Source organism: Anser cygnoides, chromosome 1, assembly GCF_040182565.1.
Source record: "Anser cygnoides isolate HZ-2024a breed goose chromosome 1, Taihu_goose_T2T_genome, whole genome shotgun sequence".
Lineage (NCBI taxonomy): Eukaryota > Metazoa > Chordata > Aves > Anseriformes > Anatidae > Anser > Anser cygnoides.
This window is the reverse complement of record NC_089873.1, coordinates 85,196,125-85,268,213: the sequence shown is the minus strand read 5'-3', so window position 1 is coordinate 85,268,213 and position 72,089 is coordinate 85,196,125. Positions and strand designations below refer to the sequence as shown.

Genomic DNA, 72,089 nt, shown 5'->3' with positions numbered 1-72,089 from the left:
AGTATATTGGACTCCCCTCCAAGTGAAAGCAAACTGTGGCCTGCACTGTGCTGCTAGAGGGATGGAGAAAAATGCATTAGCGATATCAATTGTGGCATACCACTTGGCTGCCTTTGATTCCAGTTCATACTGGAGTTCTAGCATGTCCGGCACTGCAGCACTCAGTGGTGGCGTGACTTCGTTCAGGCCACGATAGTCCACTGTTAGTCTCCACTCACCGTTAGACTTTCGCACTGGCCATATGGGACTATTAAAAGGTGAATGAGTCTTGCTGATCACTCCTTGGCTCTCCAGTTGACGAATTAGCTTATGGATGGGACTCAGGGAGTCTCGGTTGGTGCGATATTGCCGCCGGTGCACAGTTGTGGTAGCGATCGGCACTTGCTGTTCTTCAACCCTCAGCAACCCCACAACAGAAGGGTCCTCTGAGAGACCAGGCAAGGTAGACAACTGTTTAATGTCCTCTGTCTCCAAAGCAGCTATGCCAAAAGCCCAGCGGAACCCTTTTGGGTCCTTGAAATATCCTCTTCTAAGATAGTCTATGCCAAGGATGCACGGAGCATCTGGGCCAGTCACAATACGGTGCTTTTGCCACTCATTACCGGTTAGACTCACTTCAGCCTCCAATACAGTTAACTGCTGGGATCCCCCCGTCACACCATAAATACAGATGGGCTCTGGCCCTTTATAGCTTGATGGCATTAGAGTACATTGTGCACCGGTGTCTACCAAAGCCTTATACTTCTGTGCGTCTGACGTGCCAGGCCATCGAATCCACACAGTCCAATAAACTCGATTGTCCCTTTCCTCCCCCTGGCTGGAGGCAGGGCCCCTCTAGTCCTGGTCAGAATCTTCATTTCTGTGTTTAAAGGACTGCCTGCTGGAAGTTGGAGCAGCAAACCTTTCAGAGAACTCCTTTTTCCCAATTGTTTTCCTTTGCAATTCACGTACCCGTGCCTCTAGGGTCGCAGTAGATTTTCCATCCCATTTTCTCATGTCCTCTCCATGGTCACGTAGGTAAAACCACAGGGTGGCGCGGTGTGTGTGCCCACCATATTGTCTTCCTTGCATAGATGAACGTTTACCCCTAATAGCTGAGACACTGGTTTGTACAGGTGGGGAGGAAAATAATCTCTCTTCAAGTTGGTGGATCTTTTCAGAAAGTTTCTCCAAGGTATTCTCTTTTAGCTGGTGGACACTGGTTCGTTCAGGTGAAGGGGAAGATAATCTTTCTTCAAGTTGGTGGATCTTTTCAGAAAGTTTCTCTAAAGCATTCTCTTTTAGCTGGTGGACACTGGTTCGTTCAGGTGGAGGGGAAGATAAATTCTCTTTAAGTTGGTGGACCTCTTCAGAGAGTTTCTCCACAGCTGAGACACAGGCCTTTAGGGAAGAGGAGAGATTTCCTTCGTACTGCCGGAGTATTTTAGTCACTTCATTCACTGTGGGATTCTCCTCCGCTTTCCAGGCTAGTATTGCCAATGAGCTGGCATATGATGATGGGGCACTCTGTACAAACTTCCGCCACATGGGTAGTGTACACCGGACTGCATCTGGATCTGCGGATGTTTGTGCGTCGTCTAGGTCCTTATAAATTACTTCCCGTACGGCCAATTCCCTCAGGTACTGAATTCCCTTCTCCATGGTGGTCCATTTGCTTGGTAAACATACAAGTTCTTCCTTGAAGGGATACCTTTCCTTCACAGCTGACAGGAGACGCCTCCAGAGGCTGCGAGATCGTGCTCCATCTCCAATTGCTTTGTCAATGCATGCGTCCCTAGCAAGGGATCCCAGCCGCCTGGCTTCCTTGCCCTCCAATTCCACATAATTGGCTCCCGTGTCCCAGCACCGGAGCAGCCAGGTGACAAGCTGCTCGCCTATACAGCGACCAAAATCTTTTCGCACATCTCGTAGCTCACGCTGGTATAGAGTCCGGGTAATTACTGTTGATTTTTCGACATCCTCATCCTCATCTTCAGTCTTCTGCACCTTTGATGGCCGGTGTAGAGTCCGGGTAGTTACTGTTGATTTTCCGACATCCTCATCCTCATCTTCAGTCTCCTGCACCTTTGATGGCTGGTATGGAGTCCGGGTAGTTACTGTTGATTTTTCGCCATTCTCATCCTCATCTTCAGTCTCCTGCACCTTTGATGGCCCAGCCTCGTCTTCACTACGCCCAGACTTAGCAGAAGACTGTCTGCGTTTTAAACGACCTGAGCCTCTATACCATTTTTTCACCTTGTCTACAGGGGCAACTTGCACTGCTACAGCTCGTTTCTCTGACCCAGACACAGGGTCTGCCACAGGGGTTGGAATACCCTCTGCGGGGTCAACTTGCACTGCTACAGCTCGTTTCTCTGACCCAGACACAGGGTCTGCCACAGGGGTTGGAATACCCTCTGCGGGGTCAACTTGCACTGCTACAGCTCGTTTCTCTGACCCAGCCACAGGAGTGGGAGCAGCTGCACGAGCTGGGGCAGCTGCAGGAGCTGGAGCGGCTGCAGGGGCTGGAGCTGGAGCGGCTGCAGGGGCTGGAGCTGGAGCAGCTGCAGGAGCCGGAACGGCTGCAGGAGCTGGAGCTGGAGCGGCTGCAGGAGCTGGAGCCGGAACGGCTGCAGGAGCCGGAACGGCTGCAGGAGCTGGAGCTGGAGCGGCTGCAGGAGCTGGAGCTGGAGTAGCTGCAGGAGCTGGAACTGGAGCGGCTGCAGGAGCTGGAGCGGCTGCAGGAGCTGGAACTGGAACGGCTGCAGGAGCTGGAGCGGCTGCAGGAGCTGGAACTGGAACGGCTGCAGGAGCTGGAGCTGGAGCGGCTGCAGGAGCTGGAACTGGAGCGGCTGCAGGAGCTGGAGCTGGAGCGGCTGCAGGAGCTGGAGCCGGAACGGCTGCAGGAGCTGGAGCGGCTGCAGGAGCTGGAGCTGGAGTAGCTGCAGGAGCTGGAGCGGCTGCAGGAGCTGGAGCTGGAGTGGCTGCAGGGGCTGGAGCTGGAGCGGCTGCAGGAGCCGGAACGGCTGCAGGAGCTGGAGCGGCTGCAGGAGCTGGAGCTGGAGTAGCTGCAGGAGCTGGAACTGGAGCGGCTGCAGGAGCTGGAGCGGCTGCAGGAGCTGGAGCGGCTGCAGGAGCTGGAACTGGAACGGCTGCAGGAGCTGGAGCTGGATCGGCTGCAGGAGCTGGAACTGGAGCGGCTGCAGGAGCTGCAGCTGGAGTGGCTGCAGGAGCTGGAGCTGGAGCGGCTGCAGGAGCTGGAACTGGAACGGCTGCAGGAGCTGGAGCTAGGTTGCTAGTAGCATCAATTGCAGCTCGATAGGCACAAGCCAGACCCCAGCACGCTACAGTGATTTGTGTCACTTTGGAACTGCCAGAGTCATGACACCTTTTTTTCAAGCATTCTGCCAGCTTTTTAGGATTTTGCAGTTGTTCAGGGGTGAATGTCCAAAACACTGGAGGTGACCACTGCTCTAGATACCTGCCCATATCCTCCCACACTCCCTGCCACTCGCAACTATCCCGCCTCAAGACAGATCTCCGGATGAGATTCCTAAGTAGTTGTTTAACCCTCCACAAAACCTGAAGCGCATTCAGGAGACATAACAACAAGAGCAGGCTGGTCTGAGTATCCCAAGGATATTCAACATCTCGGAGAACCACCGTAACTAGCTCGGGGGATAAGAGGGTGGTGGTGAAGGAGAAAGGGAGAGTGAACAGGTAGGGAAACATGTCTTCCCCTGTCCCCTTCACAGATTGGCTCCCTAACGAAAACAGGCAATAGGTGTAATTGCTAATAGTTTCCGAGATATGGGTTCCAAAGTATAGAGTCGACGTCAGTGCTGAGTACAAATACCAGGTTAAAGTCGTGACCAGATATTTCATCATTTCATAAGCCATTGCTACACCGCACAGTACCATAACAATCTTAAACCAGGGCCCGGAAAGGATAAACAGTGCAACAGGGAGCACATACAGAAAGTAACGCACCATAAAACTCAATTTGGAATACAGGTACAGCAGACTGGAGATTAAGGCAATCAACATCGTGACTAGCAACTATTAAGCAGGTCCAATACTTATACCAATTTTAGTTTAACACACTCTGGTCAGATTTGTCGATATCTCAACCCTTCGGGCCCCACGTTGGGCGCCAAAAGGACTGTTGTGGTTTAACCCGGCTGGCAGCTAAACACCACACAGCCGTTCGCTCACCCTCCCCCCTCCCTCTCTGGGCTGGGGGAGAGAAACGGGAAAGTGAAGCCTGTGAGTTGAGATAAAGACAGTTTATTAAGACAGGAAAATAATAATAACAATAATAATAATAATAGTGATAATGGTAATAGTATTAACAATAATAATGTGTAAGAAAACAAGTGATGCACAATGCAATTGCTCACCACCCGCTGACCGATGCCCAGCCTATCCCCGAGCAGCCGGCCCCCCACCCCGGCCAGCCACCCCTATATATTGTTTAGCATGACGTCAGATGGTATGGAATACCCCTTTGGCCAGTTTGGGTCAGCTGTCCTGGGTCTGTCCCCTCCCAGCTCCTGCTGCACCCCCAGCCTGCTCGCTGGCAGGACAGAGCAAGAAGCCGAAAAGTCCTTGGCCTGGTGTAAACACTGCTCTGCAACAATTAAAACATCAGCATGTTATCAGCGCTCTTCTCATCCTAATCCAAAACATAGCACCCTACCAGCTACTATGAGCTACTTAACTCTGTCCTAACTGGAACCAGGACAGTTTGTTTTTAATCTGGCTTCTATTACCTTCTTTTGACTCATATTTCCTCTTTTGACTCTTAGCTTCTCATTGAAGGCACAGTGAACGTGAACAGTCAGTCCATAACCACTGTATACTGTAGACCAGTTCTTACAAATGTTTTGCAGTATCCTAATTTGGTACCTCTATCAGTGACGTCTGGATGGTAAAATAACGTAGTGTGCAAAAAACAACTTGCATTTGAAGCTATCAAGTATTTTTGCTTAAGCAATTGGTAGATTATATACAGAAATGGAATGGAAACTTCAGGGTGAAATTTTGGAGCTACTGAAATCAGTGGGGAAAAGTTTACCTCGTTAGAGCCAGGATTCCTTAGAGGATTAGGTCTGATACATAGATGTGTATGGATCAGATTGAAAGTGAAAGGAATCTTCCTTTGACAGTTTGTGAAAACAAGTACAAGAATAATCTGAACACAAATTTTTCTGTTTTTGCAGTTAGAAGGTAGCAAATACTACTTCTGCCTTACACTTCCATGGCCACATTAATGTAATATAGGGGAATTAGCTAAACTGATTGATCTAATGAAGTGCTATACAATGCATAGAGGAACTCTTGTCTGTTTGCCTAATGAAGTGTCAATATATCTCAAAATGGTCCCTCAAATGTTTTGAAGAAACTGTCAGATTTAGTCAAAGAAGCCTCTGATGATCTACACTAATCATAAAACTCTTAATCATTTAACCGTAGGAGTGCTTCAAATTTCTCATCGTTTTTTTCAGCTTCTTATCCTGATGCATATACTAATGACTAATTTGCTAGTTCAAGGAAGATTGCAGTGCTTCGACAGGAAAGGCCAAAAATGGATTTAATAAAATAAAGAAGTCCATAAAAGAAGATAAAGTCCATAAAAGAAGATACAGAGGTAACAAAGACTATTGCAAGGAGGGAACATGACATAAACAAGACAATTAGCTGCAAGACTGGGAATTTACTATTAGTCATAATTTACTATAAAAGATTAAAATGAATTCAGAACCATGGTAAATGTATGTAAATCTGGAGGAAACTTTCCACAGCAGTTTTAATATGTTCCCATGTTAAATAATCCTCTTCAAAAAGGATCCTAATTATATAACATAATGTCTTAAGAAAAAATAATAGGAATTAATTCCTTACTCATCACTTATGAGTGAAGTGAAGGCCAGGACACCAGAGGAACTGTTAGCAAAGCAGAAGTTAAAGAGAGACAAGTAGTGAAATATCTTAAGAGTTTCACAGATTCTTGTAAGGAATCTGAAGAATCAGAGAAATAACTCATTAAATGGAGAACATGTGACTATATGAATTTTACAAAACTCCACAAGCTATGAAAAACTTTCATAATTGTAGAAACAACCACAGTTTTTCTTTTGTCACATGTTGTATGACCAAAAATAAAACTCATGGTGTTAACAGCACAGACAGAGACATAGATAAATTGCAGATGCATTTTGGGAAAATAAGAAAGTATTAGTAACCATAGTATTTGTTCTGTGAGATTAATTTCAAAATAAGTTCAAACATCCCAGTGTAATAAAACTTAATTTACAATGAATTACAATATAGACAGTATACCACATTAATTTTAATACGTTAAAATTGTAATCAGAAATAATTGGACTTTCAATACTGAACTAAATGAAGTTGCTGAACCAAAAGGAAATTAACATTGATTGCAAGTTGAATAAACTGTGCAGATTTGGAAAGCCCTGATTTATTGAGGTGAGAACTGCTTCTAAGCCCATTAACATAAAGATTTAATTAATGTGTCATGATTTCTACCAGCCAGTGCAAAGAAATAAGAAACCATAAAAAATATCATTTTATTTAGATAATGAAAATCAATATGAAAATTGCAAGAGAAGCAATCTCAAATTACAAGACTGGACACTAATAAACCTAGCTCATGAAATCAAGAAACTAAACAAAAGCTACTAATGGGCATCACAATTGTTACTATTTTATAGATGAAAAACTTTCAGATGATCAAATCTTTGCCTCTTGGAGAAAGTAGCATATCAAAGAAATAAATAATTTTTTTATTTTTTTGTCTGAAAGCCGTATTTATGTTTCTCTGCTTCCCAGTGAACAAACTCTAATACCTGCCCTTTGAGAAGAAACCGAAAACCTTTAAGACTATTATTTCCATGTTTGATCCTGTATCTCCACTCTATCCAGTTTATGCCATGATTCAGAGAGAGCTTAATAAACTTATTATGTTTGTGCATAATATGATACTATCTTAAAAGGACCCCCAATGTTTTTGTGAAACTGACTATAGATGGATGATATATTGGGATGACTTTGTGTTATATTACTACACCAATAGGGAATAATGTTTGGTGAAGTAAGTGAGGATGGGAAAAGAGGTGCACTGGATAACATTTGTGAAATATAAGTTAATTCCTAGTTTGGCAAATCCTTATATTTATAACTTAGTAAAATGTGAATATTTCCTTCTTTGGTTCAAGATTGCAAAGATAAAACCTATTCATGATTCTGTAGCTTTCAAACTGTTTGTGAGCATCAAGATAAAATAGGAAAAGATGGATTGATTTTTATCTACTTTCATTCGATAGACACAAACTGAAAACATTCTTACCCTCCCTGCTTTCCCGTTGCCTTAGAAATAACAGACATTTTGTAAGCTATACTGTAGCTTGCTTTGAGTGGGCAAATTTGAGTTGCAAACCTACCACGTCCTAGTAAATTTTGCATGTTTTATTTACCATTTTTGAATGCTATAAAGGATAAATAAGTCCTGTAATCTACCCCCTTCTGTGGTAAGTAGCAATCTTTTAATTCTAGCAATATAGAAAGAAAATGCACAAGAAACAATGATGAAAACTTACTCGGGCCTGCTTTCTAAAAGATCTGTGGCAGGACTCCCTCTTACTCATCATGCCTGTGTCCCAGGCATATTGGCAGTGTAGCAGTGCAGTCTCTTTTCCTTCACCACTAGCAAGGGAGAGTAGCTTTTCTGTGTGAGTTCACGTGTAGGATTTAGAAGTTGGAGCACTCCATCATGTTGTACACTGGATTGCCCATATATCTGAAAGGTGCACACATATTTGCAAACAAATTTCTTTGTCAAGTAATAAGACATTTTGTCTTAAGTATGCCTGCTCTGCTTGGGTACTCTACACTTCTAGGAGCTGTCACTTCTAGGAGCTAAACAGAAAACCACGGCTCCTTAAGGGTACACAAATCACTATATTGTTAGATCCTCTTTTTGTGAATAATGTTATCAGGAAAAAGTTGCTGATTATATTCAGGTCATTGCGAATGGTGCATTCTTGTGGACATATTTTATCAGATGCTCTCAGTCTCGGGGTGCAAAGAACATATGTTAGGTTTACTGAAGATACTTCCTCTGACCCTTTAACAAACTAAGGAAATGAGTATATAGACCAAGTGAATAAAAGATGCCCCTGATTTGCCAACCAGGCAAAAAACTTCAAGTATTCTTTCTCCACCAGTCTGTTTTTTGCACATAGATGGCTTCTACAAATCTTCAGACAACACATAAGCTAGTTAGGCCTAGATATCTCCTGTCTTCCTTTTTTTTTTCTTTTTTTTCTTTGTAGCTAAAAGAAGCAATTCTTCTAAAAACAAATCTAAATCACAGAACTTAAAACTCACCTAATTAAAAAAAAAATCTTCTGAGTTGTGGTTTACATTTATTTCCAAGTTTCATCTTTACTTTCTGCACTGTAAGACCATGATTGCACTCCTTTAGTATAATGAAATCCATGGCGAAATAGAGGAATAGTGGATTATGATATAATAAATCTGAAATATGAACAATTTGAAACCGGTAGAATATCATTTCTTAATTAAATTAATAAATTTATCCTTAATTATAGGATTCTTAAAGTATCTTATTGAGTCTCAAGGAGAAAGTACAGTCTATTGTTAGTTTCCAATATGAAGGTTCAAAATGTTAACAATTCACTATTGAATTCTGTAGGCTTTTCTCTAAGAGTGATATTAACTTATATAACTTACAAAAGTTATAATTAACTTTTGCCTCACAATCAGCCAGAGTTGAGAGGAAGATGTATGAGAGATTTGGAGACAGCAATAAAAATGATAGAATAGTTTGACCTGACTTTTGTAAAAAGTGGAGCTTTGCATCCTAGAATGTGTCCTGTGGTTATAGAACTGGAAATGCACTAGGACTGCTTTTACCAAGTTCTTTTACAGTGGGCCTGAATAGGTTACACGGCATATTTCAGGCAAAATTCATGCCTTTCTTCCCAGTGTATAGCTGAGGTGGAGACACCAATGTCTGAAGGTAATTGCTCAGCTACATCAGCCAAATGCCACAGACATACAAAAATGTTGATTTATGTCACACAAAGGAAGCATGGAAGGCAAGCACCTGGGTCAAGTGTTCTTTTTCATTTTTTTTCCTTTACTTTCTTTCTGGGTTCAGTCACAAGGAATGATACAGAGCCAGCCTGAAGAGTGGAACTGAATGTTTGCGGGAAGACTGTCAATTTTAAAGCAGACTCAGGTGTGGATCTAACAGTCTTGTCAGAAAAGGCTTTTACTCCCTTCACAGCTGAACCAGCTGTTGCTACTCCAAATATTCCTAGAGGCTGCATAAACACAAATGGCAAAAGCTTTAACTTTAATACCTGTGCACGGGAGGCTCTAGACTGGCATTTTCTTTCAATAAGCACTTCCCCGATGAAAAAAATGAGAGAGAAAAAACAGAAGAGGACTCTTGTTGGACTCTTGTTCTGTATACATTATCATTGTTTATAACATTGGAATATAAACTTCATAATATTTCCTTTCTCAGACTTCTTAAATAGTTTCCAATGTGACATGGGTTTGGACCGGCTACATTCAGCATCTTATATGACAAGATCCTGATGTGTCAGAAAACTTGAAAACTGTAATAGAGACATTTAATATTAAAAATATGGTATGCTCTGCTATCAAGCCGAGAAGAAGAATGAGGAAAACCAAATCTGTAAGAATCTCAAAAAAAAAATCACTGAGAGGGAAAAATATTACACCTTTCTAACTGGAAAGCTTTTCTTAGTCTTGTTTTATAATGAAGTTACATGTATATATATTCTGCATGCTCCTCCTTAATGAATTTTAAACCAAAGGCCAAATTTAACACATTTGGGAAAGAAGCAGAGGTCCTCAAAATAATTAACTATTTATAAGTTTCATGAAAATCAGCAATTAGTTGAGACAAATCTCTGTATCTACTAGAGTAAAAAGGAAAAATATGGTGAATATCAGACAATCACTGTAGGACAAAGTGTGCAATCAAGAATCTTGGGCTACTGAAGGACATAGTCATAGAAACTATATTTGATTTATTTTGGAGCAAACAGAACAATTTTTACTTATAATTGTCTAGTTATTCCTCTTTTTTTTTTCTTTTTTTTTTTCCCCCTTTGGTAATTTCATGTGACTTCCAAAATTTATGTTACAACTGATGAGGGAGCATAGAAATAACTCTGTCTCCACTTAATAAAAACATTAAAACATAACTGTTCTCCAAAGTTCAGCTGTATTGGCTGATCCTGGCAGAATGACCACATAAATCTGTAAGAAATTGATTATAGATGTAAAATTGATTCCCACAGCCAGAATTTTTAAAGTTTGGAATGGGATTCCTAACCAGTCAGAGGCTTCAAAATGTTGTAAATAGAGAAGAAGAATAGAGGAAGGTGAAACATGGTGAAATACTATAAATATCCATATTGAAAGAGTGTACATCAGTGGTTCTCAACCTTTTTGTCCAGAAATTCTACATGTTTCACCAAGTAACAGGAAGTTTTATTGACACCAAAGCCTTAGAAACTGAATCTGCAAGTAGTTCAGCATGCAGTTTTGTTCAGGTAAGTACTCTTATGTTTGCCAAATGTAACAGACACCAAAAAAACAAACACAAAAACTGAAAAAGGCAAATGAAGAAAAAACATAATAAAAATTATTTTAATTTTATAGAATTCCCAATAAATTCTGTTCCCTGGTTTTCATATCGCTTACAAAATACACAGTCTCCAGAATGTTACAGAAGACTGAATTCCTATAGAGGACATTTTCCCATTGAATTGAGTATTTTCCAAATAGAACATGGTCTAGAGTTATTTTACCAAATAAATTATAAATAGGACACTGAAGGTTTGTGTAATATTGCATCATCTAAAACAGCTGTGTTGTATATAAAATATCACTTTGTAAATATTTTGTGGTCAGAATTAATGTACAGAATGCAAACTAGATGTTCCTGTTTCTTCTAGTTATTTCTAGGTATCTCTACATTGCTTGAAGGTCATAAAAGAATTACATCTCATTAGAAGTTCAGAATAGGCCTAAGAACTAAAATGATCTTTTGATTCTGGAGGGCTGAAAAACTACACATATTGGCAGCTGTCCTGAGTGTCAGTATCCTCAAGCTGCAAGATGTTCTGTTGATAGTAGGGCACAGTCTCAAGAGGGGATGATTCTTCATTCCCTTCATCTAGTAGGAATGGCTTTTTCTAAAGTTTGCTTGTTTTCTTTCTCTGATCTCCCCTGGTCAATTCTGTACCTTTATTACAGTTCATATTTTCTATCTGTTTCCCCAGTTTTCTAGTTGTAGCCTCAAGAAAGCGGAAACGCTCCTGAAGTGTGTCAAAGCAGCATTTTAATCTCTGTAGCATTGCTATTGGATGCTGAAGAACTGAGAGCCACAAAAGAAATGACCAAACCATATAAAATGAATGTACCACCAAATGGTGTATAGAAAATAAGTAGGTTAGTGCATATTTGAGTATCTATGACCTCAGCAGGATGTTATTTTAGTTGCATATAGCCTCATCATAAAGCTTTTCTCATAAAGATAGGAAAACAACATACAAGCAAGAGAAGGAATTACAAGTGACCATCTGGATATATGGGAAGTCCTGTGTAGTGTAGATTTGAATTGTGAATTATTAAGAGACATTGAGCTTGGGATGCTCATCACCAAGGTATTTTCCATCAGATCCCTTTGAAATGCCAATAAATTGTTAGACTAGCTTGGTTGAAACCATTAGCAGAATATATCTTCCAGTCTGTTATAGATGTATAATTACACTACCAAAAATTTAGAGAAACTGTAGGAAAAAGATACATTAATTTCTTCACAGGTAGTTGTTTTCTAGTTGTTGTCACTAATATATATATATATATATATATATATATATATATATAAAAAATAGGCACAAAACCACCAAAGTGATGCCTAAAAGGGTAATTTGCGTTGTGGTCAAGTATGAGAACTAAACAGACTTTTTGGATAAATGGGATTCCCATCACCAATGTCCATCACCTCCACAGGAAATTTGTTTTATCCTTAGAAAAAGATCTAAGACATATGGGATAAATCATTGCTTTGACATACCTATCTCTCTTCATTGATTAACACAGAAGCCCACATAACTCTTTTAGAGTGTTTTTTCATCAGCAGAAGTTAACTGAGACAATTCTTGCAATGAATAATATTTTAATAGCCAAAAGCTGAGAGAAGGTGTGCTTGACAAATATCTCATGAACAATAGCAAGACCTAACACAGTGTTCAGACTGGTTAATGTCACTGCCTGGAATCTACTGTGAGTAGAAAAAAAAATTGTAGAGTATGGATAGTCACAAAATTGTGTGCTAACAATCTTTGCTGTCTCCCCTTACTCCAGATGAAGCCTCTGATCTGGATGATTATATCGACTGTGCATTTCAGAATTTGTTGTTATTTTCCTGTAGCATATGCATTTAAAGACATACTGCATGCACCAACTGTATTGACAAATAGTATATATGCATCACCCATGCCATGGCTTATATGCCTGGAAAAATGTTCTTTAAGGATTATTTGAACTGCAGTTTGCTGCATCCTAATTTCCATTTTTCAATGGAAAATTATATCCCAGGTATATACAAATTTAATAATTTTATAATATTGACAGTATTTATACTGAGTTGTCAAGTAGGAAGTGAAGAAACCAAATGTAAAGGATGGTGGGTTAGATGATGGTAATCTTTATTAAAATAAGCTTTCCACCTGTTTGTATGGTTGGGAATAATTGTATGTCATATTGGTTGAATGATAAGACTGACATTAGAAATGAAACACATACTATTATCTGTTTAGTGCTTCTTAATGACACTGGTCGATCAAGAGTTTTAAGACTTCAGATATAAAATGAAGAGAGCCCTTTTTAAGTGAAATTGTTTTGGTTTCAATAACAGAACCATATAGTTCCTGTGATTTGTGAAAGACATTTCTTAAATTTGAAGAAATATTCATGTTGCAGGATATACTCTAGGCCTTTTTAAGTCTTGAACAGTCTTTTTAAGACCTATTATATATAGTCCAGGACAGATACTGTGATGGTTTTGGTGGAAATCTAAGAAATTAGAAGCAAAAGGCAAAAGTACTTAACGTATCTTTCTCCAGAAAGATGGAAAAAAAAATCATTACCACTTGAAGCAGAAGGAAAACATGGCTATGTTACAAGCAAATCAGTGCCCTTGTCATTCTCTTGGAAGGCCGAGACATGGCCATTTAAACATTGACTTCCTCAGCCTGTCCCAGGGAATGAGTTGATTACTAAATAGATCTAACAATGATTTGGTATTGGGCTGTTCTGCTCATCAAAGCTGTTAGGGAAAGTTATCAAAGTGAAGTGTAGATAAAATTCTCTCTTGTTATGCTGAAGCATTCATTTATCAAAATCAGTATTTTAAAGTTGACCAAATTTCAATTTTTCCTTTTGTAAAATGTAATTTTCTATGCGTTAAAGAAATAAAAGGTAGATATCTGTAGTAGGCACTTTGTATTTAGCTTATGTGTAAATGTTTTTGTTTGTTTGTTTGTTTTCTACATGGTGAACATGGGGGTATATGTTTTAACTTTACTGTCAATTATTTTCTTACCATTCCCTAAGAACAGAGTACTCATCTGATTAATGGCTATAGCACTGCAGAACATAAATACATGTTTCCAGCTTTCAGACAGTGTTGACGTCTTCCCATTCATATATGGAATATTAACCACTCTACTTCCTAGTATTTCTTCAACTATGAATAATGGGGTGCATGGTCTGAATGAGGTATGCTACTTTTAATTAGAACAACATATCTTGGATAAAACTGAGGGTATAGAGATCAGATCTGCCTTCCTTTCTCTAGTTATCTTCCAGGTATTATTAAGACTTTGGGAGGGAAGAAAAAAGTAGAAAGGAGGGCTTAGCTTTATTATAGATGTGAATCACATCACTAGGAAATAATGTTATATTATTTTTCTGGAATGACAATGAACACGATCACCTTACGAAGCTCCCTTTGATGCAGTATTTAAAATGATAAATGAAGGATGTGTTAGGAATAAAATAGAACCACGGGTGGTGTTTTGGTTTCTCTGTCCCGTACTTCAAATACTGAGAAAAAATAGATAAATGGGAAATCCACCTGAACTTTGGAAAAGACAGTATGAAATGTTAAAATATTTAATTTCCTGGTTCGACTCTGAATTAAAAACTTTAAATCATAAATCAAAAGTCACAAATCAGCAAGGTTTAAGTTAAATATTAACAAATGTGTAATATGCATGATGTTTCTAAATAGTTGTAATACTAAGATAGGTTGAGAAGTGTTTAAAATTCTAGTATAATTTAATAGATTTAATGAACTTTTTCCGGTGGTTTATTGCTCATTCTCAGCTTCAGCATTCTCTTTATTATTAATATTTACATTATCATACACTTTAGAGAATGTCCATGGGTGGGCTCCATTGTGCTAGCTATGGCGGGTACAACTTGTGCAGCTATGGGGAAGGTCTCAACACCAGTGGGTTTATGCTTGCTTGACAAAGCTGCTCTCTGTGGTTCTCCAGGAAAGAATGAAACTAATCTGACAAGTCAGACAAATGACAAGGAGCAGAGCGCACTGTCCTCTCCACTGTGCCACTGTGCCACTGATGCTCAAGGAGAATAAATGACTTAGCCAAGACTGAAAAGAAAATAGGTGGCAAAGTTGATTACTGGCATGATTCTGGTGCAGTACATCAACTGCAAAAACAGCATTGCTGTAAGGTCTGTGGCCTTCACCTTTAACTGGAAACTATTTGCCTCTCTTTTGTTAAGGCTGAAAGATAGGATTCTTGCCTTCCAAAGAAATTAGTGTAAGCTGAATGCAGAGCAATGACTGGTAATGCATTCTGTCTGGGCTGTCAGAGCATTTGCTGGAGAACTGACTTACCACCACCATGAAAAACCTTGCTGATCAAAACATTGTACAACTGAAGTCCTGTTTCAGAGTTTCTTGTTTGGTAGCTAAAGAGCTGACACTGTGCCACTAGCTTGACTGGGTGAGGACTCATTAAAGTGATTATTGTCATGTAATGATTAGGGTCAATTATGTATGCAGGCACTGTGAGATGTCTAGCTGAAGCTTGGATATAGAAAAAAATATATGCAAGGAAGACTTATTTAATGAAAAAGAAGAGTTCAAAATACATAGAGTAGTAAAAAGGGCATTTATGCAAAAGCAAATAAATTAAAAGTGTGTAGAGTTGAAAAAGATTCGAAGATGGATGAAAATAAGTATTTAAATTGCTTCTGAGAAAATGTTGAGGTACAGTAGCATCTATATCAACTGTAACAACACAACTTATCTTTTAAGAGTTCAATTTGTATTTAGTTGCATCTAGTTTTATGTCATTTTATAGTATAAAATATTGCATCTTGTTTTCTCAGCTGCTACCTGTAACAAAGCCTTATCTTCCCTGGAAAAAAAAAACAAAATGGAGAAATACATCTGCATTTTCAATGGTATTACGAGATAATAATAACATTATTTGCCAATGTGTGTATAATAACATTATTTGCCAATGTGTGATTCTCACTCCTCTCTCTGTTTTCTGAATGTTTTTTTCCTCCTTTAATATTTTTGACAGGTGGGTTGAGCTCAGAATACCAAATTTGCATAATTCAAATGAGAAGGTCATATAGAGAGGGATTCTCTTGTTTGAAATACAGATTTGAGAGATGTTTTTGTATTTTGTAAGTCTTGATACCATTTCACTCTCTTAAAGGTGAATCCTGATTGAGCTCTTTGAACTGAAAAATAGTCTCATCAGGTTGGTATGTGGACTAAAGGATTTGAACAAGAAAAGGATTTGAACAAGAAACAGCCCCCCCCCCCCCCTTTTTTTTTTCACCTGTCCTGTAAGGAAAAGTTTTGAACATAAAACAACACAACAGCATGTTATGCTGCATATTATTCATGGGCGTAGAGATGGTAAATTAGCAGAGGGAAGAGAAAGCCAAAGCTTGGATCCTAAAGAAATAGGAACAATGTTGTTACCACATCTTCCTGACTATTTAAATGTGTTATTACAAGGGGAAAAAGTCATAACCATTTCCTTCGTTTTATTTAGTTCTTCCAACAGTTGTAAATAGTTAATATGGTAGAGTTGATGACAGGCTGAGGAGTCATCACAAACAGGCCAACTACAACAACAGCATCAGATACAGCCAGGGCATATACACTACATGTTGAGCTCAGGTTCATTCTCTAGCTTGCTTATAGTTCACATTATTCACCTCCTACATCTGTGTTGTATTAGCTGTTTCTTAGGGTCTTGACATCCCCCATAGCTCCTGCTGGATGGGAAAAGAAAACATAAAATGTGGATGGCTTTAAAGAGGAATTGCTACTGTTTCTTAAATCCACTAGGTGTTTATATTGGATGTATGAATGCTTTCTTTTGTGTTCGAAGTCAGACAGGGCCTTCTACAATTCAAATAATTTGAGATCATTACAAGTTACTTTAAATAAGTGTTTGAAACCACTGACTTTCAATTAGGGGTCCAATTGAATGTTCAGCTGTTTTAATAGGGCAGATTTACTTGCTACTCTGTTACTCTGAGCAGAGGAAGTAAGACTGAGTTGTATTTTGTAGTATAATTTGCATTGTATACAATGCAGTATTATGCTTTGTATAGTAAAATATCGGTAAGTTCAGGCAAAAAAAAGTTTTTAAGATACTGTCTCTCTTTGAAAGTCTATTCTTTGCTTTTTCTACAGCAGTGCATACTTTTTCACTTTAGAGCTTTTGGAATATAAGCATAACTAATTTATAAATTAGCAGGAGTTAACTAAAAAGTAAGTGTAAATGATGGATTTTGATGTAACCCAGAGGGTAAAAAGTGAATCTATTCAAATCAATGGCAGAAGTCTAATAATCTCCAATAGAAACAGTTTCATATAGAGTATTTCATTATCTGAACTAAGCATTAAACTAACATTGAATTAAGCTTTCTCTCACTGAATTGAGTTGGTATTAATAAGAGTGGCAACAGGAAAAAAATACTATTGAGAAAAAAGATTGCTTCAATGGGAAATTAATAATCTCACACATTTTATGGGTTATGCTTACATAACAAGTTATTGCCTATAGAAATAAGGATGGCCACCAAAGTTACTAGGCTGTTACTAGCCTGCTTTATTACTATAAGTTTTTTGACTCCAAAACATCCAAAGTTAATGGGGCTGCTAGTGTAAGTAGAGAGAGCACGATTTAGTCCTTTAGGCATACATATTTATGTATTGTTATTTTGTAGAGCACTAGTTCAAGACGTGATTTTTCTATTAAGCCCTTGCATTCATACAAATTTTTCACATGCTGCTTCTATTTACAAAATGTTATTCAGGCCTTGAAAGACCTAATGAATTTTTAATTGTGAGCCAATGGTGTGGGTTTTCGTGAACACTCAGAAGTCATCCATCATTAAATAAGTTTTACAAAACAATTCCTTTCTGCTTACCTGAATCTTACCTTCCCTTTTGTCATCTTGTCACTTGGCTTCCTAAAAATATAAGAAATAAGTTACTCAGCTTTTGAATGCCCTCTTTATTTTGAAAGTTTTGAGAGTGAACGATAATATACATACAGTGAGAGCTTAACTGCATTGTTGTTTTGTTGTTACTCTGGGGAAAACCTTAATACTTATGAATCTTACTATTTGGAGATCATATGTTTTGATATTATTTACTTGGAAAATACACATACATGTTCTGTGAATAAGAAGTGGACTTGTTTCTTTGCATGGCCTGATTTATGGTGATAATTCAGTCACCAGTGCTGTCTTCGCCAAAAACATTATGTTTTGTTACGTTTCTTTTTGTTCATTTGATTTTGTTTTTGGGGGGTTGGAATTGTTTGGTTGGTTTGTTTTTTGTCTTTTTGAAATGAGGAAATGAGGAAATATTTTTTTTTTTTGCATGAGGAAATATTTTTGTGAATTGTGAGTTGTTATAGAAATTACACTGTTTGATACTACAGCTTTATTTATGCCCTTCTCAATTAGGGTAAAATTGCATTGCATTATATACCTTAGATACTAGGCAGTCAGTGTAAACACCAGAAGATCCTTCTTCTATTTTGAAACTATAATTGAACTAGGCAAATTTAATGGTTGGAATTAGAAAGCCATTTATCATAACAGAAAAATTACTTCTGAAATTTTGGCAAAATATAATGACAATCTCTTGGGTAGATTTTTGTTCTGAATAGTTCAGTAAATCTAGCATTTTCAAGGGATTTAAGTATTTTTCAGACAGAGAAATAAAATCAATAAGGTATCTCCATATATGTGAGGATCCCTAGAGTAATCAAGAAATTATTGTTCTATAAATCTGAAGAACTGTATATTAAAAGCAGATAAGAACAGCAGAAATTATTAAAAAAAAATACTGATGCATTTTATGATGCATTTATGCGTCACAACACAGAATTTGGTAGACTACTAGATATGAAATAGAATTTTAAATGTTGTCTATTCTACACAAATTCATATTCATGTCATTCTAAACATGTGTTAGCAATTTGCATTAACAAGTATAATTTTTCCAGTGCAGCTCCTTATCCCCAGAATCTTTGGTTGTAGTTTATATTTGAGCTTCATATGTAGCTACTCATAAGCAGCAATTTAACATTACAGGAAAAAAAAATACTGGGGAAGTTAAATAAAAAGAATTTAAATGTTTTTGATCATGATCCATGGGGTAGTGAAAAGTGATACTATTACTGTGTAAGACAGAAGGGAGCTCTAACAGTGGAAAATTATAGCCTGTCTGTAGATGTAGTGTATGTATAGTTTTTTAAACACATCTTTAGAATCTGTGCTCAAATGTCTGTTGCATTCCTTAAGCCCTTTTTGAACAGGCAAGTTTGAGAACATGAGTTAACTATGTTCATCAGCTTTTTCAAATGTAAATGTAAGTCTGTGACTTCTTGGTGTTGACAGAAATCAAAACTTAGTAATTTTGTTCATTCAAGATTACCAGAAACTTCCATAACTAAAGAAGTGTTAGAATTAGAATCACTGTGGGTTTTTTTTTTTAAAAACTACTTAATATTTTAGAGGTAAATTGGTATACATGAAGCATTATCTGATGAAGCCTATAATTCACATACTTTCAGAACAGTAAAGTAAGGATAAAGGAACAAAGTCTGCTATTTCAGCTACATTTTCTGTGTCATGGTATTGTTTCTAATCCATTGGTATGACAGTACAGTAGACTCTTTACAAGCTAAAGTTGACGACCTAATGCTCATAATATTGACTAACATTTTATAGTTCAAGGTACCTATAAAGCATATCAGCAGTTTTGATTTCTTTGATTTTTATAAATGTGTGAAATAATTCATTGATATTTTGGGTAGTGAAAGTTAATTTCTATGAGAATATGTTGTGGTACATAAACATTTGGGCAAGTACTTTTTATAGCCCATAGGCCCCTTTCTGGTATGTCTGATGCTTGACTACAACAAGCAGGTACAATCCCACTGCAAAATAGTGGGGATATGCTGGAGAAAACAGTAAGGTAGTTCAGCAAATAAATTGGACTGGACTGTACCCTAGCAAATGTACAGTGGGAATAATACAATACTACATTGAGAAGACCCTCTATTAAGCTCTCTAACATTTAATGCCAGTTTTAGTAGGTATAAAGGTATAGCTGGCATTCAGTTAAGGTTGAAATCTCCTGTCCTTTGAACTGTCTTTTCAGTATTTTTGACCAACTGAAGCTTTTTAGATACGTTTGCTTATGTTTTACTAAAGACGATAAATGGATAATATTTTTCAAATGTCTAAAGTGTAGGCAAATAAAAAGGTTGTCTTTTCTGACAACTTTTTTCCACTTTTTCTTTCAGATAGCCTTTAAGAAAAGGCAGGGTTATGCAAATTCAAGACGGAAATACCAACGAACAATAGGAATATTATTCTAGAAAAAAAAATATATATATATATATACTTTATTCCACACTTTTTTACTTAATGAGGAGATCATTTGTGGTTTACTAAATGGAAAAATCTTTTATTAAGAAAAACTAGTTTTTAATATGGTAGGTAGAAATTTATTAAATTGGCTGACACTGTTAAATGAGGGGAACAATAGATAAAAATATAAATGACATCTCTTTGCTCTGGGAAGGTTTTACTACTACATTACTAAAAAACTCAATGTTTAAATTGTAACTGTTAAAATATTTATATAAATGATTTGGGTGATGGTTGGGAAATGAAAAAAAAATAACAAAATTGCATAATGACTTCCTCTAGTAAGTATCTCAAGTAATGTTATGCAAATATGGTTTGCTGTAGATGACTACAGAATAATGAATCTAGTGCTAAAATTGGTTAGGACAACTGTATTTTCTCAGGAATCTGACTTTAAGCCTTGGCCCTTCAGAGTGGCAAAAAAGGCCTATTGAGCCAAACTCACCAGCAGGTAAATGTTCTGGTATAAGAGAATCTGTCAGGGTTTGAATCCTGCCGACACTTTTCCATGTAAGTGATTCTGTTAGATAAAAGGACTAGTTCTGTAATTTAACAACATGGATAAACGTCCATCTGTGGAAAGGTCATGAAAATAATTGCAATATAAGTAAAATGTGATAAACAAGAAGTATAGCACAAGTAACCTCCGATAGGATCCAGTCTTAAATGTAAAAAAGGCAAAACCATTTTGTTGCAGAAAAGCATGTCTTACAAGTTCTGATACCAAGAGAAATTAAGCTATAGTGGACCCGTGGAAATTCAGCAGTGCAAACTAGAAAATACCAAGTGGTATTTTTCTTGTTTTCAGAACTCCTGGTAGTTGATGTTAATGTTACATTCCTGCATGCACAGTAATAGTTACCTTCAAAAGGAGTCTCTAAAAATTCAGCTCTTAGCATTTCTGTCTTTTCCAATAACACTTACCTGTTATGTTTCTACAATAAATAGTCTTTGTGACAGAATTTGAATATTTCAATGCACTAATATACAATAATGTCACAAAGAAGGTAATGGTTTGATGTCTCCATGTTATTAAACTTCAATTTAATTTTTGAAAGCTATAAAATACTAAAAGTCTCAACATATTTGTAAGCTACAACAGTTAAAAAATAACTTATTGCTGAAGAGCATTTGTGTATTAAGTTCTTCAAATCAATGGAATTTGAAGAACTTGGAATAATTAATTTTCTTACATTTTAAATTACCCATATAATTTGTTATTTTTAGTATATTGTGGATTCAGCAATTATTTTTTATAACAGCAGTCTTGATAAATTTCTTAAACTAGATTGTGATTTTTTTTTGCTTGATAATCTGTACCATCTAGCAAAACTCTGTAAAATGTCAGTACCTTTCTCTTTTGTTAGTGTTAAATATTTGTGTAATTTACTCTGGCTTGGATTACAGTATGTTAATAAACACCCACTTCTCTCAACAGTTCTGCAGCTTTTAAGAGTGCTCTCCTGACATGTAGGTCCTCTTGAGTTTCAGTTTGTGATATGTAGAGAGAACTGTAGGGGCACTCTTTGGGGATAGAGTTCCAGCTGTACCTTTTTCTTTGCTGTTGCAAATTCAGTAGGAATTTTCATTTCATTGCAAAGAGCAGACAAACTCAAAGGTAACTCATAAAATTATGGACAAGGGAAGAAAAAACAAAGTAGACCAGAGGTCATGTGACTTGTGCATATTGGTCAAGTAAGTCAAAAGTACAAAAGAAAAATACAGATACCACTAGACTTTCTCCAGTTGAGTAAGATGTCAAAGCTCCTTGTAGCCGATTCTACTGTTTCTGCTTATCTCTATATATCAGTAGAGATAAACTGTGCTTTTCCTTCCTTATAGAAGTGATTACACTTCTATAAACTATTCCCTTAAAATTAAAGTTTAAAGTGTGCTATACTTTTCCAATAAAAAAGACAATTCATTATGGATGCTTAATATTATATTTATTTTTATCTGTATTGAATTAAAACAGAATAAACATCTGAAATTTTTCAGTGATAACTTAAAACATAAAAAGATTTATTTATCACAGCAACCACTGGAGAGCTACAAGGACCTTCACGAATCTGCTTAGTTTTCTGAGGCAAATATAACTTGTTTCCCTAAACGTGTTTTGTCTACTAGGTGCATGCTGTGTGCCAGGAGTGGAGAAGAGCTATTTTTCTTATGGTTAATTTTAGAGCCCTGGGAAGGAGGAATTTTTGTTGTTTATTCATTTTCCAAATGCCTGAAAAACTATCTGTAGTTAGTCTGGGTACAAGACTGGTAATCATGGGACTGAAAATGAGTTTTTGTTATATAGTCATAGTATTGTCATGATACAGGACTGGCCATTGTTTTCATTATTATAGTGTAAGAAAGGATCAACCTCAGCAGTGAACCGATGAGCAGAATAATTCAAGGAAGAATTGACATTGCTTGAGGCCAACTTGCTGAAATATTCTTCAATAGAATTGCAAGAACATGAGAGAATTTTGGAGAATGGATAAAGGTCATTTGGTCCATCAAGACATATTCTTTTTAATAGTCTGTTTCCCTAAGGATGATATCTAATTGTTTCTTGAATGACACTGGCACTTTTTGCCTCAACAGCTTTGCCCGCAGGCTATTCTAGGCATTTATTATTTTCTACATGAAAAGGTGATTTCTGATATATGTGCTGAATTTATTTTTTTAATTTCCATTTTTTTCTCTTGTTCTATAATCTGTGTTGGAATGGAAATAATAATTTGAGTTTATACTATCTGTGGCAGTAAGACTTCATAAGCTTCAAAAAAAAAAAGACAGTTCTAGCCTGTCCTTAAAATTAGATGCCCAGATTTATAACGTAAGTAACCATGACTGCATATCAAATGGTGGCAGGGGTCTCCCTGAGAAGATTTCACATCAAAATCATTTTTAATACCTTAAATGTGTTTTGCTGATGTTACTAATGTTCTGTCCCCCATTGACCAAAAACCTGTTCAATATAGAACATCTGATGACATTTGATGTCTTTTTTATCATCAGCAGAATGGAAAACAAAAGCAAAAGATGTACTTTAAACTTTTTGCAACAGACAGGAAACTGAGAGGCAACAGCTAGGGACATATCAGTAAAAGGAAAAAAGTTCACTAACTCTTCCTTTGTACTTTTTTTTCTCAGTGCATTGGTCCAACTTCAGCTCTGTGTGATTAAAAAAAAAAAGTTAACTAAATCTGTTTAGCTGATTGCCTACACTGCCTAACCTTTACCAGCATCAGGTCAGGGTTATTGCCCAGGAATGCCTAACCTTCGTGACTCTTTGCAGCTTTTACCCAGGACTGGCCAGACAGCATAAATAGCTTTTTAGGCAAGTCTGTCACAAGCCTGTTTATTCCTCTTCTGTCTTTATCAGGCTCTAGGAAACTAGTGAAGTCAGGGTTTGGGTCTGTGTACCAGCATCTAATGTTGAAGTAGCAGCATAGTCACCATAGCCACATTTCCTTTTCACCTTGGGTCAGAGGCATCAAAGGTTCTTCCTCTCTCACTGTTCCCCTTCCAGACAGCCTGTCCTAGTTCCATCCATATCTGTTCTGTAGCCACAAAGCCTTACATGGACTGAGGTAGCCCAAGCCTCCCATCCCAGGGCAAAATAGAAAACCAAACCAAAAAACAAACAGACAAACAAAAAATACCACAACTTTCTTCACAATGCTGAGAAGCCTCTTGAAACTTCACTTTACACCAAAGTCTTCATATGGAAAATATGAAGGACACATCATCTTGGGTGGATGACCTTCAGCAGACCTTGCTAGCGCTCTTCCTCCACTAGCCAGGATTTCAGATTACTTAACAGTATTGACAGTTCCACAAACACGAGTTTAATAGCTTATGAGCTGTATGTGGTTTAAGAACAAAAAATTGACCATTTCAGTTAAGCACTTAGGTATTACTGTGTACAGGTTCATGCACAGGTTTATGGAAATGCTAAAGGGCTTCATGAATTTGCTTCCATAGATTCATACCTTCCATGGAACATTTATAAATCAATTTATATGATTTATATGGCATGGGCACAGTTGTGTAAATGAGCAAACAAGTGTCAAAAGTGTCAAACAAGTGTCAAAATAGCAATAAATTGCATAATTATGTATAGACTAATAAAATACCAGGCTTTAGGGAAGACTGACATTTCGAGAAGTTATTCTTTAGAACAGAAGGAGTATTATAACTCCTCACCTCGTGCTAGAAGAACAGCACTTGAATCCAGGTCTCCAATTAAATCAGTAAATAAATAAATAAAAATTACGACCAACTTCCAATCATGAAGGAGCTTTCCTTCCTAAGAATGTTTGTATTAACCAGCTTTCCAATATACTTTTGAGATAGAATTTCAAACTACCTCTGAATAAAAAAGTGGTTTCAGACATAAGTAGTCCCTACTGTGGACTCTCTTGAACAACAAGAATTGCATCACGATAATTGTTCCAAATCATTGTTACGTGAGGAAAGAACATGAAGCCAGGCAGATTTTATTCTGCCTGAAGTACCTAAATCATCCATTTAACCTGGAACCCTCCCCAGTATCACAAAGCATCCTTGTAGTACACCTGGCACAAAATACTTAACAGTTCAAGGTTTGCATACCAATACCTATTTCTGATTGTGCAAATGTGGTCTTGCTTCATTTCCCAGAACTGGATATGAACCCAGGCCATAGTTACTGAGTAGATATATTGTCTCGCATGCTATATGATAACTATTTACCACTATCAACTCCTCTGTAAAGAGAATGAATTGTGGACATCAGATCGCCTTATGCATGTTGCAGTCTTAGGTAAAAACAATTACTGGCCATACCATTTGATCTGAAAGAGAGGAAAACATTATACCAGTTGAGCTGAATACATTCAGTTAAGTCTCTTGTTTATTGATGAAGATTCTTTAGATTCTTCATTGCAATTCCAATGGTCTGGATTTCCCTGATACAGTTTATAGCATGGAGCTTTTTGTAATCACTTCTGACAGTGCTCTGGTAGAAAGGGTAAATTTTCAGCCACCACCTTCTGGGAGCTCTCCAAATTTGTATTCATGGATTCAGGTCTTGTCAGGGATGACAATTTTAGGTGCACTGGTGAAGACAGATCACTGCTGGTCAGAACGGGTCTGTACAATACACTAGTTAAAATGGCATCAACTCTTTAGTTTGTGCTGGTATCGTAGTAAGCCTGATGGTAAAACATTTTCTACTGTGAAGTTTAAGGGAGATAATAGGAACCTGTACCCCTTCTCTTGAAGTTAACAAAGAACTTGAGTTGCTCCGTACAGTCATCTTACTACATCCATGTGAAGGGCTGGATAGGCCTAAGGTCAAAGTATCCTACAGATATCTTGACAGCTATTTTGCCAGAGCTTTCTCAGTGAAACAACAGTCATTAGGTAGAAGAGAGAGAAATTGAATAGAGAATATTCAATTTCTGTGGGAAAGGAATTCGCAGGTGGCTTTGCGCTGTTTCACATGTCCCTGAATTAGAGATAATGAGGAAACAAGCGGTAGAAACAAAAATTTGAGCAAGGTTGAGATAAAGTAAATTGGCTACAGTGTTAAAGATGAGCTTTGGGCAGTGGCCATTGCTGGCTGGCTCGAGGCACGTGTCTGAGGGTCTCTAACCAATTGTATGACAGATTCGGGCGCGTGGACAGCACATGGGACTACAGGGAAAGTATATGTAGTAGTGAGAAAAGGGCAATAAACGTCTCCTGTTGAAGAGCCATCAGGAGTCCGTGTCTTGCATCCCTTCGAATTTCCTTTTTTTTTTTTTTTCTCCCAATTGGAAAATAATGTGAAATAAAAACTAAATTCTTGAATTATTTCCTAGTGTTCTCCTATCAACTAGTAAAACTCTGTGAAACTAACTTTATAGAAATTTCATTAGTGTTGATGGGAGCAAGAAAGGAAATAAATATATTTAATATGGAATGGATAAAACCGTGAGGGGAACTACAGCAGAGATATAATACACAATATGACTTTTAACCTTCCTATCTTCTTTTAAAAGAATTCAGCTTAGCAAAGACTTAAAAAGAATCCATGTAGTTGATTTTGTCACAGCTCTAAATTAATGTCTTAGCATGAGAGACCAAGTTTTAGCTCACATCTGTGTTTCAAAGGATCTGTATATCTCACCTAAGAGCAACTGCATTTGAGTAAATTAGTGTTTTACATACATCCAGAGGCCTGATTTTACCTGAATATAAATTCTGTTTAACTATATTAACAAGACTTGCTTTCATAGGTGTAAAATAAAGTCAGCTGTGCTAATCAGACCATAAATTACTCCCCTGTGAAGACTAAAACATTGCTGAAAGCAAAGAAATTGATATGGTTTAGCCAGAAACTGAATCTGGCATGTGTTGCAATCTGAAATGATGTGCTTACCCTGCTTGTGCTTATGGACGACTATTTTTTTTAGAGGTCCTTAATTCAGTTAAATGAAATTCTTTATTTTTTTAATTTAAGAGTTTAATTTTAAATCTTTTGAGTTAAAATGAGTTAAGCTTTAGAAAATCAGAGCTGCTGTCTCAAAATAAGGTTCTTTAAATTTATTCAGGAGTGTAAATTGTGATTTTAATTTTTTAATCACTATTTTGTTTTATGAAATACACTTATGCCCAGTGCTTCACGAGTATTTGTAACAAGTTATGTAGCTTTACGTTATTATTTAATTTTGTATTCCTTTACTTTCAGGTAAATTGGAAGCACTATTGCAGATTTCAGTTTGCCTAAAATAATTTTCTCTGCTGGATGGAACAGATTATTACAAGGTAATTTAAAACATATATAGAAAATGGGGAAAAGTTTTTTACAGCAAATGTATTTGTTAACCCTGTGATAATTGCCCACAGTGTTTTGAAGATATAAACATAAATATGCCATATGAATTTATGCATGAATTTCATCTAAGAATATCTCAGACTTGTCCTAATAGCTAGCAATACATCTTCTAAAGAAAATTGCATGTTGGCTTCATATTTCTTCCTGCAGTCACTAGTATATCTCTAGCTGCTCTTTCTTCTTTCTGCTTTTTCCTTTCTGAGCAAACACATTTAACAGCTGTGGAAACAAACAGGGCATACTTGGCAAAAGTAGGGACCAGATGCCAAACTCTGAAATGCTTGTTCTAGCAGCAGCATGTGGGTCTGTTGCTAACTCCTTGGTGTCACCTCTGCTGGCTCCTTTTCCAGTTTCACTACTGGCAAGCAACAGAGGTGCATCTGGAGATGTTAGGGTCATGCAGCTGTGGGGCTGTCTTGGCTCCTGTGCCCATATTTCTCTTTTCATTAAATGTGATTTTTGCATGCAATAACATTAATAAGTTGAACATAACTAACACGGTTCTCATGGATGGAGGGTGGGAATTGTGCAACTTTTTTGTTTTGTTTGTTTTGTTTTGTTTCAGTAAGTAGATGTTGTCTGTGATTAATTAGTCTCCAATTTGGGGGAGATTTGGTCCCTGTTTAATAGGGTGCTAAAATGCCAGTAGACACCTATCTGGCACTGCTGACATGCTATGAGAATCAGAAGTGCTTAGGTAAAATTGCTTCTGGCCATGAGATAGGATTGCATCAGCATATGGGGGAGGGAGAAAATGGGTGGGTTACATGAGTTCTGCTGTGACCAGGATTACTGTTGTTTTTGCTTGAAATCACAAGTCACCCTAAACAGACATGGAGAGCAAGTAAGTCCAAACGCTGTTAATAGCCTGTAAACTAAATTTGGTGTCCCAGGGAGAAAGAGAGAAGAAAAAGAGGAAGCTGAATGGAGGAGAAAAGGTTATATCAGCTGAAGCATGCTGGGGATCATAGCCTTGGCAAAGGCAGGAGTCTAAACTCAGATCATGCTGCTGTATATTTATAATCACGTATAAATGGAAATTCAGACCTTTATGGCTTCAGTATCCTGCTGTCATTTACTACTGTTATGTGAGCAATACTATATCTGATTTGGATTTTAATAATCCTTCTCCGTCCAGTGCTTATTTTCTGATTGCAATTTTATTCTTGTTCCAGAAGTTTCTTTCTGTATTTCTTTAGGTTCAAAGTTCATTGAGTATTACTTTTTCATTTGTAGGTCAGCTTTTTATAGTTAGTCCATGCTGTTCAATAGGCCACACAGCAACTTCCGTGCTGTGTGATTGCCCATGCCACCAACCATCAATGGTAGTCCAGACTTCACCAAGACTTCAAGCCCTGAAGCTGTTGCATAAACAGAACATTGAGTAGGGGCAGTAGAGTTAGGACCTACCTCTATACTGGCAAGAGTTATAAGCTGTGTTGCAAGTTGCATATGCTATTTAATGGTGAAGCCTGAAAGCATGCCTTCCCTTGTGGTTTAGGATAAAGTCCAGAACAAACCATGGTAAGAGAGTAAATATACAGGGTGTGTGCTTCATGTGGGTGAGGAGTTGAATGTAATACCTGGGATTTAAGAAGGACAGTGAAAGGAGTCAGCAGAAGAGAACCGTGTAGTGCTGGGTTTGGAGAGGTTGAGTATGCAATGGTCAGATGGGTAATTGGCAATGTAGAGGCTGTCATTAGAGAAGAAGTGAAATGAAGACCACCAGCCTTCCCTTATACTTCACACAGCACGTAGTGGTGTAGTTGCTGATCCATACCTGTCAGAAGGGTTTGTCAGCAGCCAAAAGTTTTTCTATATTTGTTTCCACTATGCCAATTTTTCAGAGCATTTTAATGTTCTTTTTTCATTGTTGTTAGTGAAAATGTGATTTTTTTTCCCAGATGCAATTGTTTGAATTGTCAATTTTATTAAAAAACTAGTACTCCTTAAAATCAAAAATGAAAATACAGTTGCCTCACAGTTAACTTTGATGTATGTTAATATTATAATAGAATTTTAGTAATTCTTGGAGAGCAGGCAGAGTTAACATTGTTCTTTTCAGTAGATATTTGTAGTCATTTCAGTGACTTATACCTAACATTTTTTTCTTATGGACAGATAGTATAATACAAATTTACTTAGGCAGCACAGTTTTGTAATGCATTATTGAATGTTTTAGCCCGTTCTGCATATTTTTCCTATAAAAGGAAGGCACATGATTCTCATATATTGTTTATGACACGCATCAGCAAGCTACTAAAAAGCAAAGAAGTGAGATGCTGTAGGACTTAATATGTCCATTTGCTGTCATTATAGTACTATTAAAGTAAGTGTTGATTTATAGTGCATATGGAACCAGGTTACATCTACAACTTTTTCCCTGCTCTGGAGTAATGAATACAGGGACTGAGTCATCTGAGACATACCAGCTTATTCAGGACTGAGTGACTGAAAACAAACAAACAAGCAAAAACAAAGGACAACAAAAGCCCCCACACTACTGTTTTTCTGAACTCTGAAACTGTGATGGATAATCAACACATTATTCAAAATATATTTATTTGTAACTTTTCCCTAATATTATTTCAGTTACAAAGCCTTATACTTTTCTAAGGCTTCATTACAGAAAAGAAGATGGCTATATTTAAACGAGAAAAGTCCCCTGCCTAAAATAGTAGAAAATGTAGCTGATAGGCATCTCAAGAGATTCTGTCATCCATTCTCCCCTACAAACACATGGTCAGCTTCACCCAGATAATTTAGATAACAGAATCCTGGGGAAACTTTGTCATTCATCTATTTTCCTCACCAACTTGCCCCATTCAAAAGAAATGTCTTGATTTTATTCATGTATAGTATCAGACTTTTTTTTTTTTTTTTGGTGAAAGTTGGAAGATCTGTTTCATGTGCTTTTAGAGAAATTATTTATCAAGTTCAGTTATGTTTAGGTATGGGGACTAATCGACAAGAGGAATGCTCTTGCAAAAAAACAAACAAACAAACAAAAAAAAAAAACAAACAAGAGACATAGATAGCATCCACCCTGAAAATTTTACAATGAAAACAGACAAGGCATACATAATGTCATAATGTAGGGGAGAAGGATGTACTGCATACATAGTACAGTACACTACACGTAGCTTAGAAATTCAGAGAGCAGAAAATGGAAAAGCGAGGAAAAGGGAAATGAAACAGGTGAAATGAAAATAAGAAATGGACAAAAAAGAAAGTAGTCAGGGTAAGATGGAGGTGCTGCATAGGCAGTAGAATTTTAAACAAGATTGAAGCCAGACAGGAAAGGACTGAATCAAATCAGAACTGCTGAAAAAAATGTAGACACTCTTTGAAAATTAATTAGTGGGCATGGTGCTATATAACATGCTGTATAACTTCTAAATTATAGAGAACACTCTTCAAAGTAATGCCATTTCACAGGACTTCTAAGTATTTTCTGATTGCCCATATTAGGAATATTTCTGTTGTGATGATACAGTTTGATTTCAGATAAATAATAAATATTATTATATTATTATTATATTATATATATATATTATATATATATATATTATATTATTATTATATTATTATATAAATATTCAGATAAATTTTAAGAAAAATTATAAAAGGAAGGAAATACTTTTTCAGGAAAAATTATTGCATTACTAGAAAATAGATAGCTCTTACTCGAGTTGAGGAGCTGTTCAGAATGAAGCAACTATGTATACGATGTGAGTTAATTAACATTGTTCAAGTTGCCATAACTTCAACAGATTTATGTCAAAGTAAATAAAAAATAGTTTAGTCATCACTGAAAGATATACATCAATGATAAGCCAGTACACAGGTAATTTGTATACCTTGGTTTTGTTTGTATGATCTGGAACTTTAAAAAAAACTTTAATATTAATTTCAGTGAATAATATTGCTTGGTTTCATAAATAATATATTCTTTATGAAATTAATTTTGTTTTCTTCATAAGACTCGGAATAAAGAACTGTTTCTGTTTGATTGCCAGTCAGTTAAATGAACTGTTCTCTGAGTGGGCTGAAGAACCAGCATGTACGATTGGGTCTTCACACTACTGTGACAAATGCACTGGAAAAAGTCATTGCAGTTATGAAGATTTTATTATTCATAAAGGCACACACATTTTAATTTGCCTTTGAAAATAACTTTTCATTTTTTGAGAGTTCTAGACTTGTGTTCACCTTTTTATAACCACAGTTGTAACAGAGTGAACCTTAACATTTATGCAGTAGATTTTTTTCAGAATTCAAAAAGGTACACAATGAATGAAGGAATGACAAACACATATTCACGAGGAATACAGTCTACAAGCATTTTAAGAATTGTGTTTCAAATACGTAATGTGCTCAAAGTGCACAGTGGGGTCCTCATTGCACAAATGGATCATTTGTATACAGACTTATCAATGCTCATATAGCCAATGAATCGTGTAGTCAGCAAACATTTTGAAGATATAGATGAGAATAAAGAGATACTGTAAAGTTCTCAGCATTTGTCATTATCATGAAAATAAACCTGTACACCATGGCAAATAGGCATATAGCAATTTGCAAATAGGAGTGATTGAAATTACTGAATGGTTAGGAATCGTACACTAAGGAATGCAGACAGGATGAGCAGATGGGGTGGATGTGAAGCCAATAGTATTTAAGAGCAGAGAGCAGTTAGAAAGGTATCTTAGAAACTGTCTAACAATACAGAAATAAAGAGCAAAACTCATAACAAAATGTTAGGTCTGGCAACATCCTTGTGTATGAATGGAAAGAAGCAAAAGTGTGCAACATAATGCTTATGTTACTCAAAGCTAACAGTTTGGGACCAGTGTGCATCACATGCCAGTGTCATTTTCTTCCAGCTAGTCATGTCCTCTTGTCATATATTTTGTGCCTTGGAGGAAGAATGTGGCAGCTTACCCTCCCTTTCTAACATTCCTAGTAGCCTTTCTTCCATATGATTACTGTAGGAACCAGAAATAATGCATATGCATACAAATATAGTTTTCAAATTGCAAAGCAGAATTATTTCGATGCCCATGTGAAGGTAATCTGTGTGAAAAGAGAGGGCTAAAAATATGTTTTTATTTACATCACTTATCTTTTTGGCAATAACCTGTATTTGTTTTGTTTTGTGTTGTTTTTAAAAGAAATCCTCCTGTGATCTTAGTGTCATCTATGTCAACATATAGAACATATAGAACAAATTAAGGTAATGAGGTCTGTTTCTCTTCTGCCTGGAAAAGTGAGAATTTGCAGGTGCCAAAGACAAGACATTCTTAATGTTTCATTCAGGTCTCAATTCTTTATAACCAAATCAGGAACAGGCATATTCTGCAGTCTTTTGCTTGTCAGGAGGCACTAATTAAGTCTTTTTCCTTCACTGTTTTAATGAAAACAGCAGATATGGGAGATCAGTCCTACTCTGTCAAACTTGGTTAAAATTAGCCAACAAGCTCAAAGTTAGAGTGAGGGATCGAAGGACAAACAGACACTTGTATATCCCAGAGGTGAAAGAGATAAATGCGAACATCTTCAGAGAAATCTTGTTTCCATAGGAAATCAAACTAAAAAGACTGTTCATTCAGTGACTTAAGACACTATTCATCTCTGTGGAGATTTTTAAAATTTCATTTTGCTCAATGTGAAGTCAATCATGCCACACAGTCCTTCAGTTTTGTGAAGTGAGGGCAATTAAATATTGAAGAAATTAGTGTGGCTTCTAGTTGCCGTCGCTGGTGAGATGCTGGCAGAAGCTATCTGGGACGGGCAGAAGAAAGACTAGACAATACAGTTAAATCAGACACCACTTCTAGAAAATAATGCAAGCTGCGTTATCCAAGAAGCTCAGCTTTGTGATCACATTAGTCTGTACTGGTTGTTACAGTGAACACCTGGCTGTAACCCAGTTTGTTTAACATTTAGGGCCATATATTTTCTTTTAAGAATATGATCTGACATGGGTAATGCACAAAATGCTATTTCTCTTTCAGAGTCCTTCTGTGAAAGTATATTCTGCTGGCTTTGAGAATGCTTTGGTAGAAAATGGCAAGTAAAATTTTAGTCTGGATACTGCAAATACTGTCCCGTGTTAGAACATTGAATTGAAGAATCCTGAATATATTCAGTGGGAGTATTCTAATTTTCTGTTTTCCATACTCCTTTTATTCACCACAGTGAGGCAGATGGGTGGTAAGACACAGACTCCACTCTGCATGACCTTGAGGTAATGTGGTCCATAGTCCTGTGTCTGTCTTCTGCCTTACATATATTAAAACCGCTCTAATTAATTACCAACTGGAAATTCAGGTGGGTGCAACAACTGCTGCTCATAGAAAAGTACACAAGGAATACAGAAGCTCTGAGGTAATGAACTGGCATTTTGATAACTGTAGGGCAGTGTGAACAACCACTGAAAGTCCTTCATGGAAATTCAGAAATTTCTGAGGGACTTTCTGAAGTAAGAAAGTTAGTAAAATTGTAAGGACAGTATCACCTTGTGCTTAAACAGGGGCAAAAAGAATACTTAATGAGGATTACCATTGGAAGCCAAGACTGTTTTATGTGATTAATATTAGTTTTAAAGGTGATCAGTGCAAATGTTTCACACTAAGGTCTAAAAGTAGGTTTTACCGTGGTAACCAGTAATTAGTTAGTACTGTAGACAGATATGTAGACAGTAATTGAAACATTTAGGAAGGCTTGGTTGATTTCCAACAAACAGAAAAAACAAAAAAAAAAAGTCTTGTTCAAAATTCTGATCACAACAGTAGACACTTTACCTTTGGATAAATTAAAAATATTTATCAAAAGTCAGTTGTGGGGTTGGTAGAGAAAATAGAAAAATTAGCAATTTGCAACTTAATGTCATATAAAGCATTTCTGTACACAGTATTTCCTTTTTCTTTGGTTCTTATTACTTCTAAGAGGATGCAAGTGTATAAATTTCTGACATCCTCTGTTATAGTCTTGTTCCTCTGAAGATGTGGTAAAGCTGGAAAAAATGCAAAAGTAAATAAAAACTCACTAAAAATTAACTGTTGTGGAGTATGCAAAATCAGAGAATGATACAGACATTTACAGAAATGAATCTTTCTTTAGTCTCATATTTCTAAGCTACCTACTGAATACTGTTAGTATACTGAAAGTGTTTTAATTATGAATTTGGGCTGAGACTCTTACTGTTAATATGTCCATACATGGAAAACACTGCTAGCGCTAATGAGATTTTTTTTCTTTTTTTCTTTTTTCTTTTTAAATAAGGTGTTTCATGATTTACAAAAGCATTAAACTAAAGATGACCTTTTCTTTTTAGCTTTTTTTTTTTTTTTTCTGCAGAGCTTTTTTTCATATGTAGTATGAAAGGCAAATGAGGATGAGGGAAATAAGAGGTGAGCTGAACCTAAGGTAGTAGGGTCAAACCTATAAACAACAAAATCACACAGATACAAAAACAACCTTCATGTCTTTTCAAATTTTCCAAGTGTCTTTCTCCTTTGATTTTTAACAAACATGGAAGTACCAAAAGCTTGCACATATGGGTCATAATGTTGAAAAAGATGCACTGGTTTCACGTTTTGCATCTTCTGTGTCTTCCCTCTTCCAAAATGTTTCAGAGTATCTATTTACTCTTTACACCTTCAAATTGCAAAGCCCAGTGAACTGGAGGTGGCATGGCTGGAGCGAGTAAAGATGTGGATTATGATCCCTAACTCCTTTGCACTCCCCTTTGGAGAAAGAATTTGATAACCAGAGCTTTCAGATGGATCTGCCTACCCTACCTCCTCACAGTCTCCCCAGAACACCGTGGGTCTGTGTAAATTAGAAGATAAACTGTGACATGGTAATGTTTTACACAGAGACAGACCCATATAGAAGCCACTTCATTTTATCTGTCCCTGTCCACTGTGAGCCTGTAGGTCTGAGGCATTTTACTCTCAGACTGGCAGTAATTTTTAGTAGCTCAGAGCTATGTCATTCTTCTCCACATCCTTAAGAGAAGTTTTTCTCCTCCCCTCAGTTCTGAGGGCTGGCTCATGACTGTTCCCAGCATCTCCCTGTAGACCCCTACTCTTCTTTTTGATTGCTAATGCTCCCCCCTCCTTTGCAAGCTTTTTTGGTACCTCCAGAAGATTTTCCCAACCCCTGCCTGATCAATTGCTCCATGATAAGAGGAGATGAATCCATTTTCCTCCAAAAGCTTCCACCTTCTTGCAACAACTTGCCTCCCTGCTTTCAACATTTCACTTTTATGCAAACAACAAGGTAGCAGGGTATGCCAGGAGCAAACAAAACCTTGGCCTTGCTTGTTGTGGTAACAAAGAATGAGCAGCCTCTTGGCTCAGGAGAAGGGCATTTGTGCCTGGCCTCACTGCTGGTGAGCAAAGGACAAGGACGTCTCTTCCTGGACAAAGCTATGTAATATTCAGGCCCTAGCCAGCTATAAGCTAACAGGTTTTCCTCTAAATGTCAGGCTCCAAAACAAGGAAAATAGCTAAGTCTTACAGTGCTAGAAATAATGAGAACGCTGTCAGGTGATCACTGCAAGAAATCCCATTTGCTTTATGTGTTTTACAAAAATATTCAAGTTTAGTTTATGTATATATGAGGAAAAAAAGAAAAGTCCTTGACAACTGATTAGTACAAAATCACTTGTTCTTTCCTTTCTCACACTTTATTAAAAATGACTTTTACTTGCAAAAGAATAGGAAACAATCAAGACATTGCAACTGATTGTTGCAAAGTGTTGCCATCTCAAAAAGAAAAAAAAAATTACGTGACTTTGTACCGTGTTCCTGATTTTATAGATAATGCAAATAAAATAGGACAATCTCCTTTTAAAGACCCATTATTGCGGTGTCTTAGGAGTCATGAACTAGAAGTGGAAATTAAATGTACATTTCAAGAAACTGTGATCCAATCTGCACTCCTTGCATAGCATTAGTGGTTGCTTGAATTAGTTTGAAAGTAAGCTTGGAGCTCTACTAGATAGATACTACATTACCTAATTTTGTTTTAGATGTGTGCACTGAATGCTTCTTGGAATTAATATGACAGAGGAAGAGAGAAATGGAAAATACTTGTAGCAGAAATTTCAAGTATGTCTAGGTTCCATTTTCAGAAATTACTTGCACACAAGCAATATTCATGAAACTTTATATGTCTTAATTATAGATAATAAGAAAAACAGTTAATAATTCTCCACCTTGATGATCATTTCTAATTCAGCACTGTTTTTATCCCAGATTATTCTTATAATTTCCTGTTACAGTTGGCAAATTTTTGAATAGATTAATGCAAGTGAAATCCTTTTGTTTTTCTGGATTACTCAGTATCTCAGTTCTGTCTGCTTTACATAATGATGTAAAAATGCTTTAAAACTTCAGAGCTGTCACTAAATCAAAGTAAGTAAACAATGTTGAATAAGAAATATGGGGAAAAATAGGGATTTTAAATAGTTTTTATAGAGAGAAAATGGAAAAAGAAATGTTGTGGCAATTTTCTATTGTAATGGTAAAGGAATGACATTGACAATACAAATATTGTATTATGAATACACTTCTTTTAAAAATTCTGATCTGGAACATCGGGTCTTAAGTGTTTGGTAAAACAAGTTAAACAAATGCCAACAAACCAGAAAACACAACTATAACTAGATCACAGACATTTCTAGATCAAAATATGGACTGTATCCTCAGATTCCTTGGAAATGAAATGTTGCCATCTATTAAGGGTTCTTTGCAACCCTTAAAAAGACCTGTAGTCCTTCAAAGCAGTTGTATCCTTGGATACATTCCACTTTCTTTTCATTTGCTATATGCTGTTCTTCTGAACACCTCAAAGTACCTTATAAATAATGAATTAAGCTTTACAAAAAAATTCTATCTTGTATAGACAGTATTGCAACCAATTTACCAGGGAGTGAAGTGAAACATAAAGAGTGGACACCGTAGCTACTTTTCGAAGAGTCAGAATAGAGTAGAAGATGAAATTAGAAGTATAACCATGAGCACGTGATGGCAAGTAACAGTTTTAGCTATCTTTTAGCAATCAAATAAAATACCACCACCACCCCCAAAAAAGAAAAAAAAAAATTAAAAACATATCAATCCATATTCTGATCTGTAAATTTACTCAAAAAAGTACATGAATATTTAAACATCTATTTATATCCTCAAATGCTGTAGTGGTCTATCATGTTCAAGTGTGAATGGATTGATTGGAGCGCAACAAGTATGCATTTGGGAATAAATGAAAGCTTTCTTTATTATTTTTCTTATGTTTTGAATCTTAGTTTTCCAAAAAGAGTGATGAAATTGCAGCATACAATCTGGGTATAAGCAGTTAATATGACTAGTTTTGAGAAAAAATAATAATAATTTCAAAACTTTTCTTTCAAGTGTTTTAAAATTAGAATATAGCTTATGTTTGCATATTAAAGAGTTTTAAAATACCTTGACCATTTCTCTCCACTTTCTTTCCTAATACTATGGGGCATCATTGACTGCTGTTTAATTATGAAAATATTTAAAATGTTTATGGACAGTTCTGTAATTTTATTAACCGTATAATAATTATTCATAGGTGATGACACATACCTGTTGTTCTTGTTCTGAGTAAATAATACTCCTTTGTGATTTTTTTTTTTCATTTAAAGTTTATTTAGATAATGGTCTATCCATTATCTAAAATGTTTGAGTTGTTTTCACTGAAGTATCTTAAAGAGTCCTTGAAAGAGGACTCTTGAAAACAAATGGCTAGGATGAACTCCACCTATTCAATGGTTAATACATTATGTCCTGGATTTTTCTGAAATGAAAGTTTTTGATAAGGTAGGCACCATATTTGCTATTCTGATCTGGCATTTTTGTATTGTTAAAACAGTCCTGTGCAGCACTCTTAAAATGTTTTATTTGCATTTCAGTCTAAGCCACTGGTCTTTGTCCTAGATGTAAACTTTTGCTGCTACAGTAAAGGAGGGAACAAAATAGCACTTCATTGTACCACATCACATAGTTTCTGGTCAAAGGTGTTGAGCTAGATGCAAACAGTATTCCACTTTGTAGATTACCTAATATTCAGTGTTTCTAAGCCTCTGTGTTGCTCTTCTGCATAAACACTTAGAGCATAAAAGTTTCTGTACTATGTCCCACTTAGGATTTAGCTTTGTGTTTGTCCACCCTAAGAAAAGAGCTAAATCCTCAGAGTGCACAGTGAGGAGTGAGTTATGTGTGTCATTGCAAGCAGAAGCCAACCAACCCTTTTCTGTATCTTTCTGTGTCACACCATTAAATACTAGTATTTTGAACAGATAAAATAGGCCTGTTTCTATTAGAAAGCTCTTGATCTTCTTTTTCTAATCATTGTAGGCTTCCATTTCTCTTCTGACAGTTTAAAAATACATCAGTCTTAGACTTGTCACAGGTGCCGGATTGCATATTGCCATTTCTGGGCTTCAGGCCAGTGTAAATTTCAAAGTAGAGAGAAAAGTGAATGTTTTTCGGGCTGCTTGGATGTTACGGTTCTTCTTTTGTTTGTTCTCTAATTTTATTAATTCTTGGCTGTTTGAGTAACATGCTTATTATTGGTGGAGGAAATTCTGGGAGATTTAAGGTAAAATAGGTAAGCATATAAAATAAAATTCTGTTTATCCCTTGGCAGTGGCTTGTGAATCATTGATAGCAATAACCCATATTTAATGTATGCATGCACTGAGCTGATTCAGAAAAAAAAAAGTTTTAGTTTTTTGTTTCATTTATTTCCTTTTTAACCTATGACAATAGTCCTTAACTTTTTATTTCCTCTGTGTGGTACCTAAAGATAGAGAGAAAATGCTGATGTTTTCTCTTCTTCCTCTACCATCTGTATGATTCAAATGCGCTCTCTTCTACTTGTATTTAGCTTCTAAACTAGGTGACACTTTTTTTAATCTGATTTGACTTCATCAAATAGTTTGAGTGAATAAATAGAAAATTGTAAAGAAATTATTCTTTGTGTTTGTGTATTTGTGCCTTTTTTATAGCAAGGTGAAACTTTGTTTCTTTCCTTTTTAGATTATTTTTATCAGAATATCTGACTTGCAGCCTTAAAATCTTATAATTGAAAAAAAGTCACAGTGTGCACTCATATCACTCATATTTACAGAGATTTCAGGTTTTTTTTTTTTTTGTTATAACTAATTAAACAGTAGATATTTGAAAGCTGGAAATACACATCAGTGTAGTACATATTATTCTTGCTTTAGAGGAAGCTAGTTTTGACTAGAAAATTTTCAGGATTTGAAAATTTCATAAATACCATTCATTGAGTAAATTATTCTGTAAAATATGTACTGTTATCTCTAAATATTCTATCCTTAGATTCCATTTGTGTCTAGATAACTCTAATCTGTAACAGCTGGACAATGTGATAAAGGTTACTGCTGTCCTACTTTGGGCCAAACCAATGGTGCACTTTCTAAAACTTAATTTTTTTTCAAAATGTACCTGCACAACTTTTGTCATGTTTTGGTAAATAGAGGACTATTTCAGTGACTTAAGTTGCATTTTTTTTACCCACTAAAATGTTAAATAACGAACCCCATGAGACAGATTCTTTTTGTTAGACATGTGTGTATATTTAAATTATTTTTGTGACTGTCAAAATTACATGTATGACTGAACATAAACATGTTTTAGAATTGTTTTGCTGTAAATCTTTCCTTTGAAAAAAGCATAATATTTTGTGATCACATAGTTTCTTCGTCAGTTTTTGAACACTGCAAGCACAGGATACTGTATGTTCTCATTCCATATGGAGTCTAGCATTTTTAGGTACAAAAGGTGCCTAAAATTATGGAAATTGGACCGTATTTGACCTGGAAGAAAACAAACCCTAAGTAAGTTCTGATTTTTGATATTGCAATGATCTGAAATCCAAAATTCATTTTTCTGTTTCCTGTAAGGCAAAACTTTCATAACTTTGTTTTAATTTCAGTTGTCAATTAAATCTTCCTGGCAAAAGTTATAGGGAAGATAGGATGTAAGATGAATAAAAAGAATTTTGTGCTAACTTTTATTCATTTTATAATTTCATTCTCAAAACCCCTCTGCACTGTTTGTCTCAGATACATTTCTGATATGCTTATGGTAGGTATTTCAACAAGACCAAAATATTTTTGTTTCATTTATTCAAGACATTTCAACTACTCAATAGGATCAATCATAGCAGGGAGGAGTGGCTTGAGGATCCTTACCTGTAGCTGTCTTTATATGTGAGTTATTCTAACTTCTCACATCTATGTAAGGAAATCAGTGGCCCTTTTTCTCTGCCGAGACCAGCAGTTTCTGACGTTGGATTAAAAATGGCCCGCATTGGAGTAGGGTGTTAGACAAAAATCATTATCTCCTCTTCTTCCCTTTGAAAACTAAAGTCATTCACATTGAAATAAGACAGCAATAGAAGGGCAATTTGTCAGAGGCCAATTAAAACATAGTTTCATGTATGTTGTTTTCCTGTATTTCTAGTATTTGTCCATGGAGCTTGAATTTATATCACTTCATATTTTTATCACAGTTTACATTTAATTTGGCATACATGTTGCCAGACTACGAAGGGGATACCTCTCTGGTTCCCTTGAGAGCTCAAAATTTAGTTAAGTCTTTGATGTAGATATCTTTTGGTTATATTAGAGAATTCCACTTTCTCCCTTGGGTTCATTCAAGGGAAAAAATTACCCAGTGCAAAAGATAATTAGCAATTGACTTACATTTCTAACTTAGAGTTTCAATACTATCCTGAGGCTTTAGCCACTCCTTAATGTTCCAGTTCCTCCACTTAGAATATTTTATTTTTGAGAAATAAATAGTGTTTTGAGAACGTTAGGTACCAGGTCATATTCACTGTTTGTGTTGCTTTAAGGTGAGCCGAAATACTTGTTCTACCTCTCCAGCTGAGATACCCACTGGTGTGAAGAAAACTCCCGAGCGACATGAAAACCAGCAAAGCTTTTCTCAGGTTATTTAAAGTAGGTGATGAAGTGCATGACAAGAGCACCATAACTTGCTGGTGGCTCCCAATTAGCACACCTGTACTAAGGCTGCAGTGTGTCAACTAGGTGTAGAGTTGGTGAGTGGCCAAAAGCTCGCTGTAGTTTAATTTTTCATCCCTACCCTCCCAGAACTGTACATAATATTTGAGTTCCTTCTTTTTCTGGTTTCATTTATTAATGAGAGGCCTCTTTAAAGGGAATCCCAGAATTGTGATCCATAATTTCTCTTAATGTCACTGGCAGTTAGAGGCATTTGTTGGAGCAGGCAGTTTTAGCCTGACTGCACACCAGGATTTGCTGGCTGGAAAAGAGTACTTCTCAAAAGGTGCTTAATTTGTATCTTATCCTTCTGCAAGTTTTAAGGATAGAAATAAGATGGAAGAAATCAGACAGAAATAGTGTTTTATGTATAATTGTTAGTTTACTTAATTCCACATCCAATTTTTTTTGTATGCGCATTTGCACACATTCACAGGTGCACACCTATGCACAGGAGTGCATCGGTATTTCTGTTTCTTCCTGTAAGAAAGCCTACCAGCTCAGGCTAGTAACCCATTAGTACCTTATCTTCCATTGTGGTGGGAGTACCTGAAGGTCCATTGCATCTTCAAGCACGTGTCTATGCATGCCTGTATGTTTCTGTTTCTGCAGGACTGGTTAGGAATAGGCAAGGAGAAGCTGCCTTAGCACATCCAAAGGCAACCTCATTCCCACTGCTTAGCTGCTATCGTTCTGCTGCGTTTGACCTCCTTGTTGTAAAGACTACATTGTGTTACCCTTTGCACTTCTTTGGCTAGGACTGTAATCTTGCAGAGTTAGTCTCTCAGAAACTGGTCATTCTATGCTGAGCCATCCTTTGCCTTATTTAATAAACCATGTTTTGCCATTAATATTTTCTTCCCTTCCCTTCCCTTCCCTTCCCTTCCCTTCCCTTCCCTTCCCTTCCCTTCCCTTCCCTTCCCTTCCCTTCCCTTCCCTTCCCTTCCCTTCCCTTCCCTTCCCTTCCCTTCCCTTCCCTTCCCTTCCCTTCCCTTCCCTTCCCTTCCCTTCCCTTCCCTTCCCTTCCCTTCCCTTCCCTTCCCTTCCCTTCCCTTCCCTTCCCTTCCCTTCCCTTCCCTTCCCTTCCCTTCCCTTCCCTTCCCTTCCCTTCCCTTCCCTTCCCTTCCCTTCCCTTCCCTTCCCTTCCCTTCCCTTCCCTTCCCTTCCCTTCCCTTCCCTTCCCTTCCCTTCCCTTCCCTTCCCTTCCCTTCCCTTCCCTTCCCTTCCCTTCCCTTCCCTTCCCTTCCCTTCCCTTCCCTTCCCTCCCTCCCCCCCTCCCCTCCCCTCCCCTCCCCTCCCCTCCCCTCCCCTCCCCTCCCCTCCCCTCCCCTCCCCTCCCCTCCCCTCCCCTCCTCTCAATCGACAAACAACTCTTGAGAGAACACCTAATCTAGAGCCTCTGGTGGGGACTGCTTATCAAGTGTGAGCCTCCTGGCTGTGTAAAGGATTCACCTCTAAGTCCTTGTCTTAGAAGGAACAGCAACTCCTTTAATTCCTTTAAATTACCATAATTGTGTGTCTTGCACTTGTAGTATTTTCATATTAATGCTGTAATTTTCTCCTTTCTCTTTTTGGTTGAATTGGTTTCAAGGCCTTTTGAAGTGTTTCCTATTAAATAAGCTGGGAGGATTTTTTTTATTATTTTTATTATTTTTTTCCTTAAGGTACTAGTATTAAGTGACGGCTGAAGCATTTCTGGTGATAAATCTTTTCTGGTGTCACCTCTGAAATGTTGATAGTGGAAACTTGGTGTTTAAATGACCATTAAGAGATAAGAATCTAAAGGAAAGACTTTCCAGTTTATAAAATTTGAAATAAGTCCATTTCTTGTTAACACTCACAATCAACACAATTGTGCTTTCCAGTTTTATTAACTTTTCTGAGACCTTAGTGAATTTATTTAGGGAATTCTACGAAAAAAATATTTAAGATTTAGCCTCTTGCATGAATCTTGGCTAGTAAAAATTAGGTAAAGGTGTTGAATTATTATCTGTTAAAAAAAAAAATAGCGTGATGTTTTCAGATGTGGCCCAAGTACAGCAGAAATATTTGCATTTAGTATCCAACTGCTTAGAGGGATTATTTAACTCATATTCAGCAGTGCTAAAATCTCTCATCATAATTCATTATATAATAGGATTACCTTGAAAGAGAGCTAGATGGCACAGTTGGTCAATACAGTAGGATACATTTATAGAGGTCTAGGCTTAAATCTGACCCTGGAACACAAATGTACCATGTTTGCTGGTCTAAATATAAATCCAAGTAGATGTTTGTTTGTATTCCATACACTTTGGCATTACTTCATGCAGCTGGCAGCCTGTTCAGCAAAGACCCAAAACTCAACTAGCAGTTTTGGACAGAGGTACATTGGCACAGCTGTTTGGAGAACCTGATTTAGTGCATCTGAACTGTTCTTGGCTTTAACCAGTGGAGGTAGTTTTTCATTTCCCTGACTGCTAAAATTTATCAAATTCAAACAACAAATTAGTAGAAAACAAAGAAGAATAGTGCCACTGGAATTCATCAGAGCTACTGTGTTTAGCTGTTACTCCTAATTATAATTGGGATAGAAAAACTGGCTTAAATAAAATTTAGTGATAATACCCAGTGTTGCAATATTCCAGTAGCCTAATTATCTCTCAAAATTAGGAAGTATGAAAGAATAAAGTTCCAAAAACATCATTAACTTTGCAGTGTTTGGCATTACAGGCCTGTTTTTTATTTCTTTATACACCTCTGCAAAGTAGTGGGGAATGCTCTGGAATGAAGATGGCAGCGTTTCACACATGTGTATAGAAATGCATAAGATGTAAGGAAATCATACTTATGCTATTTTGTATTCTGTGAGAAGGGCAGTATGTTAATTTGTGTATTTAACTAAGAAAAGAAGGGAAAAGCTTCTCTTTGGCTGGATGTTACAACAAAGTCAGATTTTTGTTAGGGGAAGAGTATGAAAAGCAAGTAGGTAGCACATTGCTTAGGGTGGCTGAAAGCCTGTTGTCACCTGGCAGTGTCCATACCATTTTGCCTTCTTGCTTCATGTTGTCTGAGCTGACCTCTCTTTCTCGAGTGTAATTGATGTTGTATAGCTGTGAGGACCTGGCTGCCTCTCTTTATTGTTTATTTCCAGCATTTCCAAAATCTGTCTTATTTTAAAACATTTGAACTGAAAGAATGACTGTGTACATTGATTTCAGAAGAATTGGTTCTGAGTTTTTAGGATGCAATCTATAATTACAGCAATCAGTCAGGAAAGTCTATGTAACTGTATTAGACAGTCTATATTTTACTTATCTGCTGCTTCACTTAGTAGTTATTTCTGAATTGAATTGTGTATATTAAAACAAGATACATCATCTAAAATAAAACAATCATATAAGAAAAGAGAACATTTATGAGAAATAATAACAATACCACAGTTATTTTTCTGCTAAATGTAAAATGGTTTTATTTTTCCATGTTTCCATACAAATTAAATTTGCTATGTGGTAGCAGAATTTGTATAACCAAATTTCAGTGTTTTATTCTGAAGCTGTTTTTCATCTTCTGTAGACTGATGTGTGAGCACCATTTTTAGCAGATGTAGATTTAATGTTAAACTGACTCAAAATTTTTGTTTCTTTGTGTTATATGTTTGAATTTCTTACCTTTAATTTTTAAGACAAAGGTTGTGTTGACATTTCCTACAGAGAAGAAATTGCAGTTTGCATGTCCTACCCAAAAGCAAAGGCAGCATATAATTGTAAAAGGAAGCAAAGCAAACTCAAGCTACTGAGAAATCTTAAGTTCTTAATACTTTGGGAAATCAATTATTAGAACAGTTTGCCAAGTAAAACATTAGGTCTTTCATCAGTTCAGAGTTTTCAGGCAAAATGTAGAAAAGGAATGGAGAAAAGGACTTAGTGGACTTAGGCATATATTTATCTGTTTTTAGAGTCTCTAAATAATAATAATAAAAAAGTCCTCAGAACCTCTCACAGCATAGAATAATAAATATTTATTGTGCTAGAGGAAGAGCAACAGGCTGAATGTTACCTTATGGTAAGAGCAGTTACCAAGAGCAGTTTCTCAGAGCATGAGAAACCTGGACACCAACCCCCCATCAAGTCAGAACGCAGAACTCTCCTTTGGCAAAGTCAGACCTGAGCCCTGCCCAGTTGTTGAACTATCTTGTTCTCTCCATGACCTTGGGAAGGAGCCATGAGTCCTGCTTGGTACTTCCTAGCTACCCAGAAAGGAAAAGCACCCAAATGCTATTGATCTGTTCATAGTACTTTCCGCTGTCTGGTTTAGGAGGCTTTCTTCTAGTCTACTGGCATATGTGGCTCCTGTTCTGAAACGATCATTTGTTTTTAAATGTCCATTGATGTATAACTTAAATGCTGTGTCTAAGCCATTAATATGTGGAAACATAGTTAAGTACTTTCACATTTCCACCATGGACTTTTTCTAAAGTATTTGAATGAGCTCAGGCAGGAGGCCTGTGTTTTCAATAAAGTTTGTTGAGTAAGTTGTGTGGGTGAGATGACAGAGCCTTTTATCTTAAAAACAAACACTAAAAATATTGAAATATATGGTGCATAATGATGTATATGTCACATGTATGGCATATTGCAGAGGAAAAATTAATATTATTGCTTTATAAAGTTTGAAAATGCAAGTAATAAGCTCTAGAGTATCATTAACTCTTACATATTCTGCAGTTTCAGCTACAGTTACATAGAAAACTCAAACTGAACAAATCAAATACTGTTAGATTTAAAATGTGGAGCAGAGTCTTTGTTGTTGAAAAAGACTTGGGTATTAATATTTCATATTGCTTTAAGTGCAAAATTTGAGCTATTTCTGACAGCTCTTGTACCCTTATTTCTAATGCTTCCTATAAGGTAAGTTATCAAATAGTGTATTTCAGAATGTTATGCATTGTGTCTGATTTTATATTTATTCTATAATCTAAAGCAGGTTATAGAAGGTCATCCTGTAATGACCTTAGCTGCTATGAATAAAAAACTCATTATCTGTGTCTAGGTGCCATTCAGACATATTGATGCCCTAGGAAGTCTTGAAATTCTCTAGTATCAGTGAGAGTAAATTTGTAAAGCAACAAGTCGTCTAAGAAAGATGAAAACCAAATCATTTGAAATGACTGTCACCACTGAAAAAGGAAACAATACAAAATCAAAGATGATGACGATGACGATGACGATGACGATGACGTTTATTATTATTATTATTATTATTATTATTATTATTATTATTATTATTATTATTATATTGTAGGGTATTACAAAATTAATTTAATTTTCTAAAAGTTTCCAAACCTGATATTAATGGAATCAGATATATTCTTGCCATTAAGCTTCTTAGAATTAGAGCAAATATTTCAGGAAAAAATGTCTTCCCTAGCAATGCTCTTCTCTGTACAACTTCATAATGGAAAAAGATTCTGGAGAGAAATGGGACATCCACTGTTACTAAAGAGTGCACCGTACAAAATCACTGGGTAAAGTTAAGTTCCCATTTCCAGCTGAAGATTTACTGGTTATTTTTTTGGAAGATAAAATATTCTTTGAAAATGCTCTTAAATCTAGGTGACATGAAATACGAATTAAAAATGAAAATGTTCCTGAAATCCTGTAAATTAGTTCAGCTAATAGAAAAATATAGTCTGCAAACACACCTGTTGCTGTTCTGTTAACATTATCTGTATATTCAGTAAAGACATAAATATTTACTGCTGACCTTTGAGAGCTGGTTAACAAATCTTTGCATTTTCTTTACCTCTTTACAGATCCTGTGTGTGTGAATTCCTGGCCTGATGGATGCTCCAGACCATTGCTAAAAAAAAAACAAAAAAAAAACAAAAAACACACACACACTGAAAACATAAAAATCTTTTTGGAAAATACAAGGTAAAAAACTCATATCATAAAAAGCAGTATTGATGTTCTAAATTTAAATCAACAGAAATCTAAAAATACTAAATGTTTTGTAAAACAGCTTGCTTATTACTCTAGATTATACCACAAAGCACTGAAGCATAGCTAGGTTTGCGTTCTGTTTTCTTTACCTGAACACCTCATGTTACAGGCAATGTCAAGCTTTTGGAAGCCACAGAAATACTATTATTTTCTGTAGTGTAGAAAGTCTCACAGGGTGTCTGGAAAAGTACAAACACGTGCAAAAATAGTCATCCTCAAAACTTCATGCATTTGATTTCAGATGAAAGCTGTAGAAGTAGAAAACATTCAACTCCTTTCCCCAGCTTGCACACTTTGTATTACTGTATGAAAATCTGTGAACGTTTAGGCTTTGACTTAGAGCAAGCCTACTTTTATGTGCTGCTAACTTTGAGCTTTTGCTGGAATACACATTTATTATTTCCCAAGTGTTTGTGTTCACATGTCCAATGTACATGCAACACAGGAACATTGGAAAAGTCACTATGTTCTATGTTAGAAAGTCATAATATTTAGTAAACAATTGGGGCTGCTTTTTTATTATTATTATTTATTGGAAAAAAAGGATATATTTAATATTTTAGATGGCATTTGGTATGTAGGAGATCCGGACATGGATCTGGTTATCAGTATGTTCCTTAGACCATATACAATTCATGATGTATAAGCACAATGAAGTATCAATGATTAAAAATGTTTCAAATACCAGTTTACAGTAACAGGAGTTATGCAGATTTTTAGAAAATGTAGTCCTTGATTATTATAAATTTAGTTTTATTGATTCTGAATGTTGAACCCTTGTGTTTTTTGCAAAATAACAGATAAATATTAGCAGATCAGTGGCTTACATATAAAGTAGTTCATCTGTGAACATGGGAAAATAGGGATATGATGTTGATCAGAGACTGCATGTCTGTGAGGTCTCTTCGTGTGGCAGAGAGTATGTACTGCATTAGAAAATGCTAATAGACAGCCCATGACATTCCCTCACCCCATTAAATCCGAAGGAACATCAGGATTTGCCATCTGGCTCTCCATGTGCACCACTTTTGTCAAATTCACTCTTTTCCCTCTGTTTTTTCATCCTCCTTTTTTTTCCTGGTTTTGTTGCTACCACCACCAGCCCTTTATCCTTCCTCCCTTTGGAACAGAAATCTTCAATTTAGCTAGAGATGCTTTTCTCCCATCTGCTTCTGCCTGCCCACAGACACTAATAACAGCTCCTTCTTAGGCTGATGACTGGTCTCTATAGCAATCAGGCAGCAGAAGCACTCAGTGCTAAAAAACGAGCAGATCTTGGTAGCAGCTTCATGATTTTTCGTCTTCCATCTCTCTGCAGTAGTTACCACCTGTCTTCACCTCTGCAGAAGTCTGTAAATGTGCCCATACTCATCCGGTGGAACAGGCCAAGTAGTAGGAAACAGCTGTATGTGAATTAATTACCTAAATGAGTAAACTGAATTAAAATTTACTTAATTTTACTACATTTTATGAAACTAACAAAGCTTATGAAATATAAATAAATATTCTGCCACTGTTCAATATAGCTAAAATGCCTAATGAAAACACAGTAATACATACGAAGATTGACTGCTTTCATGTTAAATGTAGATTACTGAAATAATAAATAAAATTCTTCCCTATGTATTTTGGGTGAAAATGAAATAAATATTCAAATTCATAAGGGAGTGTATTCTCAGACTGGTTGAAGATGGAAATATTTAATTTTCTATGCAAGAACGTCTATGTAATACCACAGAGAAAAGGTGAATGAATAGAGTTTGTTTTTATTGCAAAGGCAAGATTTGGATACTGTATGCTCTGCAGGAAAATCAAATAAGATGTTCTGTCAGGAAAATAAAAAATAAATATCATTAGTTCTCTAGGCTGATTCTAAGTTATCAAAAATATGTCCAGTCTAACATAGATGGCATTTAGTTACAGCACAGATGAATATTTGGCAATATTCTGCAGAGACTGAAAGGATGGCTTTTGTTTTACCAGACACTTGAAGACATGATATTCTAAATGTTTCCTTTGTTTGGCATCAAAAAGTATTATGATCATTTTGCTAAATAGCATGCAACCAAAACTATCAGGGGATGTACTGTACTGACAGCCTTTGAGTTAGAAGATTAGTTTTGAATTAACAAAACTTCAAGTAATTCTCTAGGTCTTTCAATCAAATATAGGACAGATGTGTTATAAATAATGTTATACATAACATAGTAAGTGGTTTTGAAGGTTTTCAATAAGGTCAGAGCAAAACCTGTTCTGGGGGCAATTAGCAGGTGGCAGCAAGTAGAGTATAAGTTAAACCCCAAAGTAATTTTTCAAGGCAGAAACAACTGTGATTTAGATTTAGTACTGAATGGACAGTCTTATTGAGGCAGCTAAATTAAAAAGCAGCAGCAAGTGTGAATTTTCATAAACCAGACAGAGAGTCGCTTTGATTGTTTCTTCACAGTGCCTTCACTGGACTTGTCAATGGGTGCTAGAAAAGGAGATACTGTCCTTTATGAATTGATATTCACTATATTGGCATGACCCACTTGTGGGGACCCCTGCGTAAAGGTACCAGAATAATTTATTCCTCATCATTTTGGGAATAACTTTATCTGTTTGACAAGGACTTATGCAGATTCTGTTTGCATCTCTTCTGGGAGAGCTGTTTGCTGTGGAGAAGCTCGTTTGGTGCAGTGGTGATCAGGTGTAAGACAGATACTGAGTGAAGCAGACTTCTGTCAGACTCTGGGGTATGAGAGATTAATAAACAAGGCAGGTTTTGCTATATTATTTTCACCAACTTAGGTAAAGCAAGGTGACTTTTCAACATAGACAAGAAATCCAAGTATTCTGGCTGCGTAGCTGATAGTGCAGTGGGGTCTTCCTCCTCGCCAGCTCAACCCTGTGCATATTCTCAGCACTGACTCCAGGTCAGCAAAGAGTTGGAGCACATGAGAAATAATCTGTATTCTTAAGTTTAAAAGCATATGACTAAAGTGTTTGTTGAATGAGGGCTTACCTGACAGAACTGAGCCTGGTAGAGAAAGTTACCTGACTTTGCAAACAAATGCAGAATAGTAGTGTTGCATAAGCTGTATGAAACACAACATCAGCAAAACAATAGAAGAAATGGTTCTTGAAAAATACCTGCAGGGCATGAATGGGAGAGAATATGCAATTGGAAGGAAAATATTAAGTCAGACAAATTGTGCATGAGAATCTCAGCGTTCATTTAATGAGAAAGTGACTTTCTGGTTGATAAGGATGAAAAGAATATCTTGACAGCATGAACAGATAATGACTGATGCACTTTGTTAATCAGTAAAGTCTGAAACCACAACCTTTGTATATATTAGTAAATCATTCATTTCCATGCTGTGCTCATCTCAATACCAAATGGTTGCACCTAAAAATGTACATCATTCTTTTATTCTAACTAAACAACAGCTAGAAGTGAAGAGAGGACTGATTTTAATACAAAGGATCTTTTCTGTCTTCAGGGAGTATCTTTTTTGCCACACAGAAAATACCAGAAGAAGATCTGTGAAAGAAAGATCACTGATTTTCTTCTGTAATTAGGGAGAAGCCAGGCACCAGATTCTCAATAGAACAAAACTTGGTGTTCTGTTCTGATAAACCCAGGGAAACAAAGGAATGAAAAAGAAAACTAACATTCCAGTATTCTAAGTTAAATCTTTCAGAACATACCAATGATACTACTTTTGACATATATATGCATAAATTCTGCTGACTTAGAGCTATGGTTTGGTTTTCAAAGTCAGCAGAGTTGGAAGAGCATCCTTAATATTTTTTCATTCCATGCCGCATGATAGATATTCAGTAATATTTCTTTGGGAAAATAGTCTTCTCTTATCTCCCTTTATAATACCTGTTGTTTACAAGCTATTAAAAGATCTATTGAAAACTTCTCTTGTGTGTCTATGATCCAAAGCTACAGTTATCTGTAGATAGATTATTTGTTTAGCTGTGCACTTGCACAGACAGTCCAAAATATGGAGTTACAGGCATGTTGTTAAATGATTAATCTCTTTTTGCTTTTTCCATAGAAGCAAAGATGGTCACGTTTAATAAACCATCTGGATAGCCAGCTTTAGAAGCTTAAGAGTAGAACCAGAAAGTTTATAACATGCAGTACTTAGTTTTCCACCATGATCTTTTTACTTTAATTATAATTAAATTTAATAATGTTTGGTTTAGCTTGTGGCTCTCAAACTTGTTTTGATCTCGGCTATTGTTTTTCTACTTGGAAATAGAAGTAGAAACCAGAGAACATATCTCAGACTTCAGGATCTAACGTTTTACACTCTAAAGCTGATTTTGTGAGACTGCCAAAAGGGTTTGTTGTCATTAGTTGTTGCTGTTCAATATACACTATTTCTGAATGTGCAAAATTATTTTTTAAATATCTTCCAGTAATACATTATATCTGAAAAAAAAAGATATCTCAAATAGCAAATCTTAAATTGTTCACTTTATCAGTAAGCATTCCTGAATTGTAAATCAGTGATAACAGAAAATTCCAGTCTTCTCACTTTTCTCTAATCAGTATTAAAGTTTTTTTTTTTAATTATGTTTTCACCTCTTTTTCTCTTCTTGAAAGTGATGAAGTGCATCTCAGTATATTCTAGAGAGACATTTTCATGCCTCTTCATATTCTTCTCACCTTTGTGTGACCTCCTTGTGCTTCAAGTTTTCTTTGCACCTCTTTGTTAGTACTTTCAAAGCTTTTGACTGTTGAGTTGGGCAACTTGGTACTTCTGCCTTGGGGAATATCACATGGGTTTTACAGTAGAGTTATAATAACTCATCTTTTCTCAGTTCAAAAGCCCACCTGAAGAGGAATCCATTTGGGTCAGTCTGAAGATAATATTTTTCAGGATTTTTTAAATTCCTTCTGGATGTTTAAGGGAAGTGTAAAATTACATGCATGAGAGGAGGTAGGCAACTCTCAGAAAGTCCATCAAGTGTTGGAACTGATTTTTGTCTTCTACCATGTAATTACATGATTGAAGCACTCTTCTGGAAGGTGGCACAGCTGTTCCATCCAATTTTTGTTGTAGTATATTCTTAAGCATTTTATACAAAATGAAATTTCTTCAAGGGACAGCCTGATATCTCAAATGTTTAGGGCATCTTTTGAATAAGTAAAAGAGTAATTGTGTACCGTAATTGTGAAGAAAGCCAAAGAAGAGCAAGACTAGAACTCACATGAGTCTCCTAGCCACAGCACTCATGTAAAGTGAGGGACAGAAAAACAAACATGAAGGAGATGCAAGTGAGAGAAGGTTGTCACCTAAATTTTGCCTCAGTACTTCAAAATTTGAATGTTTTAATCAAATAAATAAATAAAAAAAACTATTTCTACCCTTCCTAACATTTGTTTTCTGCTGAAAATACTTGGATTTGGCATAGTTTTGCTAAAGCATTTTTCAACAAAAGTTATTAACCAAAGTATGTTTCATCAGTCTAGTCTGGATTACCGTAAATTTCCTGATTTGTTTATATGTGTTTATTCCTATATAAATATGCTCAAAAAGAAGCTAGGAAGTTCTCAGAAGTTTAAAACAAGTTGTACATTTTATCAATATTCCATAATAAAATAAATCAAGTGTCCATACATGTGTACAGGGGAGATAACTGCATATCCTCTTGCTATGTGACACTCAGATGGCAAATATTGTATGCCATAAAAATGTTCTTGTACATCTACAATATTTTCTTTATAACAAGAAAATAAATGAATGGTTTTGAGTATAGTTGAAAGAACAAGTGTGCTGTTGTATTGCTTTATGATCTGTCCTCTATGTAATACACTCTTGACCTTTCAAGGAACTGCTTTCTTCTTTCAAATGTAGTTTCTTTTTTATGAGTCTAGATATCTATGGGTCAGGGAGGAGAGCAATGGAGTATTGTAGTAAATTGACCAGTATACAATAATGCCACTGTCCCAGCAATTGAATCAGAGTTGTGCAACCTACGCCCTGTACTAAAATAGCTGAAGAAGACTCAGTTATGCTTCAGGTGGCAGAGACCTGTATTTCCACAGCTGTATTGTTCTAGGGATAAGTTCTAGCTGCTCTTTTTCCAAGTGTACATCGTGATAACAATAAATATTAAAGCACACAAATGACCAAATTTATCACTGTACTTTTTCTGCTGTTTGTAAAGCCAACACATTCATTTCATTCTTTTTCACTCCTGTCTTTAAGTTGTGATGATTTCTTTGACTTTTGTTCATATATACCAAGTTATTCATATTTAACTTCTAATATGGGACTGTCATTCTGCGTAGAAAGACTCCACTAACACCAAAACAAACAAACAAACAAAAAAGAAACAACACTGAATCTTCTGCCTGAGTGTACCTCTGTTCTTAAAACAACTTCCATGAGAATGCAAAAAGATCAAAATACAAGACTATTTTAGTAGATTTTGTCAATTGTTTTCTTCTCTTGTTATCCTAGAAAAGTGAAAGTTTTGCAATAGAAATGTATGATGATACAGGTGGTGATGACTTCTACTGAAATAACGCACAGTCTTCAGAAGGAAAGAGTGGCATTACTTTGGTAGCCTTTGGAAACTTCTGCTACCTAGGGTTCTGTTGGTTCATTGCCATATTAGTATTGACATCAGTGTTTTATTTGTCAGTCTGTAGACTTTTCTAAATGGTAATCTGGAAAAAAAATCTCAAAGTAGTTTATCCTTGGATTTATGAGCAGAGAATTAGAGGGAACTTTTGAATTAAATTTAGAGGAAACAGTTATTCCGGCTAGGAAAATACTGCTGTTGCATTTGAAGGCTTCCGTTTTTCTTATTCAGCAGCACTGGAAGATAGGTCTTGTTTCTGATGTTGAATTACTCTAACTGATGGAAGCTAATTTTCTTTAAGTAAACATTAGAAAAGTTGGTCAGAGAAGCATTTATTATTTGCCTTGAGTGCTAAGCATGATTTATATATGAATGTGTTTTTGTTGTTGTTGTTGTTGTTTTGATGTGGTAGCTTGTTGCCCTTCAGTTGTGTAAAGTTGCAAATGAGAATATTGATTGTGATATTGATCAGCTCAGTGATGGTGCTGAGACATCACTATATTAATTAGAAGGTCCTAAACTTAGTTAATAATCTTTCATTTCTTCCTCTTGTTTTACTACTTTCTCAGAGCTGTATGCTATACATGAATAAAAGCATATTGTGCTTAGTGGTATCCATGTCTGGGCATAAGCACTAAGGACAAATGAAAGACTATGAGTCCTCATCCAGTAGCCATTTAAGTGAGGAGTTTTTTGTTTTCTTTTTCCCTCCATAAATTTCAAATGCAGTTTGCTTTGTAAAAAATGAAAGATACAGAAAGAGAACAAGAAGAGAAAGTCGTTACACTGTCTTTAATTTTTACAAATTAATTGTTTTGATTTTTATATCTGTTGCATTCAAATACTTAGTCCTTATGGGTCTGTAATGTTTGGGCAGTACTAGCAAAGAAGGCCGCTGATTAGCTGGTAGATAATGCCAACACCAACAAAAAAAAAAAGGAAAAAAAAAAAACACACGTTGCATCGGAATTATGTAAGTCAATCAAGAAAACAATTTTCTCTTGTTAATGTAGTTGTTACTGGTATAGCATCTGGCATTGGAGCCATTATCAGTATAAAAACAACACCTTAACAGAATCTATGCTATCCAAAAATTTTTTTGTTGCTGTAACCTAAGGTTTCCTATGCCCATAAACATTACTGCTGTAGCTGGTATAGTTAAATTTGCACATCTTTACTCTGCCTAGTTGGGATACACTTCCACAGTCATTTGAAAAGTTTGTACTGATCTATCCCATACAGGAGGACATATAGGCTGTATTGCTATGGGGTACCTTTGCAAAGCTTAGCTAAGTTCTGGTTAGCAGTTGTGCTAGCATAGTTATTTTAGAGAACAGTTGTATTCTGTGTACAATTTTAAGTGGCAGAAAGATTACACAGAGTTGTGTGGATCAGTGCAGTCATCAGAATATAACATTATTTTCTTACCTGTATTAGCTGAACATGAAATCCAAGTTTTTCTTTCTGCCTTCCTAGGAACTAGGGCCCCACTCAGTGTGCTGATGCTGACCCATGTCCATCCCCCAGCATGCCATGGAATAGTATAATAGCCTGGCACACAGAAGAAAGGGGAACAAAGTTTTTATTTCATGAAAATGTAGTAAGTGACTGAATTACAAATAGGAGCTGTCATAAGAGAAGGAAGATAGCTTCTGAAACATTTTTAAATCACATGTAGAAAAACACTATGCTCTGGATCTGAATGTCACTTTCATTTTGGCTATTTTGATGGCTCCTCTACTTGAGAAAGTTCAGAATTCCTGTCATGTCAGAGAACTGATTTTTCCTGTTTTCTTTTAGGTTCACTTGTCCCAGTGTGTCCAGTTGAATCATTCAAATTTGTGGTGAAACCTAACAGACAAGCAACAGGAAGTTTATGAGCCTCAGGGAGACTTGTCCTAGCAATTCTTAGGCAGTGTGAGCAGCTAACTGTACCTTCAGGTCACATTATTTATTGATTTTATTTAAAATGTTGTTCCATAGAAATAACTTTACAAGGTGCACAATAGATTTTCTTAGGGCTTGAATAGGCATCAGTATGATGCAAATCAAAATGATACAACAGCAGTATGTTGTATACACAGCAGAGTTATTAATATAAACAAATCTTTTTAAAGAAACTTAAGTGTGTGGTGTTTGAAAGCCAAACTGTGGATGAATTACTGTTTTTATTCCTGTTTAAGAGAAAGACAGAGTACCTCTAAACATACAAAAAAAAAAAAAAAGGCTTAAGAATTGGAAATTTAAAACAAATTTAGGTTGTTACTGCTAGACTAATTATTGTGGGTTTTACAAATTTTATCTGTTTTTTTTTGTTTTTGTTTTTGTTTTTTTTTAGTTTTGAGTTCTCTGTAACGAAGACAGGAGATACTGAGCATAGATGCAAGCTTCCAGAGGCTCTGTGATCTCTGACTGATAGACGGTGGTGAGTCTTGCTGCAGCCTCTAAGAAGATACCGTTTCCAATCTTTCACCCTCATCCTTTGCTGGAAGTTACCCTCTGTGTAGTAAATCTGACAGAAGTGGACATTTGCATGAAATTTTGCTACTTTTTACCAAGGTCCAGTTAAGACACAAGATGTTGAACTGAAATGGCTGAAGCACAGAAGTGGTCCTTTCTACTAACTCTGCCACGGGTAGTAGCTTCAGGCAAAGGGATGAGAATTAAAAAGCTGGAGAATTACTGGCTTTTGAATCCTGATGATTGTGGGCTTCAGGGATAAGAGTCGTCAATGCCCCTGAATGTCATGAGCAATAAAATTAAATATTTCTCTGATTTAGAATTGACACCTTCATAGGGTTCTCTCCTGACATGATGTGAGGTGTGTTAGGGGGGGTCTGTGGGTCAAACCCAGTTATGGCTTTAGGTTGATGGGAAAAGAAATAGGCACTAGCAGAAAGACAGTAACTAAAAATAAGCATCTTAAATTGCATTCTTGCTTTGTTATTCAGCTTAAGGAGGGCAAGTTAGTGGAGTTGTAACACCTTAGACTGAAGCGGTGATGTATTCATGTAAAGTTTACATTTCTTATCATTTCCAGAGAGAAGCAATCTCAATTAGGACATTGCCTTTTAAGCACTGATTTTATGAATCAACCCAGTATTTGCAAATGAGTACCATAACAGTAGGTCAAAGTGTTGATACAACACTAGCGTAAATCTTACCATAAATTAGTTGGGTTTGGGTGGCTATCCAGTTTTCTTTTGTTACGAATTTTGCAATGCCATGTTTTGGTCCTGGTTGGAAATTCTGTTTACTCGTGGGTTATTTTTTTGTTTGTTTGCTTGCTTGCTTGCTTGCTTCATTGTTGTTTGTTTGTTTGTTTTTGCAAGTTTCCTGTACTGAGAAAAGAAAAAAAAATACAGTGGCTAACGTGATAAATACTTCTTTCTTACCAGTTCAAAAAAGCAGGTTAGAGCATATATACAGCATATTGCTCTCCAAAGTATGATCAGGCATTGAAAATTGTAGAGCTAGTCTTAGAACTGAGGAAAATTCTCCTTAAAAACTGTTCTTAGTAAGCTGAATACATTATACATTTAAAAATATGTATATACATGATCATATAATTGAGATGGATGTACAGGTGGTACGCTTCAAGAAAGAGTTACAAAAAGAGATTAAGGTTAAATGTGTATTTAAAAGTGGGGTTTTAGAAATAGTTGCTTTTCTTACATTCAAATTCAGATGTTTTGTGAAGTTAAATAGGATTCAGTTGTTTGAGGATTACTTTGTGTACTACTTGGATTTAAATCATGGGACATTTCAGATCAGCTACTGTGTTCAAAATAGCTGCTGTTAAAGAATTTATAGAAGATATTGCTTCCAGGGTATTAGTATAGCAGGTCTTCTTCTAGCTGAATTTGAAGTGGAATGCAAATTTTATATTGTCCTTGTCAAATGTATATCTTTGGTTTTTTGAGCAGTCTTGATCTGCTGTATAAAGGTATTTACAAGTTCAAAAAATTTGGCAATGTTAGAATATTTAAAACAGAGGAACATAAGAGTTAAATGGTGTGAAACCATGCTTTCTGTGTAATATAATTGTAAAGGAGGAAAAATGTCTCTAGAGTGAAAAAAGTACCCAGAATCATCCATTCAGCGCTTTAGATCCCAAGGAAATCCACAGATGATACTTCACTGAGGGTATTGTTAATGTCTTGGGTTATCATTATGTAGCATTTCTCCAACGGGATGAAAAGAACATAGCATATTTTTGAGGGGAAAAAGAGAAGATTTTGTTAAACTTTTTAAGCAAAATCAAATAAAAAAAAAAGAGAGAAATATGCATACAGTATTTCACCCACAAACAGATGGTCAAACATAACAAATCAATAGTATGTAAATACCAGTGTTAAGAAGATCTGTTGCAATGCATGAAAAATGACTTGCTTGGCTGCTACCTTCATACAGACTAAACCTTCACAAAAGAGAGCAGGATATAGGGTTTTTTGTTTTGTTTCATTTTGTTTTGTGTTTTGTTTTTCCTTCAGAGACAGATGTAGTGGCTCAAAGTTGCCACTTTCATTTACAGGTCCATTTTTATAAACTGCAGAACCAACGGGATGCACTTTAAACCTTAAAAACATGGTACCTAGAAAGTACATAGTGCTGGAAGGTCTGAAAGCCAGAAGCAGCAGAAGGAAGTGCTGCTCTGTTTTCATGAGGGCTGTGAATTCCCTGCATTTATGTAAGTCCACAGCAGTGAAGTTATGACAATGGCTCCTGACAATGTGAGCAGAATTATTTCAGGAGCCAGACTGTGGAATAGTGAACTAATTGTTGTGTGATGGTGAATCATTAAAAAATTGGTACAAACATGTGTCTTTGTATTTAAATCCACAGGAAAAACATCAGTCCAGATTGTATTATAGTGTGACATTCCTAGATGTATAATTAGTTCACTTCTTTCAAGACCTCCAGTGATTTTTCAGGTGTGTTGCAAATACTGTAATTAGTATTTTAAGAAATATTTTTTTCCCCTAAACTATGCTCATTCAAGTGACAGTAATGGAGTATCTGGTCATAATGCTAAAACAGGACAAGTGACCTGACTTGTGATTTTAGGTTATTAACTCTATACCTCTCTCTGACTGACTTCTCTCTATGGAGTATAAATGTTGATGTTTTACTTATCTCCTTTAGTAAAGTGTTTTGAGTTCCTTGGATAAGGGACTATTGTTTAGCCTAGTTTGTATACAGCATTGGACAAAAATTACAAAATACAAAATAGGCACAGAAAGCTCAGCTTTAAACAGATTTTTCTGTCTGTTATTTAAGAGGAATCAGAAGAAAGTACTACATTCTTCTGAAAATAATATTATAGAGAGTATTGATATTTTATACGCTTTTTAATTAGGATTTTAAAAATGATTTAACAAGTTACACTTTGAGAAATCTGCTCATCTAAAAAGATTGCTTTTTGTGTAAATGATATGAAAAAGTTTTTTAATGTTATGTAAAATCAAACTTACTAAAATAGTAAACATTTCTGATAAAAAGAATGTTTTGATTTTTTCCCTATTGTTCTTTGCTACTAACATAATGAGATTTTCTGAGGGTCTTGACTATTATTCCTGCTCTTTATCAGGATCAGATAAAGAATTCTCTACTTTGAGATTTCTGTAAAGAACTACTTGTAATACGTCTTTTCCCAAATTTGAGTAAAATAGCCCAATATCTGTGCATCTCACCACTTTTTAAGTATATATATATATATTTTTTCTGAAATTATACATCTTAAAATCATGTGAAACAATGTGTGGGAATACGCTTTGGGGGATTTTCATTAAATATTACCATGTCTTTTAAAATGCAAATTTCTAGCTTAATTTGCAGTTAGGTGGTTATGTCAGTGATGTAAGAACAAAATCATGTCAGAAATATTGTAACCAACCCAAACACTCCTAAACTTGAACATTCAGAAAACAGGTCTAACACTGAAATGTCAAGATGCTTAAACAATCTTTATCTTATTCTGTGGTTGTAGGATGGGGAGTAGGAAATATAGAAAGGATTTTAAATGTCTTTAATACAAAGTAAGAGAAAAACATAATTTCCATGCATTTCATACAATTGTATCATTCATACTTTTTATTGTATAGATTAAGTTTATTTAGATGCTATAAATTTATTAAGCTGGACCAATATTTTAAAAAGTCACAAGAAAAGAAAATGGGTACTTTTGGACAGATCACAGAAAAAATGATCATCTCTAAGGATGCTAAGGTGGCTGTTTTCTGTGTGGAAATCTGGCTCCTGAAATTGCAACAAAATTTTCCTCCTCCTCCTTTTCCTTAGGGATCAAGCTGTCTTTCAGAGGATGTAATGCCTTCTGAAATTGCTATTCTATCAATGTTGCCTCTCTTAATCCTAAAACATTTCATCATGGAAATACTGTGGAAGTACGTGGGTGAGTAGCAATTAAAAGGTGTACCTGAGTTTCCAATGTAAACAGAAGAGTAATACAATGAGTACATTGTTTTGAAATAGGCAGTGAAGTACTCTTTCAAATTTGCCAACTTAATATTTCAGAACAAATCACGAAACCATAGCAAATACATTTATACTGTTTTCTCAGTTGCGATACCACATAGCTTCATTGTTAAATTTGATTCAATTTCTTTACTTTGTTCCTTCAACTCTGATCTGGCTTTGGGTGATACCTTTCCTTGTTTACATTATCTTTTCACACTTTACCAGTCTTCCTCATAAAGAGTTGAAAATGTGTTACAGATCATTAGTATGGTTAATCTCAAAGTACTTGTGCAATGAACATTGCTAGCTCTAGCAGGATGAACCATTTTCCCCTGTACATTATGAAATCATAGTAGCAAACTCAGAATTCTGGTGCTAGCAGATGCTTTTGTATTGCCTGTCTGTTTGACTTCACTGTGTGAAACTTAAATTAACTCCAACATGACCACAGTGCAGTAGCAGAAATTGTTTTGCCCAGAAGAGTGCAGTCGTCTGGGTTCATGAGAAGGGTGTCGGCTGTTTGCTTAAAAAGAACAAAGCTGGTGGAGGAAAACTGAATTAACAGCATATGCATCAGTACAACAGTTTCATAATGCAAATAACTGATAATATTTACATTTAAAGTGCAAAGTGTGGCAAATACAATAGCAGTCTGGATACATTAATTTTATATGAAGAAAAACAGAAACATTTTATTACTTGGACAATTTAATAAGGAACATTTTCTGGTGACAAGCTGGTTAATAAGAGCAGGCAGTCAGAACTGAATGTTCTTAGAGAGCAAATAGTAGTTTTTAATCCTATATGTTCAATTATAAATTCTGTTTTTCTGCACCTAGGAAAATGAGAAAGCATCCAGTAGCAATTGTGAAATATTCCCTCTCCCTCTTCCCCCCCCCACCCCCCTCCCCCTTTTTAACACCACTTGATCACTTTCCTATTGTAGGATCAATTTACAGTTTGCTCAGCTCTAAATTAGGAGAGCAATTTGGGTTTTTATTTTTATTTTTTATTTTTTTTCTTACCAGATTTGGATTTCTGGATTTCTTGTGGTGCTGCTGACTCTTTGTATTCATCCTTGTCCTTTTTTTTTTATTATTATTATTTTTAACTTAATACAGTTCCCATTGCTGTAATCCTGCTTCACATCCCTTTTTGGTGGCCTGATACATGACTTCTCATGATTATCATCTTTCATAAGGAAATGCCTACACTAACAAATAGCTGACCATGAAACATGGCTTAATATCAAACTCTGCATGTTAAGAAAAAGCAATTTATGATGTTAGTTATATTACTGATGAATACCAATATGGAGTGGAAAAATGTCATAGGAAGATCTTAGTGCTGATCTTGCTAGAAATGTTGCTTATTCTAAATGAAAAATGTTTCTTACATATCAATACTAATATTGTTATCACAATAGTCCATAAGATTAATTTTCCCGATGAATTACTATTTGGAGTTTTCCTTACTTAGATGCTGATTTAATGTTTTCCTGAAAAGGCATGTTTTTCAGCTATTAGTGGTTCTTTTCCATCTGAATTACAATAACATCCACAATGCGAGTGGCACATTCCAAGCATAAAATGATACATCATTTGCTCAGAGAGTTTATGATCCGTATTACTGAATCAGTGGAGTTATGCCAGGTTATGCCATCTGAAGATTTGGCCCTCACTAGTACACAATATTCTGTTTTCAAGGACCATTACTCAAATAGAATAACCTCATCATGCTGAAGGCCAAATGTATGCTGCACCAAACTTCAGTACAAGAATTTCTTTTCCGTAATTGTTGTGATAGAAAACAAAGGTGCAGCAGGTAGGTGAGGAGTATAAATTTTATTTGAGATTTCTTCTTCTCACTTCTAGAAGATATTCCTTAAGGTCCTGTGGAAGTAAGACAAGTGACTTTCAAAGTGGAGGATGATTTTTTTGTTTGGAATGCTTATGTTAATATTTCTAATTTTACTGATGACAGTTTTGGTGCCATTGGTAAATAACACTAATGGCCAAGTTTTGATTGGCCAGAATTTAAATACTGACATGGAAGCACCCAGGTACTTCTGGCTGTCTATGGCACCCTAATGCCTGCTCTGTGATAGCTGCGTGGTTAAGACTGTGTCATTTGTTTTACTAATATTACCAGAAAAAAATGCATACATGAGGGAATGGAGGAGTACTTAAAATAGAGGCTGTATGAACAACACTTGGCATTACTAAGTCTAAACAACGCAGAAAAATTTCTTCAATTTTCTTTTATATTGCATTAACACACACAATGGCAGTAAAAGCGATAACGAAGTACATTTTTGGTGACTTAGCACTCACAAAGATTCCAATGAGCAAAGATTTTGTGGATAAAAAAGATTTTCTGGGGCTTTACAATGAATGAAAAGCGTTATGCTTGATAATGATATGGGCTAGCTGAAAGTAGTATAATACAGAATAAATTCTACTGCTTTGTATCTATGGATAAAAATAGATTTGAATATAAAAGGTTATTACTTATATGGAGCTTATTATTACCTATATACATTCACAAGGTTAGACATGACCTAAAATCCCAGTTTTAGGGATGACCTAAAAAATCCTGTGGTTTCTGAAACATAGGGCTAATGATGGCAGTCATTCTCAGTCAGGGGAGGGCTCAGGTGATCAGCTGTGCTTGGTCCCTGCCGTTTCCATCCACTCCAACAGTACTCATGCCTTGCTCAAGAAACTCGCTCAAATCTTGCAGGCATTCAGCCTGTGCACTCAAGTCATTTCATTGCCTCATGCCAGTCCACGTTATTGCAACTTAAAAAGTTAATTAAAACTAATCCACAGAGTTGCAATCTGCCTTGCTGTGGGTGCTACTAAAACACTACAGCTATCATTTAACAGATAGGCAGTCAAATATGTTGAGCCCAGGAGAATGTGCATGTAAGAATGTGCATGTGTTCAGGCTGTGCATGTGAAAAGCTTCATGGAAAAAAATGCACTATTTTATTGGGAGAGAGATGTTCTTTGAGATCATTAGTGTAATAGTAAATCAGATACAGGCAAATACTTTGGGGGTATTTAAGGTGAATTAATGGATGGTTTCTAAGATTTTCAATTTTATTTTAATTTAGTCTTCATTTTACTTATCATATGTGTACTAGATGTTTGGTGGCTGTGTTACCTAAATAAGTGGTTAAGAATATACTGAATATTGTAAGTTCATTTTAAATCTATCTGATACTCTGATAACAAAATTCTTAGGATGGCTTTGGAAGATACAAGATGAGAAAATAAAATGGATATTTTTAGGGGAGCTTAACCCAACTGGCAGTAACTTGAGATGGAGTAAGTTGTTCATCTGTATCTCCTATCACACTTACTCTGTTACCAGGATGTCAGCTGGTTAAAGTGCAAAGTGAAAATATAGTTCCCTGATACTGCAATGACAGTATAAGTAGTTTCTTTCTGTGACTGTATCTTCCATTGCTGAGTCCCTGAAAATTGCTTGTGAGGTGTGAAGTGCATCAAATCAGATCAGGAAACTGATTTAGATTTAAAAAAAATAATGAGTTGACGAGGGAAAAGTTTTATTTTTAATCTCGTTTTGTTCCCTGGCCTGCTCCCACAGCCCTGACAATGGCTGTGTGCACGCAGCACAGTGAAGAACAGGGTGAGGAAGGAGCAAGCAGTAGCGAGGGGCAGGAACAGGAGGCATTGAACACATCTTGTGTTGAACTGCGCACTGGACACTGAGCATCAGAGGTCAGGAGTGCCATCAGAAGAGGGATACAAGGTTTGGGAGACAATAGGTTGGCAGATGCAATTAGAAAAGCCAGTAAGGGCTAGGGACCAGTCATATGAACTACCTTGTCAAAGTATCTGAAACTTGTTGTATGAACGTGATTTAAACTAATCCTCCTAGGAAATTTAAAATTTGTTTGAAGTAGACACAGTTGGAACTAAATTTTCCAGTCTTTATTTCGCAGCTAATTAAGTGTTATAAAGTCCTTTCTCATGTTGCAAGAGCCCCCAAACAATTAGAGAGTAGAGCTCCAGTGAGCTAGAGCTTCTGTTTTTTGAGTGACATTTTTCCTGAAGTTGGGTGCAACTTCCTTTGATTTGACAGAGTTGACCCAATTGATACAGACTGTGTTACTACTAAGATATCTTTACAGTGCCTTGTATTGTTGGATATTTTTTTTTCCACATAAATATGCATGGACTTGTTAATCTGTGAATCGTTTACAAACCTCTTGCTGACTACTTCAGAAGTACTAGCAAATATCCCATAGTTCAGATAAGAAAGTTGGAGATCAGTGCAGATACTGTCCTATTCATGAATTTTGGCATTGTTAACTACAGCACATGGTCTTATCTTTATAATGAATGTCATTATTCATATTTAACTGGAGAATGGTAGTTCTTTTTGTTCACTCACCTGTATTCTTAGGGAAATACATGCCACTTGTAATTTCTTGGAAGTTGCTGTTGGAAATCAGAATGAATACTTCTTTCCCTAGCATTTCACAACTGTTGCAATCTGTGCTCCAAAGTTATTTGTTTGAGATGATTTATCTGTAAATTAGGATACTCATGTGTCAGCATGCGTTTACATATATGTACTCATGCATCTTATATATATCTGCCGTTATTACACTAATGTTGGTGAGCACAAAGAGGATTTTGGAATATGTATGTCAGATTAATGCTTAAACTGCATACATCTTAAAATGTTTGAGCCAAATTAACTGTACCATATTGTTAGCTTGTAGCCATTTTGCACTTTGTTGCTAGTATTCAATTAAAACACTTAACTTGCCTGCTCCATGTATTTATACAGAGCTGTGCTCACTTTTAAATTCAGTTTCCTTAGGGAGAATACAAATATTTTTCAATTTTGTTTTGTGAGCCATATGTTCAAGAGCTGCTACTACTTTGCTGTTTCAAATTTTGCCTTTTCCTGCCTTTACACTACTGCAGAAATTCACTAGTACAGTCTAAATACAGCACCATAAATATAGTAACAAAAAGTTTCTAAAGCAATGTAATTTTATCAACTCATATTTAATTAGTTTTATCCTAATATCCCTTAGCGCTCAGCTCTTCCCTAAAAATGCATCCTTTTCTTTATATGTTTTGTGAGTCATCCTTTACAAATGTATTCATTCGTTTTATCTTAGCTCCAACATTTGTTTTGTTTTGTTTTGTTTTTTTCATTTTGTTTTGTTTTGTTTTTAAATGTTTCTGGGCACTAGAAAAGAGTAAAAGACTCTTCATTATATGCTGGCTACTGTTTTTCTTATGTAATATTCAGTTTGGCTCCGTCATGTGTTCATGTACCCACTTTCATGACTGCTCCCCAGTCTTCCGTTTAATCTCAACTGTGAAGTAAAGTCTCTAGGGATCAGAGTAAGAGCAAGCAAGACCCAAGGAGCAATTGGGCAAGAGAGGCCAGTAGCTCAAATGATGCAGTCAAACTAGATGACAGTTTAAACCTGCTAGCAGTGGGGGAAGTCTGCAGTGTTTGCTTCAAGGAAAACACAGTGAAGAAGTAAAAGTGTCTTCATTTCATAAAAGAGAGGAAAAGTAGAACTAAGCCTGTGGGAGAAGAAAGAAGTGACAGAATCTGACCTTGTCTTGGCTTTACCTTGATTATATTTGTCTTGAGAGACAAAGTGTTAAATTTCAGTAAATTTAGCCTGGAAAATAACCAAAGTTACATAACTGCAACTTCAAGTTTTTTGTCATCTGCAGATTTTAATTGATGCTTAGATATCACAGTGACATCTCCAGTGGAAACTTTGAATGCTAAGGAACATAAATTCAGTCTCTTAAGACTCATGAGATGCTAGTCCCATTTGCCATTAACACTATAGTTCAGCAAAACACTTGCTTAACTCAAAGCACAGTTTAAATTTTGGTGATGGGGATCCTTTGAGGGCTCAAGTTTTAATACCTCTGGATATCTGTCTGTAAACCTGGCATTTTGGCATTCCCTATCCTCTGCTATCTAAATTGTGTTTCTGTAACCGCTGAATTTTCAATATGACATATCGGTGATTGTAGAGTCTGAAGCACTTGTTGTGCAGATCACATTTCCTTTTTGTTGAAGTATTTTCCCGGACTATAAACTTGAGATACAGGATAGATGTTTTTCATTTCTTATTCCACTGGAACATTGTACCCTTAAATCCAAAGAACTGGTTACCTTCTCATAGTAGATTTATCAGGTGTTAGCTGGGGCAACATATTTTTAGTTCCAAACAATACTGTGCTCTGCCTTATTATTTTTGGCATCTCATTCAATATAATTCCTTCCTCTCTCGTTGACATTACTTGATATTTTAAATCTTGTAAATGTTTTACATATAGTATTACTCTCAAGGTTCATTTCAAACTTCTGTGATATATTGCATATAAGTAAATGTCAATAATGATTTGACGTATTTTGGCAAGCATTTGTTACAGCATGGGGTAGGGGAATGCACTATCAAAAATCTTAGTCTTGGTATTACAGAATCCCTGTGGAACAGCTGTATCAAATTCTTCACATTATTTATGACTGAAGCAAAAGTAGCTCTCTGCTTGCTCTCATTTTTGTGTTTTGTCCCCTACTCAATCACATTCCAGTTTCCCTCTAGACAAACAATTTTGTAATCATTGATCAGATGGAAGATCACATACCTTTTTGTAATTAATTGAGATGTTTTTGTAGCTTTTGATAAAACTGTATTTTGCTGAATGTGTGGTCTTCTTGAAGTTAAAGTGTTTTACAATTCCCCTAGGTAGATAATCTTGGAATTACTGAATTTTGTTTTGATTCAAACTAAACTTGATCCTCAAAATTTTTGAATGATAAATGAATGTCATATCCTTGGAAAAATGGTTGCCTGGTTCACAACTGGTATCAAATTTTGTCTTTGTTTTTTCTTCAGCAATATCTCCTCCGGGTAAGATAATTATTCTTCATCTCCACAAGTAGATAGAAGTCTGTTTTTTGATTCCTGAATTCAGCAACACTGAGAAGTTCACTTTTTTTTTTTTTTCTCCAGATAAGACATATTTAGAAGAAAGAGAGAAAACTTTAAAAATGACAGTGTTTTTGTTATCTTGCATTGTGAGATTTTATGATTGTTATTTCTGAATAATAAGTTAAAATTGTCTTGGTTTCTTCATGAGCTACTAGGTTGTATATCCTGAGGTAATTAAATATAAAGTGTCCTAAAAATCTCCACCCACTGCTTCACCAAAAAATCACCACCTACATTTTATCTGATGCTGCTGTGAAATGATGTGACCATTTAGTGTTAAATTTAATTTTGAATTGCTATCTTCCTTCTACACTTTCCACTGTAGAGTCTTTTCTTCTTTGGTTTTGATTGTTTCTCTTTCTAAATGCATGATAAACAATTTTCAGTGCAGTCTGAGAGAAAGGCAGACTGTGAGTCTGCTGGTCAATGAGTGTTCGCTTGTCCACTCTTTTTACTGTTCTATAAAGTTTACTGTGAATAGATGCATTCACTTCAGTATGACCACTCACAACAAAATGTACTTTGTCATAGAGATTTGTTCCTACTGGTCAAATATGTTATTTATTGAACATATGGATTTCTAATAATAGAGAATTCCCTAGTAGTAATTTCAGGTGGTAAATTTTACGCCTGAATAATACTGAAGAAACCAAAGAACATGTCCCTTTTCCTAGGTCAAAGATTTAATTCTAGAACTTATTCTGAAGAAAGTATGGTCCATAAAGACTTAAATATCTATTCATGTGAATGCTGAAGGAAAAATAAGCAGAGCAGTATGCAATGAGCAACATATTTTCTATTCTATTTCCCACTGGAAAAAAGTGCCTAGCACTCTCTGACCTTAAAAAACAAACAAACCAAACAAAAAAAAATTGTCACCACCACCAAAGAAAACAATTCTCTTCCACCTTTTGTTCTTCCCTTTAATTTTAGTTTGGGTGGTATCTCTGATTCTTCTCTCTCAGAGGCCACACACAGATATAAAACATTGATAACTCCTGCATCCTCTGTCACCCTTTAAGAAAGCAGAGATACCACCAAGGAAGTAAATTTCAAAGAATCAGAGAAAAGAATTAATGTTTATGTGGTTTATATTTCCCTTGAGTTGATCCATTGTTTCCTGGGATGCACATTTTACTTCTCTGCTTTTGTGCATCAGGTCAGTGTTTTGACTTTTCTCTTTCTACTTTCTTAGTTATTTTAAGCACCCTTCCACTTTTATGACTTGGAAAACAATGAATCTTTGTTAAATTCTGCCTTTTAAACAGAACCATTATTGCTTTTCTAAGTAGTGCTTTATTATTGAACTTTCTAAGCACTTGCCAGCTCTGTACTAAACACTTTGGAGGCTTAGTAAACACAGAAATAATAATTACATTAAAACTGGAATTACAGCTGGAGCCATGAACAGGAAATCCATGCTCAATTGCAATCTTATCCTTTTTTAACAAAAATGAGTTTTGGGAAGTTGGTTATTAACAGAGTATTTTAGCATAAATATATGTTATATTGAATATATATTGGTGAAATATTTACAAGTAATGGTTATGCCCACTTAAAATGCATTGAATGTACAAGATCATCTTAAACAAATGGGGCATTGAGATGAGAGCCATGAGAAACTGCTGAAGAAATCTGGAAGCTGAATAGCAAAATCCTTTTAAAACAAGACAGAAAGGAGAGTGAAACTACCTGCCAAATAGAAAACAGCCTCTCATTGTTTTGTTTTAAATCAAATAGTCAGATAATCACATCAATGAACCGAATAAGGGAAGATTCATTAAAATAATTAGAGGTATAATGGGTGACATTAAGAGAGATTCAAATACAGTCCAAATGTGGATAATACAAGCCAGAGTCTGAGCAGGGTTGTCACCACTCAATCTAAATAGCACTCTGTGATGGCCTGCTGCAGTGCAGCGTTCTGGTACCTGCTGCTTTTCTGCAGGTGAACAATGTGGGCTGATGCTCTGTTGTGCTTTTTTTGACTATTTATGTGAATGCTTACTGATTTTGGGATTTGTATTTTTCACTTTATTGATGGCCTCACATTCACCTGAATTTTTCAAATTTATGTATATACAAACTGTTTGGCTACAGGACTGGTTATACTTGGAATAATTTTTAGAGCATGATTTCAGTTTTCCAAAGATGCAGAGGAGATAACGGAGTCATTTGGAGGCAACAGGCTGCATCGACTCTCAGCCCCTCAGCAAATCAAAATCTTAACGATCCTGAACTCCTTTGTGAACTTAACTGTGTTTAAAAATGTAGTTAGAGTGCTAGTGCCAACAGAAGAATGCAGACTATATAAACACAAACTGTCAGTTTTAAGAATGGAAAGTTCCTAGTTTGCAGCATATATTTTGATAACTGTTTTCATCTCAAACCAGACTCTTTGGCTGTTTTTTAAAATTAATTTCTTCCTTCAAACTTTGTTTTTCATTGTGAAATTAATAAGTATTAATAACTACGTTATAATCCTTTGATGATTGTTTACAGAATAAAATTATAAACATGAAAAAGAGAAATTTCCTCCATAAACAACGGAAAAGGGAATGTCATTATTTTCCTTAATTTTCCTTCAGAAAATAGGTATTCAAGGAGCTACAGTAAGTATGCTTTGTGTTCCAACAATATTGTTGTTCTAAAATTCTGTATATAATTTATGAATGAATCAATATATACTTCTTTGGACACTCACCTTCTTTGCTACTGTGCTCCTGAAGTATCAGGGGTGTGTTTAATTTGCTGAAGGACATACATATGTACAATATGTAGGACGTACAGTGTAATGACATGAAATGTGTCTCTTGCATGCAAAGGTAATGCTAGACAATTGCATTTATGCTTATGAACCGAATTTTATTGAAAGAATATTCTTTATATTAATTCAATAAAGACTAATGGGCCTGTTAAAATTAGTTACTTTCAAAAGAGTGTATTTATTGCCATAAACATCCGTGCTTTCTTCAGGAGTTGAGGAAAGCTCAGGGTCTTAGTTTTCTCCACAGAAAGAGTCTTGACTGCAAAATTGTTCTCATTACACTCACAACTCCCTAGACAAGTTTTGTAGAACTGTATGAAATCATTCACATGGTTTCAATTTATGCTGTAACTGTGTGCCAGAGCCTTTGAGCCCTGGCTCAGTGCGAGTACAACACAGGTTATGATAGGGCAGTATAAATGAAAAACACTTGACCATTACACAAAGGATACAGATAGTGTTCTGTATCAAGTTATATACTGTTCAGTAGTATGGAAAGTCTGTTACACTAGTTACAAATGCTGTTCCGGGACATTCATCACATGGTCTTAAACAAACATGGAGAAATAACCGCTTGTTTATTATACGCTGGATTCTCAAGACAACAGCCCTTTCCCTATCTAGGGGAATGCATTTTCGAAGCAATACTGATTTTTCTATCATTCTTGTCTGTCCTCTCTCTTTAAGATCCTGGTTTTAGAATTATCTTTTGTCCTTAAATTGTTTGTCTTGTAAGACACAAATGTGTTTAGTCTCTTTTTTTAAACAAACTTGTATTCATGGAAGATAATGTGTAAGTGATATTAAGTGATATGCTGGCCTATGTACATGGTAAGAAAGTAATTTTACTGGTTCTTGAAGGACACATACCATTTTAGACTCCTGTCATAGAGCTGGAGGAATCGGTAAAAAGAGGTGATTTATATCAAATGTTACTCAAGAGCTGTTAATCAGGCAAAAACCTTCTGAATCAAAAGTTCTCTTGAACAGTTCCTTGGTTTGATTTGCTGTCGCTGTTGTGCCTCAGTTCTTAGTAAAATATAAAATGGCTGCCAGAATGAAAATGCAAAGCCAATAAGCAATATTATTTACAGTTTTAAGACAGGGAGGAGGAAGCCTGGTAGCAAAGTAGCTTCTTGTCTGTCTGTTCATGAAAACTCAGGTTGATGGATTCCCCATGCAGGATATAAGGAAAACAAAAAAAACAAACAAACAAATAAATAAATAAAATTCAAGAGGAGCTTGCAACCTGCTGCCTTCTGTGCAGAGAGACCTTTGACCAAAGTACTGCAGCTCAGTCCCCTTGAAAATGTTTTGATATAACACTGGCCTTTACTAGGTAATCTTAAATGTTTTTGAACAGTACTGCTGTAAATGTGCTTTATGATGAGAGCAAACAGATTTTTGAGTAACCTCTTCTGCGGGTAGTGATTCAGTTGAGACTTACTATTTATACATTTGAAACTTTTTCCTTTATCCCAGCCTCTTTCAAATGCTTCTCCTGTAGTCCCATAATGAACCTATGGACAACACTCCCTTTAAATTCGAAAGATGTCATGCCTTTATATTCCTAATGCAAAAAAATCTTTTTATTTTCCTCAAAATATATTCACATAAATTTCACATTTCCATGAGAACTCTCTCTGTAGACAAATGTATGTTAAAATATTAGGATAATGTCAACTTCAATCTTAACTCTGTTTCTTTTAGATTCTGATGTTATTTTTGTGCTTGTCACTAATCCTTTATTTATTTAGCTAGTTAAAATTTTGCCTTCCTAATATGTTTACAAAATAGATGCATGGAAACTGAATAGGATTATTTAGCATGTTCCAGTGGTAAATTTATTTTTTTCCCAAATATCCTATGTGAAGTTTGCTATAGTTGTAGACATGACCTTTCTTATTTGTAGATGCTAATTGCTCTGTAGCATGTTCTGAAAACCCTGACCACTACATCAGAAGTATAAACAGAAAGAATTGTTCTCTGAACTACATATGTGTATTCATAGAACAACTTATAATTTATGACTTGTGTTTGATCATAGCCTTTTTAATTAGAAACATACTGCATCTGTTTAACATTGCTACTGTTTTGTTGCAAAAGATTTTCTGTATCAATTAATCTAGTAATATCCCTAAGCAAGCTGAAATTGTTGAAGAAGATGGAAATTGGCTGATGAATGTATTGGTCACTTTAGAGCCATGTTC

At 35.9% G+C, this 72,089-nt stretch overlaps 1 long non-coding RNA gene across 1 annotated transcript; it reads left to right on the top strand.

Annotated features, from left to right (window-relative positions):
- The first annotated feature begins 26,789 nt into the window (after positions 1-26,789).
- On the top strand, positions 26,790-56,043 carry LOC106040153 (uncharacterized). Its single transcript, XR_007169796.2, has 3 exons — positions 26,790-26,877; positions 46,834-46,954; positions 55,956-56,043. It is a non-coding gene; the product is annotated as an uncharacterized lncRNA (long non-coding RNA).
- The last annotated feature ends 16,046 nt before the right edge of the window (positions 56,044-72,089 follow it).